Below are 72089 nucleotides of genomic sequence, written 5' to 3' on the forward strand. Positions count from 1 at the left end.
ATGCGTAAACTTTCCATTCAAATGACTTCTACTCAATAACCAAAACGTTCCATATTGCTGATAGAGGGCCTGTAGTATGATGGGGTGAAGGGCTACCAAGTTTGTTGTACTGAATGACCTTGACCCACTTTCAAGGTCACAGGGGTCAAATGTATTGAAATCTTTAAACGACTTATTTTTTAATAACCAAAAGGCGCATAGTACTGATATCAAGCCTGTAGGATACTTTGATAAAGGGTTACCAAGTGTGTTAATAAGCATGACCTTGTTCCACTTTCAAGGTCACAGGAATCAAATGTGTTGAAATATTTAAACAAAAAGTTTACAGAAAATGATTTTATGAAGCAACAATGTGTACTTTTTAAGCTGTAGAGTGATTGAGCAAATTAATACAGGCCTATTTGGCCTCTTTCATATAAAAGTCTTTATAGACATTTGACCGCCAAGGCCTTTGTTTGTTTGCTAGTTTGTTTTTGTTTTGTTTTTGTTTTTTGTTTTTGTCATTTTCTCCCCATTTGTGTAGAGTAAGTATATAGAAAATGCCGCTGTTGGATACAGGAACGACATGTATACATGTCTCACTTCCTTTGTCTTAACAAGGTGAAAAATTTACCATAAACAGCTCAATACGTATACAGCGAAACATTTCTTCATATATCATACGCCCCCGTTATTAAGGATACATTGTGTTTACTAAAACTCCAAAGAAAAATATATTGCTGTACTAGAATAAAAAGGGAAAATATTAATTTATTTACAGACTTATAAGTCCGTGGTTTAAGTCATTATGTTCTAAAATGGGCATGTTGTTCATCCCTTTGTTTTGCGTTGTTCAGTTCTTCCCTGACATTTGATTATCTCCCTTAGAACAACTGCGCATTCTTTGGAAGAAAACAAATTAAAAATGACTTTCGTTTTTGCTTACAAAAACAGAGTGTCCGACATGTTTGGTATGACATGCAAATATGGCCACAGAACGTTGCTTCGGGAGCTAAAGGTGAGTACAGAAACCTGGCTCTATATGGCCATAGAACGTCGCTTCGGGAGCTAAAGGTGAGTACAGAAACCTGGATCTATATGGCCACAGAACGTCGCTTCGGGAGCTAGAGGTGAGTACAGAAACCTGGATCTATATGGCCACAGAACGACGCTTCGGGAGCTAGAGATGAGTACAGAAACCCACATCTATATGGCCACAGAACGTCGCTTCGGGAGCTAGAGGTGAGTACAGAAACCTGGATCTATATGGCCATAGAACGTCGCTTCAGGAGCTAGAGGTGAGTACAGAAACCCAGATATATATGGCCACAGAACGTCGCTTCGGGAGCTAAAGGTGAGTACAGAAACCTGGATCTATATGGCCACAGAACGTCGCTTCGGGAGCTAGAGGTGAGCACAGAAACCTGGATCTATATGGCCACAGAACGACGCTTCGGGAGCTAAAGGTGAGTACAGAAACCTGGATATATCACGTATGTAGAATATAAGACCCTAATGAATATCACTTTCGGTGATAAAATGTTTAGTGTTTCCATTCATGGCAGACATAATTACTGATATGTTTTGGTTTAGAAGTTATTAAACAGATTACACAATATTCTGAGACAGAAAACAACACCCTGCATCCGTTCACATGACGTTTTAGACTGGACTTGCACTTAAGTCAATTGGAACAAAAGTATGACGAACACAACCACTTATTATCACTTTCAAACCAACATCTATCCTTGTTTCTTGTGCACATTTCCCCCTATATCTTCAGTTCATTTTAACAAACCCGCCCCTCTCCACGTATCAAGACAACATTTATCCTCTGCCGATGTAGAATAAACGGTGTTAAATCTCTGTACTGATAGACATATATTGTTAACAAGGTTACCTGTGGATATTTCAGCACTTCAGCAGAAACTTCTGTCCAATACCTTTGACAGTTATGACTGTGAGATGCCACTGTTTCCTTCTCACCTGTGGAAATGTTGTTAAGCAGTAAAGACTGTCTCTATTTTGCAGACTTCTTTGTGCATTATAACTTGGAGCAACATAAATAAAATACAATGGTTTCAGAATTCAGTATACATCTGTGATTCCCTAAAGTAAATCGTGGGTAATTCCATCAGGTAACTAGTGAAGTGATCCCCTAAGGTTATTATTGAGGTTACCAGTAATGTGTGTCTCTCTTGATGACCATGTGGTGTTTCCCTCAAGGTAAATGACAAGGTGACAGTTCTCTATCTGTGTGATGTCACAGTAGACATCAGTTCTCTATCTGTGTGATGTCACAGTAGACATCAGATCTCTATCTGTGTGATGTCACAGTATAGATCAGTTCTCTATCTGTGTGATGTCACAGTGGACATCAGTTCTCTATCTGTGTGATGTCACAGTGGACATCATTTCTCTATCTGTGTGATGTCACAGTAGACATCAGTTCTTTATCTGTGTGATACATCACAGTGGACATCAGTTCTCTATCTGTGTGATGTCACAGTGGACATCAGTTCTCTATCTGTGTGATGTCACAGTAGACATCAGTTCTCTATCTGTGTGATGTCACAGTATACATCAGTTCTCTATCTGTGTGATGTCACAGTGGACATCAGTTCTCTATCTGTGTGATGTCACAGTGGACATCATTTCTCTATCTGTGTGATGTCACAGTAGACATCAGTTCTCTATCTGTGTGATGTCAATGTGGACATCAGTTCTCTATCTGTGTGATGTCACAATAGACATCAGTTCTCTATCTGTGTGATGTCACAGTGGACATCAGTTCTCTATCTGTGTGATACATCACAGTGGATATCAGTTCTCCATCTGTGTGATGTCACAGTGGACATCAGTTCTCTATCTGTGTGATGTCACAGTAGACATCAGTTCTCTATCTGTGTGATGTCACAGTGGACATCAGTTCTCTATCTGTGTGATACATCACAGTGGACATCAGTTCTCTATCTGTGTGATGTCACAGTGGACATCAGTTCTCTATCTGTGTGATGTCACAATAGACATCAGTTCTCTATCTGTGTGATACATCACAGTGGACATCAGTTCTCTATCTGTGTGATGTCACAATAGACATCAGTTCTCTATCTGTGTGATGTCACAGTGGACATCAGTTCTCTATCTGTGTGATGTCACAGTGGACATCAGTTCTCTATCTGTGTGATGTCACAGTGGACATCAGTTCTCTATCTGTGTGATGTCACAGTGGACATCAGTTCTCTATCTGTGTGATGTCACAGTGGACATCAGTTCTCTATCTGTGTGATGTCACAGTGGACATCAGTTCTCTATCTGTGTGATACATCACAGTAGACATCAGTTCTCTATCTGTGTGATACATCACAGTAGACATCAGTTCTCTATCTGTGTGACGTCACAGTAGACATCAGTTCTCTATCTGTGTGATGTCAATGTGGACATCAGTTCTCTATCTGTGTGATACATCACAGTGGACATCAGTTCTCTATCTGTGTGATGTCACAATAGACATCAGTTCTCTATCTGTGTGATGTCACAGTGGACATCAGTTCTCTATCTGTGTGATACATCACAGTGGACATCAGTTCTCTATCTGTGTGATGTCACAGTGGACATCAGTTCTCTATCTGTGTGATGTCACAGTAGACATCAGTTCTCTATCTGTGTGATACATCACAGTAGACATCAGTTCTCTATCTGTGTGACGTCACAGTAGACATCAGTTCTCTATCTGTGTGATGTCAATGTGGACATCAGTTCTCTATCTGTGTGATACATCACAGTGGACATCAGTTCTCTATCTGTGTGATGTCACAATAGACATCAGTTCTCTATCTGTGTGATGTCACAGTGGACATCAGTTCTCTATCTGTGTGATACATCACAGTGGACATCAGTTCTCCATCTGTGTGATGTCACAGTGGACATCAGTTCTCTATCTGTGTGATGTCACAGTGGACATCAGTTCTCTATCTGTGTGATGTCACAGTAGACATCAGTTCTCTATCTGTGTGATACATCACAGTAGACATCAGTTCTCTATCTGTGTGATGTCAATGTGGACATCAGTTCTCTATATGTGTGATGTCACAGTAGACATCAGTTCTCTATCTGTGTGATACATCACAGTGGACATCAGTTCTCTACCTGTGTGATGTCACAGTTGACATCAGTTCTCTATCTGTGTGATGTCACAGTGGACATCAGTTCTCTATCTGTGTGATGTCACAGTTGACATCAGTTCTCTATCTGTGTGATACATCACAGAGGACATCAGTTCTCTATCTGTGTGATGTCACAGTAGACATCAGTTCTCTATCTGTGTGATAAATCACAGTAGACATCAGTTCTCTATCTGTGTGATGTCACAGTTGACATCAGTTCTCTATCTGTGTGATGTCACAGTTGACATCAGTTCTGTATGTGATTTCTGCCTCTGGTGTTTACAGTGATGTATGTTGACTAAGTTCATGTTTTTTACCACAGAAAAGATGCTATTCATTATCCTATAGAACTGTATCGGTATTAGAGGTCATCAATGCCTACAAAGTCACAATTTAATTTCTACTTCTGTGAGAAAAATTATCAAACATGGACCTGTTATATACACAGGGATATCTGATGGTATGTATAAGTGTTTGGCTGACCAACATATGTCATATTCTCTAATTCCTGAGAGAAAACATACTCCTACATGTTACAGAAATGAACTAAAGTAATAGCCCCATATACTGGCCTTCACTTCTGAACATACATCATTCCAAAGAATTGCTGTGTGTGATATCAAATTATCACTTAGAAGTTTCTAGATTTGTTGTTTTTCATAACTTTTTTATCAATTCTAAAAGTAAACACAGTAAGCGTGTTCCTTTGTTTAAGGATGACCTCATTCAGTACAGTACATAAAGGCTGTCTCCAAGATAAAGTTCATTGTGATGAAGCATATTTTGTGTTAATTTACTTGCTATAGTGACATCCTGTGTAAAAACATCTGAAGATTTAAAGTATTTGAAGTATTTAAAAACAAAACTATGTGTTCTTTAAAACAAAATAAATACAAAAGTATAAAACATTAAAAAAAAAACCCTAAAATTGATATTGAAAACATTTTTTCCTTATCTTTGCTCTCTCCCTCTCTTTCTGTCTGTCTGTCTGTTTGTCTATCCCTCCCTCCCTCCCTCTCTCGCTTTCTCTCAAAATAAAAAGTCCTCAAAAACACCATAAACTCAAACTGGAGAAAACATCACATCCTTAAATAATTTTTTTTTTTTTTTAAATTTTATTCCCTCAGCTCAGCAATCATTATTAGGGGCTGCCAGAGTTGAGGAGCTCTGGGTTCAACCTCCTTTACAAAATATTGCCATCACACAGGAAGGCTCTCATTCTACATTCATCACTTTCACTCCTTATAACATAATTATTTTTAGCAAGATTTCTTTATATAATTGTTAAAATTCAATTACTGACATACAAAAACTTAAATACCCATTCTCATGATGTATCTATATACACCCTCACACACACACCATCACACACCCATACATACATACAGTATATATATGTACATACTTGTGCATACACAGAACACAAAATAACATATTGATGTTACACTACAACCATTTTGTTACTTTATAATAATTGCCTGTGCATCTAACACTTAAACATCAGGAAAAAAAGAATAAATACTTGTTTTATGAATTCCTGTACATTGTTTATTGAAAGAATGCATCATTTTGAAGCAAAATTGAATAATTTTGAAAGAATTTTTGCCAAATCTTAAAAGATTGCAACAAATCATTTCAAATCTAAGTTCTTCACCCAATGATCAACACCTATATCCACTTTGTTAGCTATATCCCTTTCTCATACTTTATAAGAAATGGAGTTTAACAACATTATTACATGACTGAAATGGATGTCTGACAGAAATCTTGTATCATGTATCTATAGTCTTGATGCTGTTCTTATTTTGTCAAAGGACTAAAGACAACATTTCACGGGTAGGATATTTCTACTTCTGTCCAAGGGACTGACATACAGAAAACAGTTTAACGAGAGAGGAGCGTCAGAAAATTTTTATGTCTTTGAGCTTTTCTTCGGTTTTTTTTAATGAGTTCTGTTCTTTATTTTGCATTTTTTTTTTCTGATATTCTTTACTGAAGCAATGTATGACAGACACAGACAATGACAATACACTTGCTGACAATATGAGACAACTACATATACATAGGCAGTGAATATTATAGTGTACTGACAGATCGGAACACAAAATGTAAAATTATTATCCTGGAGTTATCTCCCTTAAAATTATCCTGGAGTTATCTCCCCTAAAAATATCCTGGAGTTACTTCCCCTAAAAATAAGATAAATAATAAAGCATGACTTGACCAATGTTTTGTTTAACCTTGTCCTTAATTAACAACAAAACATTGGGGATAAAAAGGATTTAAATATTTCAGTAAATGGAAGTCTTTTGGAATGGAGGTTAATTTCGGTGAGAAGTTTACTCTAGAGTAATCTCCCTTGATTTGTACCAAAATTAAAGAGACAATAAATATGAAAATGAAACAAGAACTAATGTGTTTAGGTAAAAAGACCTCTTCAACATCATTTTTCCATAATTATGACACAGATAAACTTGACAGTATTTATAATATTCTATCAGAAAAGCGACTCTAAAAATAGAATAAGAAGCAGTAGTCAATTTACTTCTAGGAGTAACTTCCCATATCGGTCCGATTGAAAACACATAGGGTTATATTGTATAAAATAAAATAACCAGAACACAAGACTGTCCACCTTCTTTATTTTGTTCAGCATTTTAGCATTTATATATGTTAATGTTGTCCTGCAATCTGTTCATTCAAAATAAGTTAATAATTAAAAAAAGGCAATTACTAATGTGTTCACAATAACAACAGCTACTTTTAGTCAAATTACCTTTTTTCAGCAAACTGCTTGATATCAGAAAACTTACTGAAATACCAGCGGTGAAAAAATGAATGTTCCTTCCTTCTTCAGGAAGACATGGCAAGGTATGCTACAGACATATCCCAATGTTGATAGGTTTAATATATCTCTTACAGATCATTTCTTGACTTCTTTATAAAGAATACAGAAAATTTGTGTTCCATAAAGATTGATCTTATTAAAGAGTTCTATTTTTCACTGGTTTTGAGGTAATAAAAAAAAATAACAACAAAACTTAAACAAAGGATTAATAAAGAAATTTGTCTCATGAAATTGAGAAAAAAAATGCCCTTTGATTTAACATAAAAAAATACTGACCTACAAAAACCAACCTTTAAATTTCAATGCAGTGACCACTTACACTTCAATCTTTCACTCTAACACAGATAAATATCTGGAATATAGACATTTTACAATAAACCATGAGTCTATCTTGACCCTCAGTTTTATCATCATTCTTTTAAAAATACAATATTAATTGATTTTTATACATGTATCTAAATAATATCGCATTTGATATGAAAACAAACATTTTCTGGATTAAAATCATCACAAATTCATACAAAAATCAGGAAAAGAAAGAACAATTATACAAATTCTGATACTTTACAAAGATATTTTATGGACTCTCGGACATTGAAAGTATCAGGACTTAATTTTCAAGAGTTTTCCCGGAAAAAAGATCAGTTTTCTCATTCAGCTTGTTTCTACTTTCAGGGGAGGTAACCAATGTAGACTTGTGGTTTTCAGATGCAAGAATAAAAGCCATCATGGAAATAAATCAAGCTCATAATTCTGACACAACACTCTGGAAGCATAGCCTTGCAATCATTTTTTATTTTATTTAAAAACCAATGACATAATGTCCCTGAATTCCAAGACTTTCCCAGGAATATGTCCCTGAATTCCAAGACTTTCCCAGGAATATGTCCCTGAATTCCAAGACTTTCACAGGCATGCCCCTGAATTCCAAGACTTTCCCAGGCATGTCCCTGAATTCCAAGACTTTCCCAGGCATGTCCCTGAATTCCAAGACATTCCCAGACATGTCCCTGAATTCCAAGACTTTCCCAGGCACATGTCCCTCAATTCCAAGACTTTCCCATGCATGTCTCTGAATTTAAAGACTTTCACAGGCATGTCCCTGAATTCCAAGACTTTCCAAGGCATGTCCCTGAATTCCAAGACTTTCACAGGCATGTCCCTGAATTCCAAGACTTTCCCAGGCATGCCCCTGAATTCCAAGACTTTCCCAGGCATGCCCCTGAATTCCAAGACTTTCACAGGCATGTCCCTCAATTCCAAGACTTTCCCATGCATGTCTCTGAATTCCAAGACTTTCCCATGCATGTCCCTGAATTTCAAGACTTTCACAGGCATGTCTCTGAATTCCTAGACTTTCACAGGCATGCCCCTGAATTCCAAGACTTTCCCAAGCATGCCCCTGAATTCCAAGACTTTCACAGGCATGCCCCTGAATTCCAAGACTTTCCCAGGCATGCCCCTGAATTCCAAGACTTTCACAGGCATGTCCCTCAATTCAAAGACTTTCCCATGCATGTCTCTGAATTCCAAGACTTTCCCATGCATGTCCCTGAATTTCAAGACTTTCACAGGCATGTCTCTGAATTCCTAGACTTTCACAGGCATGTCTCTGAATTCCTAGACTTTCACAGGCATGTCTCTGAATTCCTAGACTTTCACAGGCATGTCTCTGAATTCCTAGACTTTCACAGGCATGTCCCTGAATTCCTAGACTTTCACAGCCAAGGGTCAGAATTCAAAAAACTTTTCAAATCTGTATTATCATGTTTTATCTTTTCTTGACATCAGAGTAACCAAAATAAAATCTTACATCCTTGGCAATTTGAAAATGTTTGTGAAATAAAACCATCTCACTGCTACTAATTTTGACAGCCCCCTAAACAATCAAGATTGAAACATATCAGCAATTTGAAAGAACTGTGATAAAAAAAAATGTTGATAAAAAAAGTTCACAGCTGAATTATATCAAAATAAAAAAAAATGAAAATAGAAGATACTTCCAGCAACCTACCAGAAAGATTTATTTCGAAAAGACAAAGATTAACCAAAGCATGGTGGCTGAATGGACTGGGTAAAAATTAGATCTGATTTTGGTGGGAAAAAAATAGGACAGAATTCTTCTTTCTTCATACATATATACATACCAAAATGGACTAGTTCTCAAAACCACCACTAGATGGCAGCCCACTGAAAAATGAACTAACAGGCTAAGAAGATGACTACTGAAGTTGTGGAAATTATACTACAAAGTTGTAGAACAGAGAGTTGTAAATTATATTTTGTCAAATTTCTAACCTACAAATATAAGTTCTGCGATGGGATTAGCAGGCCAATACACAATGACTCTCCGTATGTATCAAGCTATTGTATCAGCATTTGATAGAACTAAATCAGACATGATGGGCTGCTATCTAACAACAGTAACGACAAGTGTGAAAACACAGGAATTATACAGTTATAATCTGTGGACATAGCAAACTAATATAATGCTTTCGTGTCTCTAGTTCACCAGTCTACAGAAATATCTAGTCAGTAGACTATTTAAAAACAAAGAGGGCCAATGGTCCTGCACTGCTCATTCGGTATTTAATTGCTTTCACAAATACATTAATATCGTAAATACAATCAGTTTAAATATTTGTTTTACTTGCATACATTCAGAAAATATAACAAAGTTTTAAACACAACTACAGCACCATATCAGCTATGTATACAACTTCAGAAAATTGTCTTTTTAAAATGATATCTCAGATTTCCAACGCTATTGACATTTTCTTCAGACACAATAGATTATCACAGAACTATGGACACTTGAAATGTGTAGAAGAAACTGACAAAATGAAAAGTGAACTAGCATTTTTTTCTTCTTTTTTTTTCTTGAGTTTTCAATTCAAGCAACGAAGCTCCAAACTAATCTGATTGTTTTCTAGGTGATACAGTCAGAATTCAAACAAAACACATTTTAACATGTCCTCGAACAACACCCTCACAAAACCAATGATCATGATAACATCATTCACATTTAATCACAACAGCAAATAAGCAAAGATTTGTAAAAAGACACCCTGAGTTCTCTTTATATCTCTTCATCAAGATTCACAATTGGACATTTGTATTACTTCACTTTGTTTATAAAATATTTCAGTAATCACACATTCCTCGCATACATTTGTCATTAAATTAAACTTTACTTTACAGCCAGGAAACAGCTATACTTCCTTTTGCACATATAATCAAAATAGAAATTTTCTCTTGCATGAACTACATTTAACACTATAAAATAACTGTCACATATAAACATTTGGCCTAAAACAAACTTCTTGGCCTCACATGTCTATAAATCACAGTACGGTATATAAACTTCACAGACCAGAGACCTTCAGACACCTTTATACCAGAGACCTGTGTCTACCAGAGACCTCTGTATCCCAGAGACCTGTGTCTACCAGAGACCTCTGTATCCCAGAGACCTGTGTCTACCAGAGACCTCTGTATCCCAGAGACCTGTGTCTACCAGAGACCTCTGTAAACCAGAGACCTGTGTCTACCAGAGACCTCTGTAAACCAGAGACCTGTGTCTACCAGAGACCTCTGTATCCCAGAGACCTCTGTAAACCAGAGACCTGTGTCTACTAGAGACCTCTGTAAACCAGAGACCTGTGTCTACTAGAGACCTCTGTAAACCAGAGACCTGTGTCTACCAGAACAGTAACTACCCTCAAATTACACGGACCAAATTCTCAGCAACTAGATTCATTCTGATTTAATTTCTAAAATTCAAAAAGAATTGAATTTTCTTAACAGTGAGTAACAATACCATAACAATCATCAAGCGTAAATCATTCTAATGTCCTTTTTCTATAGACAGTGAGTCTGATCTATCTTGTGTTAATCCCAGGGTGGGCAAAGCATTAAATTTGATCACAAGGAGAGGGCAAGCTTTTCTTTTTGCAGAGCAATGAAGCATTTTTTTTTAAAAACATTTTTATAAAATGCAACAAAGATAGTTTGATTTCTCATGCCCTGGCTTATCTTCAGATATACTATACTGTAACATACCTTTTTTAGTGCAATCAAATTTTACCCCATTTTTAGCAAATTAAAACAAGATGAAATCATACCCTTGTAAGTTTGAGAAGATATGACAGTGATTCAGAAGACAGGACATTGATTCAGATGATAGGACATTGATTAAGAAGAAGAAAGGACATTGATTAATAAGGAGATAGGACATTGATTAATAAGGAGATAGGACATTGATTAATAAGGAGATAGGACATTGATTGATAAGGAGATAGGACATTGATTAAGAAGAAGATAGGACATTGATTAATAAGGAGATAGGACATTGATTGATAAGGAGATAGGACATTGATTAATAAGGAGATAGGACATTGATTAAGAAGAAGATAGGACATTGATTAAGAAGGAGATATGACATTGATTAAGAAGGAGATAGGACATTGATTAAAAAGAAGAAAGGACATTGATTAAGAAGAAGATAGGACATTGATTAAGAAGGAGATAGGACATTGATTAAGAAGAAGATAGGACATTGATTAAGAAGGAGATAGGACATCGAAGATAGGACATTGATTAATTAGGAGATAGGACATCGAAGATAGGACATTGATTAAGAAGGAGATAGGACATTGATTCTATGAGACAGACAGACATGGTTAGTACTACATGCCCTCACCCTCTCCTATTAATGGTCGGTGTCTAAAAATCCAGTCTAGGGCTCCTTTTCCTGATTAAATGAACGGAGCAGCAGAAAAATAACCTTTTTTGATTAGAAATGAACGATCAGTAAACCTGATTACAAAGAATCTGGCCCATTTACGCAGATACAACCTTATCATTAACCAGTTTATCAATCAACATCTTGTTTGTTTCCAAAATGTTAAATCAACCTGTTATCTTAATGCAGCATACCCTGTGTCTGGTTTATAAGTAGATTTACATGACTTACAGTCATTTTGAAAGATAAAAGCATCTCAGACTCTATTAAAATCTATTGGATTAATATATTACTATATTCTGTAAGACCAACAGACATTCACAAGTGACAGATCAGGTAACCAAGGGTTGTCACCTGATAAAAACACAGAGGTGTTATTGGAGCCTGGAGAGGCCACCACATGAGCGTCAATGTCACTGACACCAAGAGAGAAAACCATCTCTGCAATCAGGGGAGATAACTGTATAATTATCATCACCACTGCACCTGTTCCTTGTACTCATCCTTGAGACTGAGGTGTTTAATGGTGGAATATGATGACATGATAAGAAAACTAAAGGGAGCCACATGGATCATACGTGCTGTGAGACCTTTAGTAAAGATTCCTAGTCCTTCTTCCTGCCATGTCCTTCTTAGTGTTTCCTTAAAACTGGAACGTCCAACCTACATCACAACAATGAAAAACACTGAGATGATTGAATTACAGGGGTATACATCAAACTGTTTCCTAAACAAGTTTTGCTTCATTTTTTGTTATTGTGTTACCAGAACAAGTGGGAAGTTATTTCTAATGACTTAAACACATAAGAGTTTTTGAAATGAGTGGCACGAACATTTAAATCACAAATAACATTTGAACTGAAAACTTCTAACAAGAAAAAATGCTTTGCTATGTCATGTCTAACATCCTAGTCTCATTCAACCAGACACTTGTTAAATTGCAATTTCATGTACAGGCAACAAGAGTCTGGTCGAATGAGACTGCTGATGCCCAGGAACTGATGGATAAATGGTGTTCCAAAATGAACTGTCTTGGAAGTAAAATGCATTTTTTTTAACTGGTAGGTCAAATGAGTTAGTTACTCTGAGTAGCCAGACTAATACTTGACCCTGGAAAGATAAGCGAGATGATCTACGCATGCTGCATCAAGACACCAGAGGAACGACACGGGGGATGTTGTAGTTTATCTCATATCATACACCTGTCGAGTCAATTGAATCCACAAGTGGAAATATGTGTACAATCTGATTACAGAGGGAGGGGAGATAACTACATATATTTACGATATCTAACTGCTTTGAAATAATTACCTGCATTCTGACACGCACTAATTCCATGGAGTTTGTTATTGTGACAGTGGTTAAACCAGACAGAAATGCAGAAAAGCCGTCGAGCAAGATCTGTGGTACCCAGCTTGGACTGACTGGGACAAGGATATCTATAAATAGTAACACAAAGTAAACTAGATTTAACTTAATACAGAAATCTATAAATAGTAACATAGATTACAGTTCACTGAACTAATAACAGACACCTATAAATAGCAACACATCTGAGTTCATCGTTCTATGAACAGACACTTTGATCTGAGGTCTCAATACCGAAGCTAGTGGCTACATATCTGAACAACATACAGAAGGTCTTTTGAATACTATATATAGTAATATGGGTTTAGTGTCATGCCAATGAGTAGGCCAACACCCTATCAACTGATCTATTGTAATAATTCTGTGTAGGAGAAATTCATTTTTGGTTGAGCTTAGAAATACACTTAGAAGTTCCTTTAATCTTGACTTACGAGCATAAATTTCATTAAAAGGCCACCAGAGGGAGCTGCCCAATCCATATACTCCGAGGGAAATGAAGTACCCGCGGTAGAAGCCACGGAGGCCCTCTTTCCGGTACACTTCCGAGATAATGGCTTTCACAACATCAATCTTCCTATACCTTCCCTAAAACACAAAATGATTCACATGTAGCTTTACATAAAACATGGAGTATCTTGAAAATCATACAGTATGTAATTTCTAATTTCAAACACAAAATGATTCCAACACATCATTATGTATCATTAATTTAAATATGTAAAACACAAAGTGACATTTCATCTCTACAGCATTTTTAACAATAACAGTTTTTGCCAGAACGATGATTATATCAATTGCTGTACGTGGAATATCTAAAACAAATATTTGTTTATCTTGGTCTTTTTAGAATATTCAATTACTACCAGAGCTTCTGTTTAAAGCTATAGGCTTGTCAAATTAAAGAATTCAGAGGTTACCCTTTTTTTCTCTCTTGTTCTATTTTAATATTTTTCAGTAAATACATTCAAAATAGGCAGAAGGACCCAATTTTATCTGTTTAAAAGATACTTCAGGACAAGAGTATCTGTCCTTAAGGACACAATTTTATCTGTTTAAGAGATACTTAAGGACTAGAGTATCTGTCCTTAAGGACCCAATTTTATCTGTTTAACAGATACTTAAGGACTAGAGTATCTGTCCTTAAGGACCCAATTTTATCTGTTTAACAGATACTTAAGGACTAGAGTATCTGTCCTTAAGGACCCAATTTTATCTGTTTAACAGATACTTAAGGACTAGAGTATCTGTCCTTAAGGACCCAATTTTATCTGTTTAACAGATACTTAAGGACTAGAGTATCTGTCCTTAAGGACCCAATTTTATCTGTTTCAGAGATACTTCAGGACTAGAGTATCTGTCCTTAAGGACACAATTTTATCTGTTTAACAGATACTTAAGGACTAGAGTATCTGTCAATAACTGACATGTGGTATATTACAGGTACATGCCAACTTACCTCATCTGGTATATGGATTCCTTGTAAACGCTCTAGTTTCACTTTCACTTTGACTGGCACTGGTTCAGTTTGGTGTTTACTCTGGCCAAGTAACATCATGTGTTGGGACACTATATCAATAGGCACAGCAACAGTCTGAGAAAATAAGCTAGCAGAAAATCCTCCTATAAAGCTACTCAGGTAACTTTTGTATCTAAATGTGTGTAATTCCTCGCGGTTCATCATAAACTGTCGGACGTTCTCATACACAGTGATGTAAATCAGGGAATTACAAGCTTGTATAGCATGAACACCAAATCCACGATACAGACCTCGGATTCCTTCTGTAGCACGGATTTTTACCAGCGCGTCGAACGTTCCTTTGTATACATCCTTCCCACGCTGCACCTGTAACCTCGTTCTGACTAAAGTCAGAGGGTACTGTATGAAACGCACAAGAAGCCCACTGCCAAGAGCTAATGGGTAGTATTTGGTCTTATTCATCATATCCAGTTGGATAATCTGCGACTTTCGTCTAACCTCAGACTCTGCCATCATTGTCGATGACAATTGCTTCCAGTCTAGTTTAAAGAGTCCCTGTTGAGGTCACCTGTTATACTGTCTATAAAGTTAAAATTTTGAAAACATTATTTTTAAAGAATTTACAATCACATCTAACATTAACTAAAATAACTCCTAGAGACAATTTGAGTTCATACTTCTATTTTTCATCAAATGGACTATTTTCAACTTTTTTGTTTCCATTTTTCAAGTCATCACAAATGCTCAGTAAACATAATTCATTATGACATATATGCATGTATTTTTCCTAACTGGCTGCTAGATTTACAGATTGTACATATTATAAAAAAATTGCATTTAGCTGCGTACTACAAGTTCTCAAAATCTCCAGTAGAAATCTCCATCTGTAAGGGGTCATCATTCATCTGTGATCCATAATGATTCTAAAAATAATGGAAAAAAAATTTCATTACTTGATTTTTCACATTACTTATACCAAATAACATTTAACTTGTTTCCTCACATCCTCTGCATCCTTGGAACATTTCATGGCAACACTGAAGGATCCATGTGTGACATCTTGTGGATAAGACGACAAGTTTGATCCTCAGATGTACATCACATGAATCTCAAACTTGCAAATTAGTGTCTCACCTTTGTAATCTTCAAAGAAGTGTATCAGTCTGTGATTGGTCAGTTTTTTTTTCTCCTGGAACCCACTCTAGACCAATCAATTTACTTCCAGTGTGTCTTCAATTTTGCCATGAAAGGTTCCAGAGTGCAGAGAGTGAAAGTGATCGTAACCTCTGGAGTATTGAGGATGGTTCCAGGGAAACAAAGAGCAAAAGTGATTGTAACCTCTGGAGTATTGAGGATGGTTCTAGGGGTACAGAGAGTGAAAGTGAATGTAACTCCTGGAGTATTGAGGATGGTTCCAGGGGTACAGAGAGTGAAAGTGATTGTAACCCCTGGAGTATTGAGGATGGTTCCAGGGGTACAGAGAGTGAAAGTGATTGTAACCCCTAGAGTATTGAGGATGGTTCCAGGGGTACAGAGAGTGAAAGTGATTGTAACTCCTGGAGTATTGAGGATGGTTCCAGGGGTATAGAGAGTGAAAGTGATTGTAACCCATGGAGTATTGAGGATGGTTCCAGGGGTACAGAGAGTGAACGTGATTGTAACCCCTGGAGTATTGAGGATGGTTCCAGGGGTACAGTGAGTGAAAGTGATTGTAACCCCTGGAGTATTGAGGATGGTTCTGGGGGTACAGAGAGTGAAAGTGATTGTAACTCCTGGAGTATTGAGGATGGTTCCAGGGGTACAGAGAGTGAAAGTGATTGTAACCTCTGGAGTATTGAGGATGGTTTCGGGGGTACAGAGAGTGAAAGTGATTGTAACTCCTGGAGTATTGAGGATGGTTCCAGGGGTACAGAGAGTGAAAGTGATTGTAACTCCTGGAGTATTGAGGATTGGCAGTTCAAGTCAGAATTACAAACAGAAAATTATAAACCAACCACATACTTATAAAGGTACATTAGCTTCAATAAATGACTTTTTCGTGGTACTCATACCCAAAGCAGACGTTTGACTTAACAACATCATCTTTGTATGTGCAAACTGAAATATGCATGACGCACATGACATGTTAAGATATCCTGATTATTGGGAAAGCAATTTAACACTCTAAATGGTGACGAGATGTGTAACTATTTCACAATAGCAGCAGTGAAACACTTTTGTCCTACAGCCTGGTACAGGGTTTTCCATAATTTTGTTAGTAGTAGGCTGTGTAGTGAAAGTAGGAGGCTGGCCTGCCGTGTAAGTGTAGTCGTGTACAGAACATTATTACGGAACTGGATTGGTGTAGGCGGCCAAATGATCATAATACCCATACACAGAGTTGCGCATAAACCATTTAGAGTGCATTACAGGGCTCTCACACCCCATTTTGGGACTGGGGCACGGGGCCCTTAGAATAGGGAAAAATTATGGTGTTTTCCTTAGAATTGGGAAAACTTGGGGTCTAACTTGGGAAAAAAAGATACTATTTGGCATTGGGAATGGGGCCGAATATCGGTCCCAAATCTGGCAGATCGAGAGCCCCGCATTATTTCAACTCGACATTTGAAATTCCCACGCTTGTAACTTTCCTTAAACCGGAAAACCCAAGGCCCTAGATTGTAACATCTAAGTATCCGGATATCGCCTCGGTCGTGTTACACAATAAAAGCCGATTCAAAAATATATTGACCTAGTCAAAGGACGGTTACTAAATAAATACCTGGATTTACCAGTATCAGCATCTAAAGCGTCCCACTTTCAGATAGCAGATTTTCCACTTTTATATTTGACCTTTAAGTCTTTTTGAGGATTATAAAAACTAGACCGACAGGTTACACGTATTTTCAATAACAAACAACCAGCTGATCGGAGAACTGCTCGCTTCACATGTAGACAACAATTATGTTTTATCTTTATGATTTATATACGTACTGAATAAAATCTTAAGTTATCGGCGATTCATCAAATGGACGTCAACGGTTAAAATACTGCATATCCTACAACACTCTCGAAGTGAAATTCAGCCGACCCCTTTCACCGGTGAACCGGAAGTTTACTACCATCGGATTTAAAAAGTTGCCTCGCAGTAAATAAAAATTAACACGACAGAGTTAAATATACAACAAAATGACTATAATACCTTTAAGTGTCTTACAACAAAATTATTTTCAAATATTTTTGAAAGCCCAAAAAACATTATTAAATCGCTACTTCTTGATCATCAGGCACACGTGACAGGTTCACAGATGAAAATGGCGGAACAAGGTAAGTTGTTGATATGTCTGAGGAAATGCTGTATTACAAATCGGTTTGCTTGTCTTCTTAAAACTACGTTTGTGTGTTTTTGGTGATCCTTGGTATTATTTTCTGTAAACAAGACAACTGTCTTGGTCATCCACATTGTTTTTTGACAAAATTATATGGTTGATCTTGTCAATGAAGCGAGATACATGTTGGGTCAAAGTGCAGTCGTGGGCCGAATCGGCCGCGATAGCAAATTCACATTCAAAGTCAGATGTATCGTGTGCTTTAGAATTGTTTATTGAAGGTGACATTTCCTTATTTTCCACAATTTCACTTCGTTATGTCATCATATGAATTCATAACAGCTAAAAGGTTCATTACTGGTTGGTGTAGGTCATTGATGTGAATTTGGACGATTCGTCTTTCAATACACTTACTCATGTACAGATGCGTGTATTGGCAGACAAGGACAGTACCTGCGGATTATGCAGTGTTGGGAGTTGTCCGTGACTAGCCCCAATGCATGTGCCCGATTTATGACATTTATTTTGAGAATTCTCGTTATTTCAATACATAATTGTTTCGGTACTTACAAAATGGTTTATGTAGCCAGAATGCCATTTTGAATGAACAGTTTTTTCAGTAACGGAATGAGCAATATATATTAATGACAAAACACCTTCAAAAGCCCTGATTAGATACATTAATCAAAACATTTTTAAAGTACAGAAACAACTTATTTTGGAGGTACCAAAACAACCTAGTACCCAAATAGCTTGCCCCCAGTGAGTACTAGAGCACAATCGACATAAAAATGTAGAATGCAAATTGAAATTAAGTGCTTTTCCAACCAGCACAGGTTTTTTAATGATTGTCATTCATTCTCATGGCATTTTGTGATGACTGTCATTTTCAAAAATATTCTTTGAAATGTGATTATCTTCTAAGGGAATACAGAGCTCCATCAATAGTGATGTTTACACTCTGTTGCAGGGAAAATGGTTAGATGTATTCAATTCAATGGTAGTCCTGTTCTAAGTGTTCAGTATGTAAAGTGTTTGGTTGTTATTTATCAATCTCTAACAAGAGTTGTCTTTCCTTACATTTATATCCCAGTCTGGTTATGGGTTGTTTTGTGTCTATCGACAAGACTGTCTAAAGTATACACTATTCCTATGAATGAAGTCTTAATCTCTCTCTTTTGTTATCAGGCTTCACAGAGCTGAAACAGAGCATCACTATAGAGGGCAAGAACTTCTCTTTCTTCAACCTTACTGCGCTGAACGACAGTCGCTATGGTAACCTCACGTCACCAGCTCCTGCTAAATGAAAAGTTTCATTGTTTGTTGACATTTATATAATGAAGAAATGAATTTTTTAAACATAAAAGTAACATTAATGAATACTTCCAGGAAAATAAATTTTATTTTAATAAAAAATCGAGTATTTTTATGTAATGTTGCGAAGGTTGTTTCAGGTGATATTAGTACTGTGTAGAAATCTTTGCTTTACGCATTGTTATGTTTCAGAAAAACTGCCATATTCTATAAGAGTGTTGCTGGAGTCTGCCATCCGAAACTGTGATGGTTTCCAGATCAAGCGTGTTGATGTGGACAATATCCTCAACTGGGAGGAAAATCAGGGGAAAAATGTTGAAATACCTTTCAAGCCCTCCCGGGTAATACTGCAAGACTTCACGTAAGTGTTTCAAGGTTAATGTCACACGGTCCATGGTCACGGTGAAGGATTTCAACTAAGTTATGCAGATTAAGGCCTCGTACTTTCCAAGGTGAAAGAAAAAGCTGACTTCTATGTGTGCTTTCCAGACTTGTTATATACTCAACACATTTGAAAAACACTCATGCAATGTAAAAAAAAAGACTTGCAAATATGAAAGATTTTTTTGTCTCCTTTGAAAAATAGAAATAAAAGATAGAGACAAAAACATTATTTTTTAAAATTATGACATTTTTTTATCAAAAACAGGAATAAGACTAAACATTGGACATTGATGTTATGGACACAACAATGGTAACAATAACTTCATCCTACTGAAACTGCACTTACAGACAAAAATAAATGTGTTCCCCAAAACCTGTAAAAATTCCCGATGGTAGGGAGGCAAAAAAAAATTCATTTAAAGAAATAATTTCATATGGAGAGGGATCTGGACTATAACAGTACTTCTTTGAAAATTGTCTCAAAAAGTTCAAGGTTGGCATGAAGTATTAGTGTTAGTAGGTTAACTGGAAACAGGCACATTTATTAATACTGTTCTTATTTTTTGTCTTACTTTTAGTGAGAAGTTTTTTGATTTAAAAAGAAAGATGAGAAGACGTGATAATGCCTATATATATCATCATATTAAGCCACTATAAGTCCTGTTTTATAGCAAAGTATACAGAGAAACAAAAATCGTATAAACTGGTCATAGACAAATTGATTGATAAAACTTCTTATAGGCTAGCTTACAAATATTGACTTAATTAATCAAAGTTCCTGTGAAAAGCAACCCTCCACTCACAGGATACAGACAGAAAAGTCATTTACCTCTACATAGACAGTAGTTATCCAGCTGTGTGATTGAAGTAGCTCCCCTCCAATAAACTTAAACAGATATTCAATGTAATAGAAAATGACTGGCATCATTTTTAAGGTATATTAACTAAATGTAGCCTTCTTGAAAGATTGGAATGATGTTGTTTGAATTCAGAGTAGAAAAAGATTCCAGGGTGATGTTTGACTGACATGTGACTATGTTACAGAGGTGTACCTGCTGTAGTGACATGTGACTTTGTTACAGAGGTGTACCTGCTGTAGTGATTGACATGTGACTTTGTTACAGAGGTGTACCTGCTGTAGTGATTGACATGTGACTTTGTTACAGAGGTGTACCTGCTGTAGTGATTGACATGTGACTTTGTTACAGAGGTGTACCTGCTGTAGTGACATGTGACTTTGTTACAGAGGTGTACCTGCTGTAGTGACATGTGACTTTGTTACAGAGGTGTACCTGCTGTAGTGATTGACATGTGACTTTGTTACAGAGGTGTACCTGCTGTAGTGACATGTGACTATGTTACAGAGGTGTACCTGCTGTAGTGACATGTGACTTTGTTACAGAGGTGTACCTGCTGTAGTGACATGTGACTTTGTTACAGAGGTGTACCTGCTGTAGTGATTGACATGTGACTTTGTTACAGAGGTGTACCTGCTGTAGTGACATGTGACTTTGTTACAGAGGTGTACCTGCTGTAGTGACATGTGACTTTGTTACAGAGGTGTACCTGCTGTGGTGGACTTTGCAGCGATGCGTGATGCTGTCAAGCGACTGGATGGTGATCCCAACAAGATCAACCCTGTGTGTCCAGTGGATCTAGTTATTGACCATTCAATACAGGTGGATGTGGCACGCAGGTGAGTCATTTAACATTCGATCAAACACTTCTTTTCCTGAAGAAAATCTTTAGATTTTGACCAAATTTGGTATGAGCTGTTGTCTGAGGCGTATGTGAACCTTTAGTGACGAGGAACAATAAGGGTTTATGAGTATATCTTTAAAATCCATTACTGATAAACATGGAATACTTGTATCAAACCAAGGTTGAGGATCGAGCTCTAGGTATTTTTACTTGTGATGGGAAAAGACTGAGGTGTTGTGTATAAACTCTGTATCAGCAGGATCATCTCAATGTTTCAGGTAGGATTCTTTAAGTTGCTAGGTAACAGGATCTAGCTGTTTATGGAATCATGTTTAAGTTTGACTTTTTGCTTTTAAAACAAAACTTGAAATATAAGCATGTTTAGCTATCCCAACAGACATCTCATATTCTGAACTTCGCATATAGTTTAACATTAACTGGTCCTGGTCATTTAAGTGCACAGTCTTTCATATTTGGCATTATTTCTTGATATATAGTCTTCTTGCAGATTCTGAATTCCACTAGTCATTGTACTGCTAACTGTTATTTTCTTAATAAATAAATGTAATACATACAACATATTTGTTTAATCCTGATGGAAACAGGGACACATGAGATAATATTTATTTTTTTATTTACCTCCACCATAACGTAAGGGGCATCAAGCAAACTTTTGATGTTTTTTTGAAAATATTTTTTGAAAATTAAAATGTAGGTTTTAGGTTGTTATGTACAGATCTTGGGTCTTTAAAATAACTTTTGGTCTGGTTTCTCTTGTAGTTTGTTGAATTCTCCCAACCCTGGTGGAGGTCAAAGTTCGTGTAAAAGGTCAGGGTCTGCCTCTTGTTCGCAGTGTTCCTTTCTAAAAAGCCAGCCATATACTTGTCCTGGACTGCAGAGAGCAGGGTCAGTACAATAGATGATCTCACTTTCCTACCTCTAAAAGATGAGCTGAAAAATATCTTGTATAGAACTTGCTGCAAATTATCATATTTTTGTTGAGCTTTTCATGGAAATTTAGCAAACCTACAATTTTTGAAACTTAAATAGAATGAATAGAAGTTTGATAATTTTTTTTATTTATGAAGATTTTGTTAAAAAAGCAAAACAGCAAAGACAAGAATTTCAAAATCTCTCTTGATTCAGCAACTATAGAGTTTAGTTTAATACTTGCTTGACATCAAATAAAAGTTAACATTTATTTATTATTTATAATTAATTTTTTTTCCTCATGGCTGGAAGCTATGACCCTTGACTTTTAAATGTGACCCTTTACCTCAAATTCACAAGCTGTGACCCTTGACCTATGTCTTTGACCTTCAACTTTTCTCAAATAGCAACTTCATTCACCAACAAAATTTTAACATTTACTTTACTGTAAAGCAACTTAATTTCACAATTTCTGAGCCACAGAAACTTCTCAGCAGTAAAGATCACATGGAGTGATGTTGTTAGGAACAATACAAATATGCCCAGAATTTTAGCCCTTCAGAAGTAAAATTTCACCAGCTTGTACTGAAGCAATCGTAGTGAAACTGGTTATCCCTTGCCTGTGGTGGTCAATTACTCTTCTTAACAATGAACTTATGTAACCCAGACTGAATTATTCTGTTGTAGCAGTGTATAGATTTATTCATAGTATCACCCTGCATCTTTGTCGTGTTAGGATGGTTTGCAGAAAATCATTCTTATCTTGCAATTTGTGACAGTAATTCACTTATGAAAGAAATTTTTCCTGCAGTATTGTATTACTGTTTATGAAGAAAAGTAACTGTTTGTTTACCAAAGGCATAAACAACTTCTGCATGGTTACTGCCTGGAACCATCACATGTTACAGCAGGGGTAGGGCTTTTTATAGTGTAGTGAATTAGTCTGTGGTAAAATCAGTATTTACAGAACAATTATAGACAGGCTTATTACCAGTCTATTGTCAGATAATGTTATGAATCCTGTATATATCATTAAGTGAAACTTTGTTTTGGGTTGTAGTGTGGAAGCTTTAGAAAAGAACCAGGAACTAGAGTTTGAGAGAAACAAGGAACGCTTTGTGTTTCTGAAGGTGAGAATGAAGAGACAAGAATCATTAAATGTAGACAATAGTTATAAAAGATATAGAGGCCTGTTTCCTTGAGGATCAGAATTATTTTTGTGTATGTAAATATTTGGCCCACCTAAAAATACTGAGGCATAGTTTTAATCATCAGTCATTTTTTTACCAAAACCTTTTGATAAAATATAGCCATATACTATAGATATTTGACCGGCTACTTTGATCATTTGGCCGCCTACACCAATCCAGTTCCGTAATAATGTTCCGTTCATGACTACACGTACACGGCAGGCCAGCCTCCTACTTTCACTACACAGCCTACTACTAAAAATATTATGGAAAACCCTACATAATATTGGGAAATTCACATAATATTTAGTTTACCAATTAAAATTTCCTCTCCAATTGATCTTCCTTTCCCCACATATGAAATGAAAAGTACCCAAATGAATGATAAAGGTCGTTATAGTTGAAAATGAATGGCTGTTAATCTGCTGTACGGTTTGATTTTTCAGTGGGGAGCTAAAGCATTACAGAACATGATGATTGTCCCCCCTGGTTCTGGAATCGTCCACCAGGTGAACTTGGAATATTTGGCAAAAGTGGTGTTTGACTCTAACGATATTCTATATCCTGACAGTCTGGTTGGTACCGATTCTCACACCACAATGATCAACGGGCTCGGTGTGGTCGGCTGGGGTACGTATCCAGTTGTATTTGTGTGTAAAAGTAACAAAAACATGTATGAATGTCATTGTAATACAAGTTGTATTGATGGCTTCTGTCAGCATCTAGGTTTCAACACTTTAGGCTCCAAGCATCACTGATGAGTCCTAGAAGGTTGAAACAGCTTAATGATTCAGCATCACTGATGAGTCCTAGAAGGTTGAAACAGCAGTATGATACAGCATCACTGACAAGTCCTAGACGGTTGAAACAGCTGTATGATACAGCATCACTGACGAGTCCTAGAAGGTTGAAACAGCTGTATGATATAGCATCACTGACGAGTCCTAGAAGATTGAAACAGCTGTATGATACAGCATCATTGACGAGTCCTAGAAGGTTGAAACAGCTGTATGATACAGCATCATTGACGAGTCCTAGAAGGTTGAAACAGCTGAATGATATAGCATCATTGACGAGTCCTAGAAGGTTGAAACAGCTGTATGATACAGCATCACTGACGAGTCCTAGAAGGTTGAAACAGCTGTATGATACAGTTCAATTCAGTATTTGACTCCACTTTATCTAACTCTAAATTTATATTTCCAGGTGCTAATCACTTGTATCTCTTTTGAAATCATTTCCTTTCAAACTGAGTGGTTCGTCTGTGTTTAATCAGAGACATCAAAGGGATGGCAGCTGAAAGGGTCAATTTGGTTGTTTGACCAGAAGGTGTGAGCTTACCACCCCCAAAGTGCTAAGTGGTATGGCATCCATTGTCCAGCAACTTTTCCATTTTAATGACTTCTCCATGACCAATAGACCAAATGTCATCATATTTGGCTCAGGTCTTTGGGATGATGCCCAACACATTTGCATAAAGAAATCACCATGACTCTCATTCAAGATTATAGAGGTTGAATTTGTTAAAACCTCTAAACAAGTTCTTCTGACAACCAAATGGTGCAGAAGTATGGAAATTGACTTACAGGTACAGGGCTCTCACACCCCATTTCGGGACTGGGGCCTTAGAATTGGGAAAAAGAGCTGTGTTTTCCTTAGAATTGGGAAAACTTGGGGTCTAAATTGGGAAAAAAAAAGATACTATTTGGCATTGGGAATATTCGGCCCCAAATCTGGCAGTTCGAGAGCCCTGAGGTATGAAGGATGACGCCTGACATTGTTTGTGAAAAGAAATGACCTTCACCCATGTTAAGGTTATAGGGATCAAACATGTTTGTCTGTAAAAGACTTCTTGTAAGTCAATGAAGCAGGATATTTTGTGGAAAGGTATTTCTAGGTCAAAGCCAAAAAAAAAATTTTGAGAGAAAAAAGAATAATCCAGGTAATAAGTGTTTAGAGTTGATTGGATGTCAAACATTGAATGCCACTTGTGTACATGTTAATGTATTTTTGATCAACACTAAGTCTTTCTTCGATGAACATGGAATATCAGGTGAGCGACTTTTTAACTGAGTAGTCAGTCTGTGTTTAATCTCAGGCATTGTAGAAATTATGGCTGAAGTGGTCAGTCTGGTTCTGTGATTGGTCAGTCTTTATATCATCACAGGTGTCGGAGGGATCAAGGCTGAAGTGGTCAGTCTGGTTCTGTGGTTGGTCAGTCTATATATCATTACAGGTGTCGGAGGGATCGAGGCTGAAGCAGTCATGTTAGGACAGGCCATTAGTATGGTGCTACCACAGGTTGTTGGGTACAAATTGACTGGAGTGGTCAACCCTCTGGTCACTTCCACAGACGTTGTGCTGACAATTACTAAGGTAGGATCATTTTCTTATATTTAAACCAAACAGAAAATCTGCATTCTCTAATGCATTCATACTTCTAATTTGATGAAGCATTGTTCTGATTACAATTGCAGATGTTAACTGACAACTGCTTTCCTTTTTTTTTATGTGTCTTGCGTACGTTAAGACAGACAAGTTGTTGACATCAATGACTTGCTTCAGATAATTCATGTATACAGATAATTTCTGCCTTTAGTATCAGTGCAGTTTCATCACCGAGGAGAAATAGCTTGTTGGGGGCTTAGATATGAAACAACTGTGTACTGTTTAACTGAATACATTAGAAATCTTTTCATTCTTCTAGAACTTGAGACAGATTGGTGTGGTTGGAAAATTTGTGGAGTTTTTTGGCCCTGGTGTTGAACATCTCTCGATTGCTGACCGTGCTACTATCTCCAATATGTGTCCAGAGTATGGAGCCACCATTGGATTTTTCCCTGTGGACGGGAAAAGTCTAGAGTATTTACGTCAAACAGGTACAAGCTTGATGATGATGAGGTCACAAAAAATAAGACAGAACAAGATGTATATTAAATCAAATACTGACAAATCAGTAATTTTTGTGGATGATTAATCTTCGATGATATCGTGGGTACTCTATGATTTCATATCTCCATGAAATTTTAGAATAAGTATGATTTGATATTTTGAGCTGTCTATTTCTCAAATCAAACTTGAAAAACTATGAGAATCGAACCATATGAAAATATATGATTTTACAGGGAATATAAGAAAAATCTAGGGCTATTTTTTTCATTATAGAAATTTTGTGTCACTAAAGTTAAATTACCAATCAATTTTTTTTTGTTCAAGGTCGTCACAATGACAAGATACAACAGATAGAGAAATACCTCCATGCTGTCAATATGTTTCGTAACTATGGTGATTCATCCCAGGATCCTGTATTCTCACAGGTTTGTTTCTTTCCTTGATGCTGATACACTGAGGTGAAGTGTGTTTGCTAGTTCACACATTTTACCTCTTTATTTGTTTAGAGTAATCTGCCCTCAGATATCTGTGGTTAAGTGTGTTTGTTAAGGTAATCTCCCTTTATGTGTTTATCTTGATATACTTGATGGTTATTTAACTGGAATTCAACAAGTCCAGCAAATGTTTTGTCTTCAAATCATGGAAGATATTTGCTTATAAAGACTTGACTTAAAGTATCAATTTATGTATAGAATAGGTAATATTGTTTACCTGTTTGTGAATTTATCTCTACTGAGGATGTTCGGCCTATTGACCTATACCACCCTATTGTTTTTTGTCGCCGCCCAATATCCAATATGGCAGTTACGGGCGCCATCTTGAATTTGCGTTCCGCTCATTATCTCAAAACTGACAGCGCCAGTGGTCACCATTTTCACTGAGGATGTTGGGTCTATGGACCTACACAACCCTATTGTTTTTCGTCGTGGCCCGATATCCAATATGGTGGTTATGGGCGCCATCTTGAATTTGCGTCCCGCTCATTATCTCAAGAACGACATCACCAGCAATCAACATTTTCGCTGGGCATGTTGGGCCTATGGACCTACACAGCCTATTGAGGTTCTTCACAATCTCAGCCCTGCACCCAACTTTATAATAAGGCTGTGGGGTGTTGCCTGCGTTTGCGGAGCTATTTTTAGATATTCAAATCGCCCTACATCAGTGTTCCATGGTCCATTGTCTGTCTATCCATAAACAATCCTTGTTATTGTAATTTTTTGAGAAGAAATCTTGGATTTCACTTAGTAAAGTTTGTTATCGCTATTTCTTAGAAGTACTTAATGGATCTCTCTCAAATTTTATACATAGGTTTCCCTTGGTTCCAAGTTGTCCCCATTTGATATTGGGACTGAACAAGAAAAACAAAATGACTTCCAGGAAAACATTTTTTATCTAATATAAATACTATCATTATTATTGAAAAGAATTATTCAAATTTCTTATAATTAAGGGCAAAAACTTTGAAATGAAAAGAGAAGAAGAGAAAAGATCCAACCTGCAAATAACAAATACAGATCAAACAATATTGGATACCAAGATCCCTCTGGGAGCTCTTATCTTTATCAAACTGGATGAAGTCACCAAAATATTCCATCTGTTCAAAATCATTACAAATATTGTAAAATTCTCATTGTGAAAGATGGTATCATACAAATACTTATATACCAGCTTTCCCATAGCTATTTCAATAGTTGTGATTTTATATCGTTTTACTATCACACTGTGAGAGTGAAGACCACGTTTCATCTAGAAGAACTCAATAATTTTAGTTTGACATTCAATCAATTAAGATGACCTCTGACCTTTAACTTTTTCAGATTGTGGAGCTTGATCTTTCTACCATTGTATCCTGCTGTTCTGGTCCCAAGCGTCCCCATGACAAAGTGGCTGTGACTGACATGAAGACGGACTTCCAAGCATGCCTCAACAACAAAGTCGGCTTCAAGGTCAGGTCAAATTTGTCTTAATAACAAAGTCGGCTTCAAGGTCAGATTAAACTTGTCTTAACAACAAAGTCGGCTTCAAGGTCAGGTTAAACTTGTCTTAACAACAAAGTCAGCTTCAAGGTCAGGTTAAACTTGTCTTAACAACAAAGTTGGCTTCAAGGTCAGGTTAAACTTGTCTTAACAACAAAGTCGGCTTCAAGGTCAGGTTAAACTTGTCTTAACAACAAAGTCGGCTTCAAGGTCAGGTTAAACTTGTCTTAACAACAAAGTTGGCTTCAAGGTTAGGTTAAACTTGTCTTAACAACAACGTCGGCTTCAAGATCAGGTTAAACTTGTCTCCGTAAGGTCATAACTTGTCACCATATTGATACAAAGGCCATGTTCTTCAGGAAGATTATTGACTTGTGATGTTTTTCACTTCAATATTTCTCCTGATAGTATGAGGAGCAGAGTTGCTGTATTAAGTTTAGGTTGGAGTTTTGGTCTTGTTACTCATCAACATTTTTTTTTTTAATGATTTTAGGATAAGTAAGACTGGCTACAGGTGATCAGTGTTATTAATAAGATTTCCACTAAACTCAGTGTTGGAAGTGTTATAATGAAAAACAAAATCATTTTTCTGTCTTGTTTACTTAACAGGGATTTGCCATTCCTGGGGACCGCCAATCTGTCACTGCCCCAATTGTCTTTGACAACCAGGAATATTTATTGTCCCATGGGTCTGTTGTCATAGCAGCCATCACAAGCTGTACCAACACCAGTAATCCGTCAGTAATGTTAGGGGCGGGGCTACTGGCAAAGAAGGCAGTGGAGGCGGGGCTAAGTGTGAGTCCCTACATCAAGACAAGTCTGTCACCAGGCAGCGGAGTTGTGACATACTACCTTAGGGAGAGTGGGGTCACGCCTTATCTACAAAAACTGGGGTAAGTCGGAGGAATGGAAGGGTGGAATGAGGAAAGTGTCTCAGTTTAAAAGGAAAGAATATAGATTTATTGAGATGAGATAAGAAATTGTCATGACAGGAAATTTACCCTGGATAGGACCTTTGTAGATGGTGACAGAATGTAACATCAGAGATTTTACCCTGGATGGGACCTTTGTAGATGGTGACAGAATGTAACATCAGAGATTTTACCCTGGATGGGACCTTTGTAGAAGGTGACAGAATGTAACATCAGAGAATTTACCCTGGATGAGACCTTTGTAGAAGGTGACAGAATGTAACATCAGAGAATTTACCCTGGATGGGTCCTTTGTAGAAGGTGACAGAATGTAATATCAGAGAATTTACCCTGGATGGGACCTTTGTAGAAGGTGACATAATGTAATATCAGAGAATTTACCCTGGATGGGTCCTTTGTAGGTGACAGAATGTAACATCAGAGATTTTACCCTGGATGGGACCTTTGTAAAAGGTGACAGAATGTAACATCAGAGATTTTACCCTGGATGGGTCCTTTGTAGGTGACAGAATGTAACATCAGAGATTTTACCCTGGATGGGACCTTTGTAAAAGGTGACAGAATGTAACATCAGAGATTTTACCCTGGATGGGTCCTTTGTAGGTGACAGAATGTAACATCAGAGATTTTACCCTGGATGGGACCTTTGTAGAAGGTGACAGAATGTAACATCAGAGAATTTACCCTGGATGGGACCTTTGTAGATGGTGACAGAATGTAACATCATAGAATTTACCCTAGATAGGACCTTTGTAAAAGGTGACAGAATGTAACATCAGAGAATTTACCCTGGATGGGACCTTTGTAGATGGTGACAGAATGTAACATCATAGAATTTACCCTAGATAGGACCTTTGTAAAAGGTGACAGAATGTAACATCAGAGAATTTACCCTGGATGGGTCCTTTGTAGGTGACAGAATGTAACATCAGAGATTTTACCCTGGATGGGACCTTTGTAGAAGGTGACAGAATGTAACATCAGAGATTTTACCCTGGATGGGACCTTTGTAGAAGGTGACAGAATGTAACATCAGAGAATTTACCCTGGATGGGACCTTTGTAGATGGTGACAGAATGTAACATCAGAGAATTTACCCTGGATGGGTCCTTTGTAGGTGACAATGTAACATCAGAGGCTACAGAAAAGCTCTTCAGAATAGGATATTTGTAAAACCATTAGGCTATAAAGAATGTAAAGGGATGGTTTGTTTGCAGATTTGACATTGTGGGTTATGGCTGCATGACCTGTATTGGAAACAGTGGACCTCTACCAGAGCCTGTATCAGAGGCCATAGAAAAGGTGAGTCAGTCCTGATGTACTGGGAAATTATTATCTTATTTGTTCAGTCATTAAAAGTGTGCTTTTTTTTATCGTCAATTAGTGTACAGTATAGTAGATGGGGTAGTGTTCATTTATTTTCTTACATTATTCTTTTCTATAGCTATAATTTGTCTCTATTTCTCTGTGGAAACCTGCTGGTTACAAACATTCTCAAATAATACTTACTGGGCCAGCATCGAGATGTGATGCCTTATAGTAATCAGCTTGTCTGTCTGTCTGTGTCTGTCTTTCTGTCCATTTTTTGGTTTCTGAACAGTGTCTAGAATTCTGTTTGACAAGTGACATTCATACGTTATGCCTAGCCTCCTTGAAGGAAGTGCTTGCTAGGGGTATGTAGATTTTCTTCTCCCAAGGTCAAGGTCACTTGCTATATATAAGAAATCAGTGTCCATATGAAAACTAGAGTTTGTCTTGGCTGATCTAACTCAAATTTCATACAATACTTCATCACCAAAAGTGTTTGCTTGGGACATAACTTTTTATATCTGAAGACCTAAGGTGAAGGTCACTGTTATTTCAAATTAAAAAAAAAAAGATTGTTGAATGTATTTGTTGGTGTGTTTTTTCATAACAGTCTTTCTTTACTTTTTTGGCAGAGCATACTTAAGGTCTTGTCAGTAATTTGTCTGTCTTGGGTGTGGGTATCTAAGGTTGGGTTGGAGGGAGGAATTGGGGGATTTCCAGCCGCGTACTGAGGTCCTTTGTGACCTGTCAGTGTTCTAGTTACTGATTATATTTATTGAAGTTTCTAAACATTTATTTTTTTGGTAAGTTTTTTTCATTATCTGGTATATTTTTTGTCTTGTGTTTTTATGATATTGCTGTTATTATTTGTTTTATTGTTTCGTCAGAATGATTTAGTAGCATGTGGCGTGCTCTCAGGGAATCGTAACTTTGAAGGACGAATCCATCCCCTGACACGGGCTAATTACTTAGCTTCTCCGCCCCTTGTCATAGCCTACGCACTCGCTGGAACTGTTCTCGTGGACTTTGAAACACAGCCCTTAGGTAAGAAAAAAATCCAAGGCCCATAGTAATAAAGGTATTTTGTGAATAGTTCATGTTTCCAAACATATACATGGGGAGAAACATAAGCTTGGGGAGAAATTGATTTTGTTTACCGTGAGGTCAGGTTTAGGCTATGAGGAAAATATAGATATTGTGTATCACAAAAAAATAAAAATTAAGAAAGATCTTTTATTTGTTTTTTTTCTAAACGAATGTAGCAAAGAAATAGATTTTGAATAGGGTTGACTTAGAAACAGCCTATAAGGTAAAAATAGACTTTGGAATATATGGTGAACACATTCATGTGTAACAGAAGTTCAGATATACAGACCTAATGTAAATATTTAAAGTAGGAACAAATCATCAATGTCATACTCATTGTTGTAATGTTATCTGTCTTTTCTAGGAACTAATGGTGAAGGAAAAGATGTGTTTCTCAGGGATATCTGGCCGACAAGGGAAGAAATCCAGGTATGTTCTCTCCAGGTGTAGGTGATAAAGACAGAAGATAATATGTAGAGTTAATGATGAACACAGGGCAGTAGGGCTGTCTACAAGAATCAAAGGTCTATTGGCCTACCTGGCATCAGATACTGGAGGCCTACCTGTCCTCAGATACTGGTGGCCTACCTGTCCTCAGATACTAGTGGCCTACCTGTCCTCAGATACTGGTGGCCTACCTGTCCTACCTGTCCTCAGATACTAGTGGCCTACCTGGCCTCAGATACTAGTGGCCTACCTGTCCTCAGATACTGGTGGCCTACCTGGCCTCAGATACTAGTGGCCTACCTGTCCTACCTGGCCTCTGATACTAGTGGCCTACCTGTCCTCAGATACTGGTGGCCTACCTGTCCTACCTGGCCTCAGATACTAGTGGCCTACCTGGCCTCTGATACTAGTGGCCTGCCTGGCCTCAGATACTGTTGGCCTACCTGTCCTACCTGGCCTCAGATACTAGTGGCCTACCTGTCCTACCTGGCCTCTGATACTAGTGGCCTACCTGTCCTACCTGTCCTCAGATACTAGTGGCCTACCTGGCCTCAGATACTAGTGGCCTACCTGTCCTACCTGGCCTCTGATGCTAGTGGCCTGCCTGTCCTCAGATACTGGTGGCCTACCTGTCCTACCTGGCCTCTGATACTAGTGGCCTACCTGTCCTCTGATACTGGTGGCCTACCTGTCCTACCTGGCCTCAGATACTAGTGGCCTACCTGGCCTCTGATACTAGTGGCCTGCCTGGCCTCAGATACTGTTGGCCTACCTGTCCTACCTGGCCTCAGATACTAGTGGCCTACCTGTCCTACCTGGCCTCTGATACTAGTGGCCTACCTGTCCTACCTGGCCTCTGATGCTAGTGGCCTGCCTGACCTCAGATACTGGTGGCCTACCTGTCCTACCTGGCCTCAGATACTAGTGATCTACCTGTCCTACCTGGCCTCTGATGCTAGTGGCCTGCCTGACCTCAGATACTGGTGGCCTACCTGTCCTACCTGGCCTCTGATACTAGCCGAAGGCTCATGGTGACCTATTACCATCATGATTTGTCTATCATCGTGCGTCGTGCAATGTGCGTTGTTAACTTTTCACATATTCGACTTCTTCTCAAGAACCACTGAATGGATTTTGACCAAACTTGGCACAAAGCATCCCCATGGGAAGCCGCTTCAAGTTTGTGAAGAAAAAGGGTGTGGCCCCAATAGGGGCCGCAGGAGGGGGAATAAGGGGTAAAATTAGGTAAATCTTTAAAAATCCTCTTCTCATGAACCAACAGTCAGATTAAGTTCATATTTTATATTTAGGGTCCTTATGGCAAGGTCTACAAAGTTTGCGAATGAAAAAAAATTTGGGTCAAAAACGACTAGGGGGCACTCAAAAGGGTCGAAAATTTTGACTTTGATTTCAACCAAATTTGGTAGACAGCATCCCTTAGTGAAGGACATATGAAATTGTGTTGAAAAAAGTGATAATGTTCCCTTTGGGGTCCATAAGGGGTGTAAAAGGGGCCATATGTAAAAACCTTCATTAAAAGACTACTTCTCAAGAACCAGTGGATGGATTTTAACCAAACTTGGCACAAAGCATCCCCATGGGAAAGCTGCTTCAAGTTTGCAAACAAAAAGGGCGTGGCCCCAATAGGGGAAACTTGATACAAATGTTCTACACAAGGTCCTGGCAAGTGTTTTAACTTTTTGGGGCGATTCAAAATCCAAGATGGCCACCATGGCCTCTGTTTGGCTAAGACATTATGGACTTCCTCTCAAGAACCATTGGGTGGGTCATGTTCAAACTTGGTACAGATGTTTTACACATGGTCCTGCACAAGTGTTGTTACCTTTTTGCAACATTTTAAAATGCCCAGATTATTGACATATATTCCTCAGGTGACCGTTAAGGTCCCCTTAGGGCCTCATATTTGAATTTTATAATTGACAAATGTTTGTCATTATGCTTGGAAAAATGTATATGTGACAGGCAAATATTATAATTGAGGTAGAGAAGCAGTTTGAATATTTTTGACCAATGTTTGTTTGACAGGCGAATATATGATTACAAAAGGCGAATATTATAATTGACAAATGTTTGTTTGATAGGTGAATATTATGATTGACATTAAATGTTTGTTTGACAGGTGAATATTATAATTGACGTTAAATGTTTGTTTGACAGGCAAATATTATAATTGACAAATGTTTGTTTGACAGGCAAATATTATAATTGACAAATGCTTGTTTGACAGGCAAATATTATAATTGACAAATGCTTGTTTGACAGGCAAATATTATAATTGACAAATGCTTGTTTGACAGGCAAATATTATAATTGACAAATGTTTGTTTGACAGGCGAATATTATAATTGACGTTCAATGTTTGTTTGACAGGCGAATATTATGATTGATGTTAAATGTCTGTTTGACAGGCGAATATCATAATTGACGTTAAATGTTTGTTTGACAGGCGAACACTATGATTGACGTTAAATGTTTGTTTGACAGGCCAACATTATGATTGACATTAAATGTTTGACTGGCAAATATTATAATTGACAAATGCTTGTTTGACAGGCAAATATTATAATTGACAAATGTTTGTTTGACAGGCAAATATTATAATTGACAAATGCTTGTTTGACAGGCAAATATTATTATTGACAAATGTTTGTTTGACAGGCAAACACTATGATTGACGTTAAATGTTTGTTTGACTGGTGAATATTATAATTGACGTTAAATGTTTGTTTGACAGGCGAACATTATAATTGACGTTAAATGTTTGTTTGACTGGTGAATATTATAATTGACGTTAAATGTTTGTTTGACTGGTGAATATTATAATTGACGTTAAATGTCTGTTTGACAGGCGAACACTATGATTGATGTTAAATGTTTGTTTGACAGGCGAACACTATGATTGACGTTAAATGTTTGTTTGACTGGTGAATATTATAATTGACGTTAAATGTCTGTTTGACAGGCGAACACTATGATTGACGTTAAATGTTTGTTTGACTGGTGAATATTATAATTGACAAATGTTTGTTTGACAGGCGAATATTATAATTGACGTTAAATGTCTGTTTGACAGGCGAACACTATGATTGACGTTAAATGTTTGTTTGACAGGCGAACATTATAATTGACGTTAAATGTTTGTTTGACAGGCGAACATTATAATTGACGTTAAATGTTTGTTTGACAGGAGGTAGAGAAGCAGTTTGTTGTTCCTGCCATGTTTACAGATGTCTACTCAAGAATCACAGTGAGTATTTTCTTTGTTTATTGGGTTATTGCTCTGTGAACAACATCAGGAAGGCCCATCACGTCCTGGCCAGAGTAATAACAAGCCTAAGGACACCACCACAACAGAACAGAGATTAGACGGGCGATTTAGGATGGGGAAGGGCTTTCTGCAAAATGTTCAGGATTTCGTTTTTTTTTTAATGAAGTAAAAAGAATATGTGAGAAAAGCAATATCTGTAGAATAAGAATGAAGATAGAAGTGTTATTTCAATATGTTGATTTGAGTTATGATATATAGGAGGAACCTTAGTAGATATTTTATTTCCTTTTTAAAAAATCTATGAAGGCTTCAATGTATCATTTTTGACAGGCTGGTAACAAAAGATGGAATAGTCTTGAAGCCCCATCAGATATCTTGTATCCATGGGACCCGAAATCCACCTACATCAAATCTCCGCCGTTCTTTGAGACTATGGTAAGTGGGTTGGTGTGATTATGGTAAGTGGGTTGGTGTGATTATGGTATGTGGATTCCATAGAGTGAACCATGCCTATATAACATAGTGTGATATTTTACTGTGAATTCAGGGAAACATTCAGATTATTCTTGTATTGAGTGGAGACTTGCTAAAATCTTTTCCTAAAACTGAGATCTTCATGTATTGTGTGGAGACTTGCTAAAATCTGCTACAAAAACTGAGATCTTCATGTATTGAGTGGAGACTTGCTAAAATCTGCTACGAAAACTGAGATCTTCATGTATTGAGTGGAGACTTGCTAAAATCTGCTACGAAAACTGAGATCTTCATGTATTGAGTGGAGTATTGCTAAAATCTTTTACTAAAATTTCAGATGCCTATATTTACACCACACATTTTCTCCTACATTTTTCTATGGTTTAAAAATACATTAAGTTGTAATAGTGAATTTATTACACTAGAATGATACTCACTGTGTCAGATATATGGAAACAGAATGATAAAGTTTTGTGGAATGGTAACACTGTTGACCACATTGTAATGGCCTATGAGTTTCTTTTCTCTGAATAAGTCAGATAGATTTTCTCTTCAGAAAACCAAATGGAAAAAAAACTAGAATTGGGGGCGAAATACAAACTTTTTTTTGCCTCCAAAACAGCATGGTCTTAACAGTGAAAAAATTCATACATGCTTATGATACATTTCTCCCTCCTCAGACAAAAGAGTTACCCTCCCAGACAGGATTGAAAGATGCATTTGTGCTTCTAAACCTTGGAGACTCTGTTACCACAGATCATATTTCACCTGCAGGGAGTATCGCCCGAAACAGTTCTGCTGCTCGCTACCTTGGGTCTCGAGGGTAAGTTTTTTTAGATGTTGCAAGTAATAAATACGCTATAGCCTCAAGGCAGCCTTGAGAAGGTAGCCAACATCAAGGTCTTTTATACAATGATTTTAAATGGCAACATAATACTCTGATATTATCTGTAATGCAAGATTTTTGTGACTGTGAACAGATTATCAGTTTTTTTATCTCTGTCAGTTAGAGAAAACCTAGAAGAAACTTGGTATGTATACATATTAATTTCTATCAAATGGACTTCAGTGATTTAAGGTTTTACACTAGATATTCCCACAGCGGGTCTAATATCTCTGATAAATGTGTCACTCTCATTGGTTTTTGTGTGGAAAGGTTTCTCCTCATTATCAAACATTTAAGTTATATATCTTCCTGGTGACAGATTGACCCCAAGACAGTTCAACTCCTACGGGTCTAGACGTGGAAATGATGCTGTGATGACACGTGGAACTTTTGCTAACATCAGATTGGTTAATAAATTTGTGTCTAAACCGGGACCAAGGACTGTTTATCTACCCAATGGAGAGGAGGTAAATTTTTCATTTTCTAACTTTAACATTCGGTCATTTTTCGTGAAATATTATTTTCTGATAAGATGGATGATCAAATGTCTGATAAATCAGTCTGTTAAGTTTGCTATATCTCTCAGTCGAAGTATGTGTTTGCTGATACAAGTATTAACTTCCATCGATATATGTGTTGGACATGTGAAATTAAGAAGCGGATGTAACAGTGTTGTGTTAGATGTCCACAAAGTGTAAATGAATTGATTTTTAGAAATGAAAATTTTATTTGAAACATTTGATTTGAATCCTCCATAATTGCTTTATTTTAGATGGACATCTTTGAAGCAGCAGAGCGGTATCGCAATGAAGAACAGCAAGTGATTGTGTTGGCTGGGAAGGATTACGGATCAGGATCATCGCGAGATTGGGCTGCTAAAGGTCCCTGGATGTTGGTATGTATAGAGTTATCTCCCCTTAGTTTATAACTCTGACAGCTGTGATATATCATTGTCCCATCATTTGACACGGATATTATATAATCATTGCAGAACTTGGGTTTAAACCATCCCTGTAACCCTGTGAAGAAGAGAAATAAAAAAGGACACATTTTTTTCAGGAGTTTCAATCAAACTACACAGAAGATTTTAATCTTCTGGGCTTCAGGATGACATCTAGTGGAAAACGGGTCTTAAAAACTAAAAATTATTTTTTAAAATTTAAAAAAAAAATGGATGAGTTAATAAAAAATTAAAAATTGTCAGTTCTAGTAACATTAACACTATGTAAACTGTGTCCTGCCTCTAAAGCCAAAACATGTGCACAACCAGCTGTAAATAATGTATAAACAAATTGGATAAAATTTTCTGTGTTTTCAGGGCATCAAGGCTGTGATAGCAGAGAGCTATGAAAGGATTCACCGTAGTAATCTTGTTGGTATGGGAATCATTCCATTCCAGTACCTGCCCGGCCAGAATGCCGAGAGTCTCGGTCTGACTGGGAAGGAACGCTTCACTGTCGATCTCCCTACAGACATTACGGCTGGCCAGGTCATGTCAGTAAAGGTGAGTCTACAGTTAACAGCTGGTACAGGTAATGTGAGTCAGTTATAACTCTTTCAATCTGTATCTGTCACATTTGGTACAAAATCTGTCTCTGTTTTTTACTAGAGACTGTTAACAGAATATGAATGTCATTTTAGAATTTGAATATAGAATTGTAAAGGGTTTTTTTTATTTTGAACAGAGTTTGTTTCCAATCCTACTAAATAATTTGCTGCATTCCACTATCAAACATACAGTCCAGGGTCAAGTAGATGTTTGCTGTCTACCTTGATTGAACATGTATTTTGACTGTTGTGCTTTAAAGCTTTTAAGTGATCAATTATGCTAAAGTTGTTCTTGTTTTTGGATTGTAGTTGAATGATGGACGTACTTTTGAAGTTTGTTGTCGATTCGACACAGATGTGGAATTGGCCTACTTTAGACACGGAGGTATCCTTAACTACATGATACGACAGATGTTGTAACTACGCCGATTATTACCTAGGTTTCCATGGTGATGTGCTATAGAATGACTGGATGTCAAAAGCAATAACTGAGAAACACAGTAACCACTGTTGTCATGGGTACCATAGTTGTCTTAATGAAATTTAGACTTGTGACCATGGCAACAATAGGGATTGTGTTTATAAAGACAATGTGATAAAGATAGAATTTTTTTTTTGTAGAGAAATTTATTTGTGTATAATTTTTGTAAGAGAGTGAGAGAAATTTAAACAAGTTTTCAGGTATAAAACAACCTTGTTTTTCATGTGAAGGTGTTGAATGATTGCGAGTTCATGTGATTCTTCCACCACTACAGCTGGTGATGTTTATAAAAAACTGTTAAAAAGGAAATTAGTGGATCGTGTTGAAAGGTTTATTGATATTTTTCTGACAGATTTAATTGTCTATATAATATAGCATTACCCTTCCTTAACAAATTTGGACTGGTCCAGTACTACCCCTATGATAATTTTGGACTCATCCAGTCCTTAACAAAATTGGACTGATGCTATACTACCTCTTTAGTGATTTAGGACTGGTCCAGTGACAATGATTTTAACATATTTGGACTGGTCCAGTGACAATGTTTTTAACATATTTGGACTGGTCCAGTGACAATGTTTTTAACAGTGACAATGTTTTTAACACATTTGGACTGGTCCAGTGAAAATGTTTTTAACACATTTGGACTGGCACAGTGCCATTTTTTTTGGTTTAAATAGTGTTCCAGTATAACTCCCTATAACAGATTTTGGACCCAGTTCAACACCCCTATAATATGATTGGATTTTGGATTAGTTCATTACCACACTGGTCCAGTACCATCCCTTTAACAGATTTGGACTGGTTCATTAGGTGTGTTATCTTTCCTTTAGTAGACTTGGACTGATCCACTACATATGCTATCTTCCCTTTGATATATTTGAACTGGTCCACTATGTATGTTATCTTTGATAGATGTGGACTGGTCCAATATCACTGCTTATTCTACAGATCACATCTTTTTTTGTGGTAAATATTTTCAGAGTATGAATTCTTGTTATTATTGCTCATTTTGATGTCATTAATCATGGAAGCAAAGTGATGGCAGTACACCAATACATGTGAAGAATTTATCATGTATTGTGAAAAAATCTTACAGAAATAGTGATAATTTTATGTTTAACATATCAATGCATGCAGTTACACCAGTGATGTCATAGCAACAATTAAGTGCTCAATTAAATATGTTTGAAAAAAAAAAATCATAGATCAAAAATATTTTTTTTAAATTTCAGGGTAAATACAATTTTTTTACAAGACTTTCAATTTCTAAATGGCAGTTTGCCAATTTTTTTGTCAGTTCCTATACTGTTAGATATGTTGATAGTATTCTGGGAGGATTGTCCATGTATAAGTTAAGATCAGTTTGTTTTTGTTCAGTCAGTTAGATTTCCGACTACAATACATTACATTGCTGGATATTCCACAGGTCCTGGTCACTCCAAAGCTGTTTTCTGTTCGTGAATCATGTGCGATCTTTACCTTAATAGATAGAAGATTTCCTTGTTTTTTTTTTCTAATTTGAGATTTTCATAATTCACTGATGAATTAACTAAAGTTGCAGTATCTGGTGTCTGGACACCTTTATGGCAGTCAATGACCTTTGCTCAAGTTTTAATCAATCAATATTATACTCCAGAATAATAATCAGAGAGAGTTTTAGTACAGCCTGTTTGGCTTCAGACATCTTCATACAAAACTTCCATCTAGTATATTCACTTCAATGTGATGTATATGCATTTCCTTTTTAAATATATACTCTGAAATTGCATTTTTCATTTTTTTTTTTTTTCTTGTATGTATCTTCAAAGGTTTGGACGTATGTTCCAAGATTAACCGCATTTCTAACACCTTCTATGAAATAGATATTACAAAATTAGAAATCAAGCAAAAATGATAGATTTCTTTCATTATGCCCACTTATGTCTAAACTTATGACTTTTGATCAATGTTTACTTCTATGAGACATCATAAGATTTAAGCAATTATTTAGCTCTCTATTGCCCCCAATTTGATGAAGTTTCTAGCATCAGATAAGAACTTCTTTGACAATTTTTTTCCCTGTGTGAAAGTTAAAGGAAAAAATATGATTAGTAAAGGATTAAAGAGGAAATTTAAGTGTGGTGTTTCAATAATTTTGGTGTTCAAATTTTTGAAAATAAGTTTTAGTTTTTGAAAGAATTTCAGTGAATGGTGAAGTTTTCTGATGTAAGCTGAGTATTAAGATAACGGGACGTTTGTATTAATGTAGTAAAGTTTGGAAATAAATTTTTAATGATTGTCTCATTTAATTGATGAGACTGCAAAGAAAATACTTTTTAAATTTATGAATTCAGAAAAAAACTGATTTTAAGGTATGGACTGAAGTATAGCATTTACTTTGATTAAATCTGGATAACACTGATTGTTTTCTATATCCACAAGGTTTATATACTAGCAAACTGAAAGTAAAATTGCAGTTACCTCCCTTTGATGACAAACGATGTAGTGATTGTCAAATTGTTGTGTAAATCTGTCGTGATAGATATCCAATCATTGTCGCATGAAAAGAATCAACATTCTTACCGTCGGATCTTTTCAACTAAATACCTCATGGTTTAGACTTGTACATTGTACTTAACACAGGGTTGTGGTTTCTCATAGTAAGCTTTAAGTATTTTGTTGGGCATTGCTGTACTGTATAACAAAACAGAACATATCCACCATCAGCTTGAATGTTTTTTTTTTTTAAATTTAACCTTTGTTTGTGTACTTCAATATCAGAATGTTCTCTTTATTGTTGTTTTGATTCCGCATGCAAACATGCTTTTGATATTAGAACCATTTCTGTCATGAAAATAGAAAAAGGACTTGACTACATCTTCATTATCACAGATTTGAATGAAAAAAAGGGGATGCTATTCAAAATGTGTCAAAATGTGTCCAACTTCTTTTTACCATTCCTGAGGATAAAATGTAAGCAGGAAAATTTGATTAATAGAAAAAAAAAATGGGATCATGACTTTGAAGGAAATATCCATTTCTATGTGAAGTTTTATAAAAACCATTAAACTTTAACAGTATAAAACATGTAAATGACATATTCAGTCTTGGCAGGATGATGTTATAATGAATATCAAATTTAAACTTTATTTTAGACAATTTTGAAATAGGTTGAAAGTCAATATCAGTTACTTAATGTTGGCTTATATTGAAGCATTTGAGTGATTGTATACAGAACTGTAAAAGAAACTGATGTAGCTAGGGAAAACGCACCACATGGTCGTGCAGGTAACCCAATACCTTTTGATGTCCCATTTGGGAATCAAACCTCGGTTGCTTGGTACCTTACCACTAGATCATGTGACCACTAAATTGTCTGTATACAGTCTGATATTCTGTACTACATCAGGTAGACTTTCCACCTCATCACCATCAGATTTTATCACAATGCTCAGACGTCAGGTTAAACAGGATGTCACTATACTCAGGTTCCATATTATTTGCTAAGATATACAGGTTTTGTTCATGACTTTCTGTGAGGGTTGATTGGCAGCGAGTACAAGTATCATTTCATCAAAAAATTTAATCTGCTTTGTGAAATTAATTTTGCCATACGGTGAAAAAGAAGAATAAACACAAAATGTGTCTGTTTTTGTATTTGAAAATCTGAGTAATGTTTTCTTGTTACATAAGGTTATAGTCCCTATTGCTGCTTATAGTAAGTGTGAGAGAATAAGTGTTGGGATGTATGGAGAGTATTATGTGGCACTGTTTTGTGTGCCACTGTACACATTGTGATACTAGCTACATTTATTTAATAAAGGCTATCTAATAACAATGATGTTTCTTTTTTAATAACAGTATTTCAAAGTTGGGTTTGTTTGTCGGGTTTATCATTCCATGAACAGCCAGGGCCATTTTGAGGCAGGGTCGCCCCGTAGCTGATGGCTACCTCACTGAACAACATACAGGAGACCCGTCGCACACTATCCATGGCAATTTGGTTAAAATTTCTAGCCCAACATCCACAATACAATGGTAATTTTTGGGTGAGTCTACATGTGGTAGATTGTTGCTACCTCACTGAACAACATACAGGAGGTCCTTCACATGCCTTCAACACAATTAGGGTAAAGTGTCTTGTCCAAGGACACAACCACAACAGCACTGACAGGTCTGTTTCCTAGCTTCCCGAGAATCATGGACAGCCACGGTTTGGGAGTGTCAAACACAGCTCCTGCAATCGTCATCCTAGGCCTGTATTTATAGTATTTATACATGTCACCACTGGATGATAAATCTGGGTGAGACATCAAGTCTTTGATAAATCAGGTGAGACATCCAGTCTGTGATAAATCAGGTGAGACATCCAGTCTGTGATAAATCAGATGAGACATCCAGTCTGTGATAAATCAGGTGAGACATCCAGTCTTTGATAAATCAGGTTGATGAGTCAGGTTAGACTCCCAGTTTTTGATAAATCGGGTGAGACATCCAATCTATGATTAATCAGGTGAGACATCCAGTCTTCGATAAATCAGGTGAAACATCCAGTCTTTGATAAATCAGGTGAGACTCCCAGTCTTTGATAAATCAGGTGAGACATCCAGTCTATGATAAATCAGGTGAGACATTCAGTCTTTGATAAATCAGGTGAGACATCCAGTCTATGATTAATCAGGTGAGACATCTAGTCTTTGATAAATCAGGTGAGACATCTAGTCTTTGATAAATCAGGTGAGACATCCAGTCTTTGATAAATCAGGTGAGACATCCAGTCTGTGATAAATCAGGTGAGACATCCAGTCTTTGATAAATCAGGTGAGACATCCAGTCTGTGATAAATCAGGTGAGACATCTAGTCTTTGATAAATCAGGTTGATGAGTCAGGTTAGACTCCCAGTTTTTGATAAATCGGGTGAGACATCCAGTCTATGATTAATCAGGTGAGACATCCAGTCTTCGATAAATCAGGTGAAACATCCAGTCTTTGATAAATCAGGTGAGACTCCCAGTCTTTGATAAATCAGGTTAGACTCCCAGTCTTTGATAAGTCAGGTGAGACATCCAGTCTTTGATAAATCAGGTGAGACATTCAGTCTTTGATAAATCAAGTGAGACATCTAGTCTTTGATAAATCAAGTGAGACATCTAGTCTTTCATGAATCTGGCAATTTTGGCTTAAATTTGTTAAGGATATACACTTTATGAATGCCTTTAGGAACCGGAAGTGCTGTATTATATTAAAAACACGAGCTGAAAAGGTATTCTAAAGTCTAGAATCTATTTTAACTGTCTCTTACTCAGAGATATGTCATCAAATCACCAACATTTGTTACTTGATTAAAATGATTTACTAGTTAACGAGTTCTGTTAGGTATGACGTCAATATTGTGTACAGACATCGAACTACAGGTAAGTTAATGGGTCCGTCCGCAGCTTGTCCTGAGAAAACCTCTGCCTTTCCTGATTGTTAGGAATTTTGGATACCGTACACTGACATTTTAGACCGGAAGTTTCCGTCTCCAAAATGATAATTTAGGGATAAACATATGCAATACAAATCTAAATATCAATAGCAACATCATAAATGTGAATATTGACATTAAATTATAATTTTAGAGACAGAAATGTTCGGTCTAATTGACGTGTTGCCCGAGATAGTCTCACACAAAGTCAATTGAGTTCGCGTTCGCTGACATTCCAGTCCATTGAAGATAGTCTTGCCATTGGTTGATTCTATTAGTTTGGCATTGTCTTCTATTAAAATAGGCGGATTTGCCAAACAAGGAGCAAGTAAAAACAGACATTGGACAAGTCAAAGAATATGGTTCTAGTCGGCAATGCGAAGTCAACTTTGGTTCTAACGACTGTTGACGGTACGCCGGCAAACATGAACATTGACATTCTGTAGCGCTCTGAGTCTGTTGTTAGTGGTGAATGGAGCTCGCCTTGTCTGTCTACTCACAAGTCTATTTTCTCTGTGTAAGACTTTCGAGGTCTGCCAGACCTGGGAAGATCGAAAACATGTCCAACTTTATTCAAACGCTGCATTAAACAAAATGGCTGGCATTAAAACATTCAGCTACTTGTCGGTGTTGTTATACCTTGAACCACTTCAGACATTTGCCATCATTCAGCATTTGTCAATTTTCGACTCCGAAAGAAGGAGTTTAACGGTACATTTCGGTTCTATTTTAAATAAGGAATTACTGATTAAAAATGAAAAGTTTTTCTTGTAAAATTTTTTCGTAATATATGTTTGGTTATATTAAAAAGTATATTTGATAAAAATCACCAGTTAAATGCACACAAAAACATATATATAAAGTATTTTAATGTGGTCGAATAGGTCCGAGATCAGTCAACTCGCCGATAGAAAACTCGTTCCAAAATGAGATATATATTATATATATATTCACTTGTGACATATTTTTTCGATGTTCATGGGGAGTAATACTTTATTGATATACAAATGTGCATACGAATCTTTCCCTATATGGTGAATAAATATGTGATGTTTAAAAATCTGTTCACAAACTTTGGGGAATGTATTTGTATTTTCTGTGGAAAACTTCATGTGTTGTAATAGTCGATAAAATAATGTCTATCTTCTTCCAGTTAGTTACGATCGCTTTCTCGTGATTCCATCAATCATATCCACTAATGTAATAGACTGACTGACAGGAATTGGACGCACGTGCTGCCCACACTATCGGACACATGTATTCACACCATAATATTTTAGCAGAGAGTCTCTGATTTTAGGCCATCAAATGATATATGTAAAACTGACTATAGGAACAACTATTATCAGGAGTTATAACTGATAAAACCTATGTTACCAGGATGAATTTTTTGACTTGTTAATAATGAACAGCAATGGTTTTGAAAATTGACCTTGATATAGAAATACTGAAGTACTTCGCATCATTTTTTTTTAAAACTGACCTTGATATACAAATATTGAACTACTTCGCATCAATGGTTTTGAAAACTGACCTTGATATACAAATATTGAAGTACTTCGCTTCAATGGTGGCATTCTTTCGTAATTATGTTACTTTGATTAAATGGTGTTATACATCTGTCGATAAAAATATCCAGTGACAAATATGAGTATATCTTCCGTCTTTGAGCTACAAACATAAAAGTTGTATTCCATTTCAAATTTATCAGAGACCTGCACGTGTTTACTGATTTATATTACTAGGACGTGTTGATTAAAAAGGAAAAGGGATATATTGAATTGATGTATAACAGAGTTTAAGTTATACAATTTTACAGCTTAAAGGATTTTTTGTGAGGTGGAAAGGGGTAGCTACATGAATCGAGAACTAATCCTAAGTGTGGACTATTTTCAAATGAATTGTGCCATTTCAGACAAAACATAAAGTTGTGATCGTTTTCCCATACAGAACCGTACATTACATAATAAATGAAGGCGGTCCGACCGGAAATAATAAGAGATAACCGGATGCATGGGTAGACAACTCTGTTTTATAGACACACGAGGATGGAAAATGTGCCCAATACTATTTAGGTTTGTTTTTTTACTTTTATAGAAAGTGATCGATCGAATACAACCACTTATCAACAACATTCATAACATCCACTGCTTAAGAGAAAATTGATTGGGTGACATTGTCTGTTTGATTTATTATCAAAGGAAATCGTTCCCATTACCCTTCGACTTACAGATCTTGTTGGAGAAAAGCGCGACACTTCACGTGGATTGCTCGAATCGCAAAATATGTATACATCTATTTATCTTCACCTATTATCAAATATGGTATAGAAACACCTTATGCATGTATTTGAAATGAATACATGACGGAGAAAAAAATTATAACCAGCAATAAGTTATGTGTATGAGATGCTAAATAGGAAATGCTGAATGCTAAAATCATTAAGCTTGTCGTACCTGCTTTCCATGTTTATGGATGCAGACAAAAATGCCATAAGTTCACTATCGATGTTGAACATCTTTTTTCCTTAGGACCAATTGTAAAGCTATGTTGTACAAGGTGGCTCAGACTTTAGCGTATATCAGTGAAACCAAGCCTCCCAATATTATATTGTGATATAGACTGTAGCCAAGAAAGTCGATATAAACCTGGGTGACTCCTAACTAAGGGAGAATCGGGGAGATTTAACACTGGTGTGATGGACACAAAGGGCTGCATGTACTTGTGTAATATGGAGGAGTAATGAAAAACTTGCTTGCTGAAAATAATATTTTGTAGCAAATGTTTAGTGATTTACCAGAGTCATGGCCCTTGGACATGGAAAATATATTATCTGTCTGTGCTCTCATTTTTTAAGTGTTAGATACATGGTGATATTGAATTGAAGTTTGACATGTACTTGTATTATGAAAAGGTGTAGGTCGAGTTAATGTTATATTGTTGTCGTCTTATATTTTCCAAAGTGATGGCCCTTGGACTTAAAAACTCTTGATTTGTGGTAATTTACTCTATGTTGAATGGTAGTTTTGAACTGATTTTTACTATGTATTTGTATTGATTATCAGCCATCTGTCTTAGTTACCCAATACATGACAGTCTGAAAAGACAGGAATACATAACTGCCAACTTTCCCAATTCAGTCGGGAGTTTCCCGATTTTCACTCCCCAGCCCCACCTCTCGATTGTATGGATCAAAATTAGGGGAATCTCCCAAATTTAGAGAGACTTTAGATAGATCATAAATAACCTTGCTATATTTGTCAAATTGGTAAGGCTGAACACCTGGCCACATAAGGCATAGCTAGGTGAGTACAAAGTCCAGTTTTCTAATTAGTGTCACCCAATTCCAGTTAACCCTTGCTGACCGCTACGCTTGGGAGAACACTGGTACATGGCTGATTGTTCCCTATCTTATTAATGGTAGACTATTGGTCAGGATTCAGGGCTGGGCCCAGGTAAATGGTCTGTTCAGATGAGGTCATTATACAGATAATTAAGTAGTTACTATCATGTCTATACAACCTGTTCGGTTGAATAACAAATTCAACAAGAAAGTGGTTTGAAAAATGATCTTTATGATGTAACAATGTGCAAACATTCCTCAATCAATACCTATATTTTAACTTTGTCAGTCCTTTAAAGTACTACTAAGTTGGTATCATGAGTAAAAAATTAGATCAAAAATTATTTCACACACTGAAGAATTTCAAGCACATTTGTTTCTCCCCAAAAAACGTGATAATAGCTAAATAAGAATACGCAATAGGAATGGCTCTGGACCCGATTTCCAGATTTGTAGTCACATGTCATTACAGCTGGTACACCTCTGTAACAATACAAAACATCAAATCTCGTTGACAGTTAGATCTAGATAAAAACACTTGGAATTTTATGGAAAAATTTATTTCATTTATTTTTGTTTTGCATCTTTCTCTAACATTTAATAAAATGAAAGCTTAAAATTTCATGAGATGATTATATACATTACTTTTCCATATTTCTATCAAAAAAATTCTTTCAGGAGAATCATATTTAGAAATACATGTCCTTTCTAACAAACAGATTATCATAAATCTTCATATCTGTTACATTCTATGTTCAATGAATACAGAGAATTTAAATGAATGAATTCCAACTTGAACCTTACTTTTGAAAAAAGTAGTATAACAAAGCATGCACTTTATCAATTCAGAGATATGTAGGTGTATTTATTAAAATATCCATTAATCAATTTGTCCTTTGTAGCCTGAAGATAATGTAGGAACTTCACAATGACCTTTATTGACCTTTGATCATGAACATTGATCTTTCCCTTCGGAGTAAGGTCATCCTGTCTCTTGGTGTTCCAGCCACATGCCTCTTACTGTATTGGTTGCTGAGGAACCGAGACGAAGGTGAGATTGGAGTTTTTTTTTATATTTGTTAAAACAAACAGACACTAATTGCTTTCAAACGGTGTCTGCTTTATGAATGACACACATAAATGTAAACACAAATATATTCTGGTTTGGTTGATTCTCAGATAAATTTTCTAATGCCATTCCCTGTGTCAGTACTGCAGACTTAATTACTGTTATATAGGCCACATTTAACAGATATTACACTTATCAGGTATCAGTATATTAACTTTCGTTACGTTCACGTTCGTTACGCTCTTACGTTCACTTTCGTTACGTTCACTTTCATTACATTCACTTCCATTACATTTACTTTCGTCACGTTCATGTTCACTTTCCTTACGTTCACTTCCTGTACATTCACTTCCGTTACGTTCACTTTCGTTACGTTCACTTCTGTTACGTTCACTTACGTTCACTTTCGTTACATTCACTTTCGGTCCGTTCACTTACGGTCTTTCACTTTCGTTACTTTCACTACCAGTACATTCACTTCCTGTACGTTCACTTTCGTTACGTTCACTTTCGTTACGTTCATTTCCATTACGTTCACTTCTGTTACGTTCACTTCTGTTACGTTCACTTCCGGTACATCATTTCTTTCTGTACAATGTACATACACCAATCATTGTTTGTTTGAAGTTAGAACTTTGTTTTTCCCTCCTCATACTGATATGAGTCCACATCTGGTATCATAATTCATTTCAAATACAAAAAAATCTTTGTATGATTAAACTTGTTACATAACATAAGTAAATCACAGTTATAGCCACATCATACAAATGTATTAGTTTGATAGCACAACCTTGTTCTGTCATACATCAGCTTGGACTGGGTCTTTTGGTGACATCAAAACCTTGTTCTGTCATACATCAGATTGAACTGGGCCTTTTGGGGATGTCACAACCTTGTTCTGTCATACATCAGCTTGGACTGGGTCTTTTGGTGACATCAAAACCTTGTTCTGTCATACATCATATTGGACTTGGTCTTTTGGTGACATCACAACCTTGTTCTGTCATACATCATATTGGACTGGGTCTTTTGGTGATGTCACAACCTTGTTCTGTCATACATCATATTGGACTGGGTCTTTTGGTGATGTCACAACCTTGTTCTGTCATACATCATATTGGACTGGGTCTTTTGGTGACATCACAACCTTGTTCTCATACATCAAATTGGACTGGGTCTTTTGGTGATGTCACAACCTTGTTCTGTCATACATCAGGTTGGACTGGGTCTTTTGGTGACATCACAACCTTGTTCTGTCATACATCAGCTTGGACTGGGCCTTTTGGGGATGTCACAACCTTGTTCTGTCATACATCAGAATGGACTTGGTCTTTTGGTGACATCACAACCTTGTTCTGTCATACATCATATTGGACTTGGTCTTTTGGTGACATCACATTCTTGTTCTGTCATACATCATATTGGACTGGGTCTTTTGGTGATGTCACAACCTTGTTCTGTCATACATCAGATTGGACTGGGCCTTTTGGTGACATCAAAACCTTGTTCTGTCATACATCATATTGGACTTGGTCTTTTGGTGACATCACAACCTTGTTCTGTCATACATCAGCTTGGACTGGTTCTTTTGGTGACATCACAACCTTGTTCTGTCATACATCAGATTGGACTGGGCCTTTTGGTGACATCAAAACCTTGTTCTGTCATACATCAGATTGGACTGGGCCTTTTGGTGACATCAAAACCTTGTTCTGTCATACATCAGATTAAACTGGGTCTTTTGGTGATGTCACAACCTTGTTCTGTCATACATCAGATTAACTGGGTCTTTTGGTGACATCACAACCTTGTTCTGTCATACATCAGATTGGACTGGGTCTTTTGGTGACATCACAACCTTGTTCTGTCATACATCAAATTGGACTGGGTCTTTTGGTGACATCACAACCTTGTTCTCGTACGTCAGATTGGACTGGGTCTGGTGATCATGTTTATAATGTCATGTACTTTTCAACTCACTTTTCATTGAACTTGGACATACAGATGTAAAAAAGGAATACTAATGAGACAGGAATATATTTCATGAATATTAATGGTTACATTGTTATGAATATTTATACAGTGAATGTTAACAATTGTATTGAGATGAATATTAATGATGGCAATTTTTATAAATATTTATAACATGAATATTATGACCTCATGAATATTGATATGAATATTAATGATGTCCTCATTGATATTCGTATCAGAAATATTACTGATGACAATGTTATGAATGTTTATGCATTTAATGTTAATTATGGTAAGGTTATGAATATTTATATCATGAATATTTATGACATTCTTATGAATATTTATATGAATGTTAATGATAACTTCATGAATATTTATATCATGAATATTAATTATAGCATAGTAAGAAATAAGTATATCAGTGAGATATTCTTTTATTAACAGAAGATGAGCAAGATGAGGATCAACAAAGAGTTACTACCTCAAGGCAGACAGTTATTGAGATCAAAGTCCCATCCAAGGCTGTTGGACCAATGATCGGCAGACAGGGAGCTAATATCAAAAAGGTATTACAGGCACCTTTTTTTATGTTGGAACTATTTTGGTATTGATATGTAAGGTCTAAAAAGAATCAGTAATGTAGGTATCAGATAAAGGAAGGCCAAAACTTTGGTGTAAAGAATTGAAATATGAAGTTCTTGTGTCCTATATCCACAACCTTACACAGAGGTATTGTGTCTTGTTCAGTGTGAACCAGTCTTACTGTCATACTCAAAGTTCGACCTCACTTAGATATTTTCAATAATGCCTGATTTATTTCTAAACAATTACAACAGCTACAGGAACAGACAGGGACGAGGATCTGTTTCAAAGATGACTCTAAGCATGATCCAGGGGCAGATCGCACACTAGTGATCCGAGGGTCAACAGCCCAGGCACAGGAGGCAGAGCTACTTGTCAGGAGGACTATCAGTGAAATACCAAAAGTACTGACAGAGGAGATTCAAGTACCAATCAAAGCTCTCGGCAGAATTATAGGTATCGATAGTAGGGGAAGTAACTCAGATCCGGAAAGTTTACACATGAGCTGTTTTTGTTCATTGGTTAGACCAGGGTCGTTCGTTTATGCATACTTTGTAGTAACTAATGGAGTGGAAAATTCAAGAGGTCAAGGTTCATTCTGCTTCGGAATCAGTAGGTCACAGTTCCCAGTTACGCTTTGTTAAATCTGAATTCATAAACGTCTTGCCAGACAGTTAAGGATCCCTTTTTTCTCATTTTTGTCAGAGTTTCAGATAAAAGAACTTCGATTCCATAAATGTTTTAAATCAAAAGCAATCCAAACTTCACCAAAATAATAGCTTTAAGGCAAGTGACAAATTTTTTGTGAGATCAGACAGATGATATTTCAGTATTACTAGATGTCATCGGACTGTTTACACTCAAGTTTGTAACTGAAGTGTTTCTCTTTCTAAAATACTCTGAAACAGTATTGTGTCTAATTTCCATTAGGTTTGATTAAATTGAAAAACTGGGATTTCAATTTACATATGCTGTAATGGGTTACAACTGAGTGAAGATAGTATTGTTGATCATTGATCATCAGATACTGAAAGTGGAAACATTTTAGTGGTGGTCTTATTTTATCACTTTTAGTGCACAAAGTAGTGCAATAAAATATTATGATAATGTTTATTACAGTTACAGTATCACTTAGTGTGCTAAATTATAATTATGTTTATTACAGCTACAGTATCACTTAGTGTGCTAAATCATAATTATGTTTATTACAGCTACAGTATCACTTAGTGTGCTAAATGATGATTATGTTTATTACAGCTACTGTATTGTGTTCATGTAACAATTGTTGCAAATGCTAAAATTTATCATTTCTCTTACATCTTATAAATTGATGATGCACTAAACTTTGATTGCACTAAACTTTGATTGCAATAGACTTTGGCTGTGCTAAACTTTGACGGTGCTAAACTTTGTCTGTGCTAAACTTTGACTGTGCTAAACTTTGGCTGTGCTAAACTTTGACTGCACTAAACTTTGACTGCACTAAACTTTGACTGCACTAGACTTTGGCTGTGCTAAACTTTGACGGTGCTAAACTTTGACTGTGCTAAACTTTAGCTGTGCTAAACTTTGACTGCACTAAACTTTGACTGCACTAGACTTTGACTACGCTAAACTTTGACTTGCTAAATTTTGACTGCACTAAACTTTGACTGTGCTAAACTTTGACTGCACTAAACTTTGGCTGCACTAAACTTTGACTGCACTAGACTTTGGCTGTGCTAGACTTTGACGGTGCTAAACTTTGTCTGTTCTAAACTTTGACTGTGCTAAACTTTGGCTGTGCTAAACTTTGACTGCTCTAAACTTTGACTGTGCTAAACTTTGACTGCGCTAAACTTTGACTGCACTAAACTTTGACTGCGCTAAACTTTGACTACGCTAAACTTTGACTGTGCTAAATTTTGACTGCACTAAACTTTGACTGTGCTAAACTTTGACTGCACTAAACTTTGACTGCACTAAACTTTGACTGTGCTAAACTTTGAATGTGCTAAACTTTGACTACGCTAAACTTTGACTGTGCTAAATTTTGACTGCACTAAACTTTGAATGTGCTAAACTTTGACTACGCTAAACTTTGACTGCGCTAAACTTTGACTGCACTAAACTTTGACTGCGCTAAACTTTGACTGCACTAAACTTTGACTGTGCTAAATTTTGACTGCACTAAACTTTGACTGTGCTAAACTTTGACTGCACTAAACTTTGACTGCACTAAACTTTGACTGTGCTAAACTTTGAATGTGCTAAACTCAGTAAACTAAGTACATTTATATGTTTATCTCTATCACATCATTATGTATTGTCTGATTATTTTGGATTCTCCATGAATTTCATCGTTTTCCTAGGCAGAAATGGAGACAGCATTCGGCAGATAACTCGTTCATCCAACACACGCATTTATATAGACCGGGCTAGAGACGAACCACGTGACATCACAAAACAAGTCTCCATCACAGGAAGTCAGGAGCAGATAGATATTGCCAAGGTATAGTTCTATTTTCTGATATCATTACCACACTATTTATTGGAATACTATATATAAAGTATTTCCATGGAGATGAAATTTGGGCTTTTTTGTGGGGCTTTAACCTGACTGGGAGAATTCTATCAGTTAAGAAATTGCTACTTCAGTAGCTAACACAGCCATCTCCAGTTCTCAAGTACTTTGTCAAGTATAAGGTATAAGAGAATATTTGCGTTTGAGGGCAAATATCATTATCAAATCTCATGGAATCACACTACTTTTTAATCAGCAATTAGGAAATGGATATCTGAGCAGTGTTCATGAAAACTAAATTAGATCTTTTTTTTAGATTAGATTATTAAATGTTTTGTTTGTTTATATGTTTGCTTTATATTTGGGGAGTATATAGTCGCTAACTTGTCCGTCCATCTTTCCATCCTTTCGCATCCAGGGCATAACTTTGCCCACAGTTAGGCAAGGATCAGGAAATTGGTGTAGACACTGGTCATACTGAGGGATACTGAATGTACTAAATTCAGGGCCCTGGACTCCTCAAGTTACAGTCCTTTGTTATGATTTCTTGTCAGGATAGCTTTGCATGCATATTAACTAGGATGATGAAACTTGTTGTATACATTAATCATGCTAAGACGATGTGTAGTATACCAAATTTTGGGTCTGCAACCCCTTAACTACAGAGTTATTGCCTTTTGTGAAAATATCATGTCCAGAGCATAACTTTGCTTATTTAGGATAATGAAACTTGTTGTATACATTGATCATGTTAAGACTATTTGTAGTATACCAAATTTAGGATCTGCAGCCCATTAATTACAGAGTTATTGCCCTTTATGAAAAATATCATGTTCAGAGTATAACTTTGCTTGCATTTAAACTAGGATAATGACACTTGTTGTTAAAATTTATTTTGTGAAGAATGGGCTGTATACAAATGTTAGGGCCAGCAACTGCTTAATTACTGAGTTATTGCCCTTTGTTAAAATTTCGTGTCATGAATATAGCTTTGCTTAAATCAAAACTAAGATCATGAAATAAAATAAATTGGTCATATTAAAAGAATGTTCAGTATACCAATTGCAGGGCCTTCAACCCCTTAATTACAGAAGATTGCTCTTTGTTAAAATTTTGTTTCCAATGAAGTTGTTTTCAGGGAGAATTTATCAGTTTCGCTGATACTGTTGTTACCTTAGCTGCTAATATAAGAATGGATTTAATGGATTAATGATTGGTGAATGTTTGTTAAGGCCCATCTTGATTTAGTGTTGTTTCCTGTAATAGAGTCTCATTCAAGAAAAAGTGAACGAGGAAGAAATATTTCGTGCTAAAGCAGCAGTGATGGCAGCCAATCGGGAGCAGCGTAACAAACAGGTTTCAAGACCGGTGCGGCACACTGACCATGTACAGGCAGGTGATTATCCCAAATACAATAACAATTACTGTATTCCTCCCACCTTAAGTCCATATTTGGTGAAAACCCCATCAATATCTATTGCTGTCAGTAAAATCATAAAGCAATGATATTGTGGAACATCCTGTAATAAGCCCACCCCTAGTCTTTAAGTAAGAAGTCACTTGCTGGTTCTTTCGGCTTATTGTCATGTAATAAGCCCATCTCTAGTGTTCGAGTTAGAAGTCATGTACGTGTAACTTTGGCTTATTGTCATGTAATAACCCTAACAAAATTTGAAAGGAAACCTTGGATGTTCGTAGTTCTCAGTGATCAACATGAATATTCTGAGGATTTTTACCAAAAACTAATCATCTTCTATCATATTTGTAGTCTGAAAGGAAGACTGTTATAGTTATAGTGGTAGAGGATTTTTAAATCGTAGATTTACAGACATTTTTTTAACGAAGTAAGAAGTAAAGTTCTGTTGTTTTTTCTATTTTTTAAACAAAGGATTATGACTTTTTTTCATGTGAATCCTGAACTTCAACATCTGTTTGATTTTCAGAGAAGCATTCCATTGATCCAGATGACATATCTAAAAGTCCATCACCACAACAACATGTTATTTCCCTGGCAACACATGTTAAGGAATGGCCGAAGCAGGAGTATGTAGAGGTGTATGTATCGTCCGTGGCCGACCCCAATCACTTCTGGGTACAGCTCATCTCAAGCAATGCAATTCATCTTGATGAACTTGTCCAGCGGATGTCCAGTCTATACAATACTGACCACTATAAGGTAAGGCTTGACCACTATAAGGTAAGGCTTGACCATTATAAGGTAAGGCTTGACCCTTATAATATATGTCTTGACCAATATGAGGTAAATTTAGACCAATACCACGTAACACAAGGTGGAATACTGATTGGAAATGAGTCTTAAGGGTATACTTTAAAACCTACCGCACCATTTTTAGTCCACCATATTCAGATGATGGGCTATTCAAATCACCCTACGTCCATGGTCCATTGACCACCTGTAAACAATTTTTGTTATCACTATTTCTTGAGAAGTACTGGATAAACCTTTTTTAATTTCATGTGTAGGTTTCCCTTGATCCCTAGTTGTGGTCGTTTAATTTTGAGACTGATCAGAAAAAGAAAATGGCCAACATGCAGCTGCCTTGGTTTTTGACTATGAAAGTGTGTTATCACTATTTCGTGAGAAATACCGCAAAGATCTTTCTCAAATTTCATGTATAGGTTCCTTTTGGTCCCAAGTTGTGCCTGTTTGATTGTAAAGATTCTTATCCCATTTCCTTAAGAAGTTCTGAATAGATCCCTCTCAAATTTCATACACATGTTCCTTTGTACCCATTTTATTTTGGGAATGATCAGAAAAAACAAAATGGCTTCCAGGCGACCATCTTGGGTTTGGCAGGTAAAATTATCATTGCTATTTCTGCTAAGGAATGTTCACATTTCTTATCATTAAGAGCAAAAACAGAGAAGAAAAAGGGGAAAGGATCCAACTTTCAAAGAACAAATAAAGATAAAAAAATGGTGGGCTCCACGATGCCTTTGGGATCTCTTGTCATTTATAAGATTATAAGATGAACCAGGGTTGTTCAAATTAAGATAGCCCTATTCATCTTGATTTTGATTTCTTACAAACTTTGATTAAGACTTGCCTGACCCATTCTAACATATGTAAGTTTGTCAAGATTTGTATCTCAGATGATCCAGCCAAACCAGATAGTCTGCATTAATTCATGAACTTCACAACAAGTTTAAGTTTTATTCAAGCAGCGTCGTTTTATTCTCTGACTGTTGAAAACAAAATCTGTACGTTCCAGAACATGTCCGATAATCAGTATAATGTCGGGGACTTCGTCGCAGCATTGTATGAACAAGACAACTCTTGGTACCGTGCACAAGTAATGGGAATAGAAGGGAGACAACTTGACCTGTATTTCGTGGACTTCGGTGACAGTGGCTATACTGATGTCAATAATGTTCGTTTACTCAGGTAACCATAGAGATATGATTACTTTTTTTATTTTCTACTCTTTGTAACGGAAATGTCTGGTATCTCTAGATATCAGTTCAGAAATATCATAAGAAAGGCTTACAGGAACATGTTGCAGTCACCCAACTCGTAACATGTCCATTTTCCTAGCATATTTTTGGAAACTGACCTTAAATGGCCTTAGCGGTTCAGCAAAACAATAACCCAAAATTTTACCTAATGTCATATTCTGAGATCAGGAAAAACGAGAACTAAAACTTTTAATCTTAAAAAGAAATGTCTGTTCTGTATCTTTTTATTTTGTGGACACAGCAAAAATATTTTTCAAATCAATGTTTTTTGGAAATATTTATCAGGTACACAAATTTCCTTGCTGTGTGTTATATATAAAGAAACTAAATACACTAATCTAAACTAAATAAGGGAGACAACTCTTTATGTATTTCCTGGACTGCAATGGCAGGGACTATGATCTAGAGATCTATTCCCAAAGTTTTAAGTTTTTTTGCCAGACTGGTGTATGTAGTTTTTTACAGATCCTGTATAGCTAGTAATACGTTTTCAAAAATTGTGCAATTTTATTTCAAAACGACAAATAATATTTAAATTGAAATTACATGATCTGGACGTTAAAGGACGTCAAATACACTGGTGTCTCATTTTTCCTCAGATTAAATTTACATGATCACATTAATGTACTTTGAAATAGTGTTAATATCATCCCCGGGAAATGTATCATAACCGACTGTATGGCAGACAAGGTGTAAACATGTACAAAAGTCTAAATTCTCCCAGGAATCATAACAAAAATGTTTGTGTGATAATCAGTATTATGTAAAATCATTCATGGGGGACTTTTGTATGTATGATTCTACAGTATGTCTGTAACAGAGGTCATTATTGATTTCAATGCCTCCACAAGGATTCGAACCCGGTACCTCTGGCTTACTAGTCTGACGCTCAACTGATCGATCTGAAGAGAAGTTCTCTCTAGCCAAGAGGTATTTTGCGGCTAGTAATTTACCAGGGTTACATACTCCCTCCCAAGGAAGTATCTAGTCCTTGAGTGTCCAGGGTTCACAGCAGTACTTATGAAAGTAATGCTAAGTATTATTTACGGGTCCCTACATGGGCAACAATGTAAGAGAGGTCATTATTTATTTCAATGCCTTCACTAGGATTTGAACCTGGGACCCCTGGCTTACTAGTCTGACAACAAGCTAAACAGAAGTTCTCTCTAGCCAAGCAATATACTGCAGCTAATATCCTACGAGGGTTACATATCAGGCCACTGCTAGGATTTTGAACCTATAACCTCTGGCTTACTAGTCTGACGCTCAGCCGATCAGGCTAAAGAGAAATTCTCTCTAGCGGAGCAGTGATAGTCTAGCTCACTAGTACATTAGAGCAGATTGTCATTCAGGTTTTAGGAACTCTCCCTACAGCTCATCTCTTTTTTTATAAACATCTAATATCGAGATCTGAGCCATTTTTTATTGTCAGCAACATATACCTTTGCTCTCGTCTGTCGGTTCATCACAATTTTGTGTCTACTGGCTCTGTAACAGATACCAATACAAAATTATAATTTGTTATATAGCCAGGATCTGATTTTGTCAATTCATTAATTCCCCATTTCACATTGCTATTTTACTATAACGATTTGATCTAAATTTTCACAAAGGCAGTTTTGACAAAAACTGGAGAGCCCTGCCTACCTCTAGTAAGAATTTTAAATCACCTGTTAAAGCCAGTAATAAGTTGCAAAGTTCGCTGTGGTTGTCGTCATGGACATTATGTTGCTCTAACACATTGGTTTGTTGACTTGACCATTTGTATCAGGGTTGTTTATTTTATGAAATAAGACAAGTAAAGGTTGTTGTTGCTATTTTTAAATAGTACTCAGTGCATCCTTTGTAAATTTTCTTTTGTAGGTTCCCATTGTTTCCTAATTGTACAGATTGTGGGACTGAGAAAAATTAAATGACCAACACCTTGCTATTTTCCATTTGATAATTGAATATTATTGTCCCTTTATCTGAAAAGATATTTTAAAATTTCATTGAATTATTTAAAAAAAGCAAAGGAAAGAAGAGAAAAGAATGACTAGAGATTCAACAGTAGTGGTTATCAAGATCCCTATAACAGGCTATTAGAGACCTGTGTTAATGTATACATGTACCTCACCATTGTCTCAAATGTTACCATTCTAAACCACTTGGTCAGCATTAACTAACAGGCCCTTGGATTTATTGTTTCTGATATGAGTTATTGCCCCTGAATTACAAGCCAAAACTTTTGTCAGACATTTATTATTATTTTGCTATTTGCAGGGACGATTTTCTTGTGTTACCTTTCCAAGCTGTCCAGTGCTGTCTAGGAGAGGTCAAGGCTAAAGGTAGAATTACTCAAAGGGATTTCCCCAAGTAAAAATTTCTTAAAGCTGGTGAAATAACCAATAGTAACAGGATAGATGTAATTTGACAAAATAGTCCCTATCTTATTAAGTTTTTTCAGGTGAAGGTTTTTAACAAAGTGGTCTACATGTCATGTAATGTGTGATGGTCCAAAGTTTTGGCGTGAATGTTCATCTGGGGTCTAGCTAAGATAACATGGATACAATTAAGGGAAATTATCTGTATAATTGGACAGGGCCAGCTGGTTGTGTTATACATCCGAATGTGGTGATTTTTTTTTAGTGAAGTGATTGATGTCTTTCCAGACCTAGATGAAAAACAAACAAATGAACTATTTTCAATTAGCATATTTCAACATTACTGATAACATATGATCGTCAGTGTTCGTAAATACCCATTCTTTGTACTTGTGTGTGATAATAAGTCCAAGTCTGGTAATAAGCCCATGTCTGGTTATAAGCCCATGTCTGGTAATAAGCCCATGTCTGGTTATAAGCCCGTGTCTGGTGATAAGTCCAAGTCTTGTGATAAGTCCAAGTCTTGTAATAAGTCCATGTCTGGTTATAAACCTATGCACGCACATCTATTTTAGACAGATATGATAATCCTTTTGTGCTGTAATAAGCCCCCCTCTGTACTTGGTGTCATATGTTGTGTGTTACTAATTACATGTAGTGTATAATTTCAGCCACATAAAAACTACAAAGTAAAGAAACATGACATGTGTCCCATTTTTTAGGCGAGGACTGGACAGAGGAAGCTGTGAATTTCTTTGAGGATATCACCTATACTGCTAAATGGAAGGTCCTCATGGCAAAGAGGATAGGAACAAAAAGTACACAGGAGAATGAAGTGATACAAATAGTTCAGCTCATAGATACAAACTCTGACGTGGTACGTACATTTCATATAACCTTTTGTGGTACGTACATTTCACGTCACCTTCCATGGTACGTACATTTCATGTCACCTTTTGTGGTACGTACATTACACGTCACCTTTCATGGTACGTACATTTCACTTCACCTTCTGTGGTACATACATTTCTGTGGTACGTACATTTCACGTCACCTTCCGAGGTACGTACATTTCACATCACCTTCTGTGGTACGTACATTTCACGTCACCTTTCGTGGTACATACATTTTAGGTCACCTTCCGTGGTAAGACATTTCAGGTCACCTTCCGTGGTGCATACATTTCAGATCATCTTCCGTGTTGCGTACATTTCAGTTCACTTTTCGTGGTGCGTACATTTCAGTTCACTTTCCGTGGTACGTACATTTTAGGTCACCTTCCATGGTAAGACATTTCAGGTCACCTTCCGGGGTGCGTACATTTCAAGTCACCTTTGCGCAATATGTCAGATTAACTAAGAAGCAATATTTCAGCTGATTATACACACTAAGGGGCCTGCAGCCAGAACTTTCACAAATTTGACTTTGTGTAAATAAAACATGGTTGTTTGTGATGGTTTATGACGACAGAATTCCAAAAAATAAACCAAAAGAAGATCAAATAAATGCTCTTCAAAAAGGAAAAAAACAAAAAGAAGCAAACAATTTCTTTGAGAAACAAGATTTGCACATCAGAAAGTTTACTTTTGTGTTAAAACTTTCATAAAAATTGTCAACTGTTAATGTCATGTTCTGCTTACTATCACATTTTCTTCTTTGTATGACACATGATATTAATTAGTTTTCACAATAACCATATTATCTGTTTGTCTTGATTGAATTCATTGATTGAATAAATCAAACTGTAGATCCTAGCACCCAAAAATATACAAGTGTCCCAGGCTTACTCAGATTCATTACAAAAAACTGGTGATTAAGTCTTGTGAAGGAGCCCTGATTTAGTATAATTACAATAAACTGGTGATTTTAACCCTTGTGAAGGAGCTCTGATTTAGTATAATTACAATAAACTGGCCCTAATTTAGTATAATTACAATAAACTGGTGATTTTAACCCTTGTGAAGGAGCTCTGATTTAGTATAATTACAATAAACTGGTGATTTTAACCCTTGTGAAGGAGCTCTGATTTAGTATAATTACAATAAACTGGTGATTAAGTCTTGTGAAGGAGCTCTGATTTAGGAGCTCTGATTTAGTATTATTACAATAAACTGGTGATTAAGTCTTGTGAAGGAGCTCTGATTTAGTATAATTACAATAAACTGGTGATTTTAACCCTTGTGAAGGAGCTCTGATTTAGTATAATTACAATAAACTGGTGATTAAGTCTTGTGAAGGAGCTCTGATTTAGTATAATTACAATAAACTGGTGATTAAGTCTTGTGAAGGAGCTCTGATTTAGTATAATTACAATAAACTGGTGATTTTAACCCTTGTGAAGGAGCTCTGATTTAGTATAATTACAATAAACTGGTGATTTTAACCCTTGTGAAGGAGCTCTGATTTAGTATAATTACAATAAACTGGTGGTGAGCTCTGATTTAGTATAATTACAATAAACCTTGTGAAGGAGCTCTGATTTAGTATAATTACAATAAACTGGTGATTAAGTCTTGTGAAGGAGCTCTGATTTAGTATAATTACAATAAACTGGTGATTTTAACCCTTGTGAAGGAGCTCTGATTTAGTATAATTACAATAAACTGGTGATTAAGTCTTGTGAAGGAGCTCTGATTTAGTATAATTACAATAAACTGGTGATTTTAACCCTTGTGAAGGAGCTCTGATTTAGTATAATTACAATAAACTGGTGATTAAGTCTTGTGAAGGAGCTCTGATTTAGTATAATTACAATAAACTGGTGATTTTAACCCTTGTGAAGGAGCTCTGATTTAGTATAATTACAATAAACTGGTGATTTTAACCCTTTAAGCTCCTTGTGAAGGAGCTCTGATTTAGTATAATTACAATAAACTGGTGATTTTAACCCTTGTGAAGGAGCTCTGATTTAGTATAATTACAATAAACTGGTGATTAAGTCTTGTGAAGGAGCTCTGATTTAGTATAATTACAATAAACTGGTGATTTTAACCCTTGTGAAGGAGTATAATTACAATAAACTGATTTAGTATAATTACAATAAACTGGTGATTAAGTCTTGTGAAGGAGCTCTGATTTAGTATAATTACAATAAACTGGTGATAAACTTGATTTTAACCCTTGTGAAGGAGCTCTGATTTAGGTATAATTACAATAAACTGGTGATTAAGTCTTGTGAAGGAGCTCTGATTTAGTATAATTACAATAAACTGGTGATTAAGTCTTGTGAAGGAGCTCTGATTTAGTATAATTACAATAAACTGGTGATTAAATCTTGTGAAGGAGCTCTGATTTAGTATAATTACAATAAACTGGTGATTAAATCTTGTGAAGGAGCTCTGATTTAGTATAATTACAATAAACTGGTGATTAAGTCTTGTGAAGGAGCTCTGATTTAGTATAATTACAATAAACTGGTGATTTTAACCCTTGTGAAGGAGCTCTGATTTAGTATAATTACAATAAACTGGTGATTTTAACCCTTGTGAAGGAGCTCTGATTTAGTATAATTACAATAAACTGGTGATTAAGTCTTGTGAAGGAGCTCTGATTTAGTATAATTACAATAAACTGGTGATTAAGTCTTGTGAAGGAGCTCTGATTTAGTATAATTACAATAAACTGGTGATTAAGTCTTGTGAAGGAGCTCTGATTTAGTATAATTACAATAAACTGGTGATTTTAAGTCTTGTGAAGGAGCTCTGATTTAGTATAATTACAATAAACTGGTGATTAAGTCTTGTGAAGGAGCTCTGATTTAGTATAATTACAATAAACTGGTGATTAACCCTTGTGAAGGAGTATAATTACAATAAACTCTGATTTAGTATAATTACAATAAACTGGTGATTTTAACCCTTGTGAAGGAGCTCTGATTTAGTATAATTACAATAAACTGGTGATTTTAACCCTTGTGAAGGAGCTCTGATTTAGTATAATTACAATAAACTGGTGATTTTAACCCTTGTGAAGGAGCTCTGATTTAGTATAATTACAATAAACTGGTGATTTTAACCCTTGTGAAGGAGCTCTGATTTAGTATAATTACAATAAACTGGTGATTAAGTCTTGTGAAGGAGCTCTGATTTAGTATAATTACAATAAACTGGTGATTTTAACCCTTGTGAGAGCTCTGAGCTCAATAAACTGGTGATTGAGCTCTGATTTAGTATAATTACAATAAACTGGTGATTAAGTCTTGTGAAGGAGCTCTGATTTAGTATAATTACAATAAACTGGTGATTAAGTCTTGTGAAGGAGCTCTGATTTAGTATAATTACAATAAACTGGTGATTAAGTCTTGTGAAGGAGCTCTGATTTAGTATAATTACAATAAACTGGTGATTTTAACCCTTGTGAAGGAGCTCTGATTTAATAAAATCAACGACTAAAGTATGAAATCACTAAATTGTACTAAATTTATTCTGAAGATTAAAAAAAAGGTCGAGGCAATGTTTGAATAAGAAATGACTTTATTTTCTTTACTTTTTATTTGTTGTGTTTCAGGATATCCATATTGCACTTGAGCTTATCAAACATGGATTTGCGGAATTGGCTTGAAACAGAAGCTTGAAATAGGTCACAGAAGCCAAGGCCACCTGAATTTGAAGATGTGTTTTAATACAAAATATTCCTATTTCTTTTGTGCTGTAGTTTAACTATATCTTAACTCACAACTGAGAAGTTTTAGATTAATTTTATTCCTGTTTACAATTGGATTTTGATTTGTTAATCATTTTTGTATAGATCTGGAGTCTCCCTAATTTCAAATTGTCCTTATAATTCCTAAACCATGGAAATTAATTAGAATTCTTGTCTTACAGAATCTGCAAAATCATCACATATGACACCATGCTGATGAAGGTGTAAAGAAAGTTTGTTTTCACTGATTATTTTCTATCCATATTTTAAATTTGATAATTTGATAGATATTCATATTGGTTTTGTATCTATTATAGAGACTGGTATATCTCCCTACTGATTGTGGTGACAAGATGATTTTGTTAGGGATATGTTCGTTTTATTAATGACAATGGATTTGGTACAAATCTTGTGTAGATAAATTATACCTGACTTTTAAGTTGGAGGTCAGGAACAGTTTGAGTTCATAGTGGGATCATCAAGGTCATCAAGGTCGAGGTTGATGCCTAGTGTCAAGGTTCAATCATATTGTTGCTAAGTAACTAGAATCGACCAACATTGAAGCATTTCATGAAAGTTTTTGATTCAATTTATAAGGTGTGGTCTTAATTTGTATAATCAAATAATGACAGCTTTAAGAGGTACATGTGAAATGATGACATGTTTCACAGGTACTCATAAAAAGATGACAGGTTTCACAGGTACACTTGAAATGATGACAGGTTTCTTAGGTACACATGAAATGATGACAGCTTTCACAGGTACACATGAAGTGATGACAGCTTTCACAGGTACTCATGAAATGTTGACAGGTTTCTCAGGTACACATGAAATGATGACAGCTTTCACAGGTACACATGAAATAATGACAGGTTTCACTAATAATCATGACTTCTTGAAACATCTTTTTTGCACACAGAAGTTGATGTAATTTTTGAGACATTTAAAAAGTAAACAAGAATTGAAAATGTTTTCAAAAAGTGCCTAAGAATATATTGAAGACTATTGTAATTAGGGCATTCAGTTGACCCTTGAAATCTGGCAATTTCATCAGTCAAATCACAAATCAGAAAGGTAGTTAACCTCAGAATAAAGAGTTAAACATCATTTTTTGGCATGAAAAACTTTCGAGTGTCTACTGAATGTTCTAAACTATATTATACATACATCATATTCAAGAAAACGTTTCTTTCAGTGATGTGTAATGTTCTTTCTTTTTTTCGTTATTAGTGAAAATGATCCTTTTCTTTATTAAGTGATAAACACATTGATAGCATTTACTGAAGGACATTATGGATATTATATATAGTATTGGTGTAGCGCAATGTTGTGTTGTGTCTGTGTGTCAGGTCTGATGATAAGGGGAGGTAATAAAGTGGTTTAGTAGATGTGAGAATGTCAAGATTGTCAAAAAATTACAATACAAGACTGATTTATACTTGTTTTTGGATGTCGTTATACTGTCTGCAAAGCTGTGTGTCAGGTATCAGGGCAAGGGTCATGGTTTGGTGGGGGAAGGGGGGATCAAAAGGTAGAGAGAAAGGTAGGGGAGTTGGAGTGTATGGAGAAATGACAACTTGGAAATTTTATGTGCCTTTACGTTCACTAAATATTGTATTTGAAAATATTTCATAATGAAAAATATTCAAGAAATAAACATGAATGTCATATCTAACACATTAAAATTGACGTTTTTTGTATTTTCCATACTCATAGAATATGAGACATCTCTACTGTATCCCTCAATAATCCCAGGGGACTGACACTGTACCTCTGATGTTAGGTGAGGGATTCTACATCCCAGGGGACTGACACAGTACCTCTGATGTTAGGTGAGGGATTCTACATCCCAGGGGACTGACACCGTACCTCTGATGTTAGGTGAGGGATTCTACATCCCAGGGGACTGACACAGGGATTCTACATCCTAGGGACTGACACAGTACCTCTGATGTTAGGTGAGGGACTCTACATCCCAGGGGACTGATACCGTACCTCTGATGTCAGGTGAGGGATTCTACATCCCAGGGGACTGACACAGTACCTCTGATGTTAGGTGAGGGATTCTACATCCCAGGGGACTGACACCGGGATTCTACATCCCAGGGGACTGACACAGTACCTCTGATGTTAGGTGAGGGATTCTACATCCCAGGGGACTGACACAGTACCTCTGATGTTAGGTGAGGGATTCTACATCCCAGGGGACTGACACAGTACCTCTGATGTTAGGTGAGGGATTCTACATCCCAGGGGACTGACACAGTACCTCTGATGTTAGGTGAGGGATTCTACATCCCAGGGGACTGACACAGTACCTCTGATGTCAGGTGAGGGATTCTACATCCCAGGGGACTGACACAGTACCTCTGATGTTAGGTGAGGGATTCTACATCCCAGGGGACTGACACAGGGATTCTACATCCCAGGGGACTGACACAGTACCTCTGATGTTAGGTGAGGGATTCTACATCCCAGGGGACTGACACCGTACCTCTGATGTTAGGTGAGGGATTCTACATCCCAGGGGACTGACACAGTACCTCTGATGTTAGGTGAGGGATTCTACATCCCAGGGGACTGACACAGTACCTCCGATGTCAGGTGAGGGATTCTACATCCCAGGGGACTGACACAGTACCTCTGATGTTAGGTGAGGGATTCTACATCCCAGGGGACTGACACAGTACCTCTGATGTTAGGTGAGGGATTCTACATCCCAGGGGACTGACACAGTACCTCTGATGTTAGGTGAGGGATTCTACATCCCAGGGGACTGACACAGTACCTCTGATGTTAGGTGAGGGATTCTACATCCCAGGGGACTGACACAGTACCTCTGATGTTAGGTGAGGGATTCTACATCCCAGGGGACTGACACAGTACCTCTGATGTTAGGTGAGGGATTCTACATCCCAGGGGACTGACACAGTACCTCTGATGTTAGGTGAGGGATTCTACATCCCAGGGGACTGACACAGTACCTCTGATGTTAGGTGAGGGATTCTACATCCCAGGGGACTGACACAGTACCTCTGATGTTAGGTGAGGGATTCTACATCCCAGGGGACTGACACCGTACCTCTGATGTTAGGTGAGGGATTCTACATCCCAGGGGACTGACACAGTACCTCTGATGTTAGGTGAGGGATTCTACATCCCAGGGGACTGACACAGTACCTCTGATGTTAGGTGAGGGATTCTACATCCCAGGGGACTGACACAGTACCTCTGATGTTAGGTGAGGGATTCTACATCCCAGGGGACTGACACAGTACCTCTGATGTTAGGTGAGGGATTCTACATCCCAGGGGACTGACACCGGGATTCTACATACCAGGGGACTGACACAGTACCTCTGATGTTAGGTGAGGGATTCTACATCCCAGGGGACTGACACAGGGATTCTACATCCCAGGGGACTGATACCGTACCTCTGATGTTAGGTGAGGGATTCTACATCCCAGGGGACTGACACAGTACCTCTGATGTTAGGTGAGGGATTCTACATCCCAGGGGACTGACACAGTACCTCTGATGTTAGGTGAGGGATTCTACATCCCAGGGGACTGATACAGTACCTCTGATGTTAGGTGAGGGATTCTGATGTTAGGTGAGGGATTCTACATCCCAGGGGACTGACACAGTACCTCTGATGTTAGGTGAGGGATTCTACATCCCAGGGGACTGACACAGTACCTCTGATGTTAGGTGAGGGATTCTACATCCCAGGGGACTGACACAGTACCTCTGATGTTAGGTGAGGGATTCTACATCCCAGGGGACTGACACAGTACCTCTGATGTTAGGTGAGGGATTCTACATCCCAGGGGACTGACACAGGGATTCTACATCCCAGGGGACTGACACAGTACCTCTGATGTTAGGTGAGGGATACATCCCAGGGGACTACATCCCAGGGGACTGACACAGTAGGGATGTTAGGTGACATCCCAGGGGACTGACACCGTACCTCTGACGTTAGGTGAGGGATTCTACATCCCAGGGGACTGACACAGTACCTTTGATGTTAGGTGAGGGTTTCTACATCCCAGGGGACTGGTACCTCTGACAGGTGAGGGATTCTACATCCCAGGGGACTGACACAGTACCTCTGATGTTAGGTGAGGGATTCTACATCCCAGGGGACTGACACAGTACCTCTGATGTTAGGTGAGGGATTCTACATCCCAGGGGACTGACACAGTACCTCTGATGTTAGGTGAGGGATTCTACATCCCAGGGGACTGACACAGTACCTCTGATGTTAGGTGAGGGATTCTACATCCCAGGGGACTGACACAGTACCTCTGATGTAAGGTGAGGGATTCTACATCCCAGGGGACTGACACAGTACCTCTGATGTTAGGTGAGGGATTCTACATCCAAGGGGACTGACACAGTACCTCTGATGCTAGGTGAAGGATTCTACATCCCAGGGGACTGACACAGTACCTCTGATGTTAGGTGAGGGATTCTACATCCCAGGGGACTGACACAGTACCTCTGACGTTAGGTGAGGGATTCTACATCCCAGGGGACTGACACACCTCTGATGTTAGGTGAGGGATTCTACAACCCAGGCGACTGACAGAGGGATTCTACATCCCAGGGGACTGACACAGTACCTCTGATGTTAGGTGAGGGATTCTACATCCAAGGGGACTGACACAGTACCTCTGATGATGTCCCAGGGGACTGAGGGATTCTACATCTGACCAGGGGACATGACACAGTACCTCTGATGTCAGGTGAGGGATTCTACATCCCAGGGGATTGACACAGTACCTCTGATGTTAGGTGAGGGATTCTACATCCCAGGGGACTGACACAGTACCTCTGATGTTAGGTGAGGGATTCTATACATACCACTGTATCCCTCAATAATCCAAGGGTACTGATACTTTATGTCCAGAATATTGAAGTCTTGCGAAATATCCACGAGATCTTTACAGAATAACGAAGTCTCTCTATTTCTTACTGACACACGTGACTTTTGTCCGGAATAACGAACTGCATCCACACACTAGTCTATATTCAGGTGACTTTTCTCTAGATTAACGAACTACGCTACACATTACAGACATGTAACTTTTGTCCAGGATAACGAACTGCATCCACACAATACTCTACAATCACGTGACTTGTCTCCGGATTAACGAATTACATCTACACATTACAGACATTTAACTTTTGTCCAGAATTGCAAACTGCATCCACACACTAGTCTACAATCACGTGACTTGTCTCCGGATTAACGACTCGTACATTTACACATTTCAGACATGTAAACTACACAGTATGTCTGGGAAAATAAATTATCTTAAGGTCCGTAATATTTCACGGGGAGCGGAATTGTGATCTATAAAATATCTTGAAAGGAAGTATTGTTTAAACAAACGATCTCCACAAATAACAGACATGCTGGTTAACGCCGTAAAGTACATCCGGAATCATGATATTCAAATTTATACGTCGCGTTCATTATTACAGGTAATTTTTATCAGATTGACGAGACTCCATTTATTGCAGATCCGGTTGGTGTTCCACTGTTCGGGGATTTTCTTGGTAGTAATTTATGTGCTGTTTGACAAAGTATTTAACCTTGGACGTGTACCAATACTTGACCCCGCGCGCCAGATCGACAAACAATAATGGTCAAACATTTATTTACACGTGTGTAGTTTATTGTCTTTATTGTCAACAATGATCTGTTAGTTATTACAGGGCCCAGTCTGTAGAATATGTTCGTTGTGGGTTTTTTTCTTACAAATATCGGTCACATGGACTCTGTATAGAGTCTACAGTCAGTTTTAACGTCTAATTTTACACAGCGCCCACCGATAATCAGGATTCACGGCGTCAAACACACAGTTTATACATGACAAGTGAACAAGTGTAGGGGTCGGGTTTGTAAAACCTTCATTCTGAAATACTATACTCCATTTAACGTTGATCTCGATGTGTTGTCATACATCAAACTCGACAACCAGGTATTCGTACCTGTGCGTACTCCGAGAACCACCCAGTAGAGTGAAGCACTCTCATACACGTATTGTTCCGCTGTGAAAATGTGACCCTTACCCGGAAACTGGATTCTTTTTCACCAATGGCGTAAAATAGTTACACTTTTCTATAATGAACTTCGTGTATATAATCTGTAAGCGTGTAACCGTTTGGTTGTAATGATTAATTGTTATGATCATGAAAGAGACTTTTTAATCCAATTAGGGTGTAATAATTAATTGATTGGATTATGAAGGGGACTTTTTAATCCAATTAGGGTGTAATAATTAATTGATTGGATTATGAAGGGGACTTTTTAATCCAATTAGGGTGTAATAATTAATTGATTGGATTATGAAGGGGACTTTTTAATCCAATTAGGGTGTAATAATTAATTGATTGGGGACTTTTTAATCCAATTAGGGTGTAATAATTAATTGATTGGATTATGAAGGGGACTTTTTAATCCAATTAGGGTGTAATAATTAATTGATTGGATTATGAAGGGGACTTTTTAATCCAATTTGGGTGTAATAATTAATTGATTGGATCATGATTGAGACTTTTTAATCACCTAACTCACTGTTAACTTATCTTACTCTCAGTATCGGATATTCGTCCATTAATGGCAATGTTTGATATTTGTTTAAGTCTCCTAATGTTACATGTTTACTTTCAGACGGACATTTAAACATCTTACCGATCAGTGTGCTTTAACACTGAGACGGTTATAAAAAGAGAACTGCTACAAGCCCGCCGTTACTCCCTCTTATTGTAGGTTACAACAAGAACGTTTATATGAAAAAGAAAGAAAGTCATTGGTTTTTTTTTTAACACGAGTACTGTGCTTTTTTGTTCACTTAATCACTGACAAGACGACCATGAATGTTTTGGGAAATATTCGCAACTGCAACAAGCTGTTAAAATATATTCTTTGACATCTCTGATAATTAAAGGTTGTGTGATGCGTCACGGACTTCAATGTATCTTTAAACTGCCGCAACATCATCGATCACGAAGTTAGATTGGTCCAACTTATTCCGTGCAAAGCTACACCTCTATATTAGCTAGCAAGGCGGGGAAATCCGCCAAAATATGAGCTCGCCAAATAACTCAAAATTAAAGAAAGTGTGTATTACAGGTAACAACATTTTCAATGTTGCTAGGAGCGACTTTGTCGTACCTGGGACGGTGTGATAAATGTGTTAAGTCTGATTTAAGGTATATTTCTTACAGGTAGATAATTTATCACCTGTTTATCTTGACCACGTAAAAAAGATATTTTTTGTCATTCCCAAGTGGAAAATAACTTGTGTTATAGTTCATGATGTCTTTTGTTCACACGATAACTTGCACGTGTGTTTCACTGTAGAACGTGAGTTGACAAGGTCTTTTTCATTTGTATGTGTCCTGACATAACCTTGCAGTACAACTTCCGGGTCAACAAAAGCACGTTCCACATGTGTGCCAGCCCAGGCGAGACGGAGTAAACGAACACAGATCACGATCACATTCTACCGTTAGCAGACGATATTCACAGGTCGGGACAAACATACAGGATATCGAGACTGCATGAAAATGGCGTGCAAGCTTCTACAAAATTCTCGAGTTGTCATTCTAGAGGGATTTAAATCCAGATCAAGAAAATTCTCGACATCCCTAAATGCACAGAAAAATTATAAACTTGTCGTCGTTGGTGGAGGGTCTGGAGGTTGTGCTGTCGCTTCCAAATTCGTGAAAAAACTTGGAGCAGGGAACGTGGCAGTGATTGAGCCAAACCAGGTAGGTTTGACCGTGATATATAGGGGTGAAAAATAATGACGGAAAAATAATTTCTACAACGTTATATATCCAGACCCAGAATTATCAAGTCAGTGACCTCGACCTTTGATCTTTAGCCCCCGACAAGATTACGTATTGTTATCTTAAGCAGGTTTATCTCTAGAA

General features: G+C 36.9%; 4 protein-coding genes across 4 annotated transcripts in view; 3 read left to right on the forward strand and 1 right to left on the reverse strand.

Annotated features, from left to right (window-relative positions):
- Positions 1-12197: 12197 nt before the first annotated feature.
- On the reverse strand, positions 12198-15095 carry LOC132550878 (solute carrier family 25 member 44-like). Its single transcript, XM_060214974.1, has 4 exons — positions 14562-15095; positions 13537-13690; positions 13049-13176; positions 12198-12400 (listed from the first exon to the last, which is right to left on the reverse strand). The coding sequence occupies exons 1-4, from the start codon at positions 15093-15095 to the stop codon at positions 12212-12214; spliced, it is 1005 nt and encodes a 334-aa protein (XP_060070957.1). The 3' UTR covers positions 12198-12211.
- A 4024-nt stretch (positions 15096-19119) lies between these two features.
- On the forward strand, positions 19120-39312 carry LOC132550864 (cytoplasmic aconitate hydratase-like). The gene is made up of 20 exons (XM_060214955.1): positions 19120-19165; positions 21147-21284; positions 22070-22195; positions 23280-23349; positions 23856-24039; positions 25646-25785; positions 26117-26288; positions 26626-26726; positions 28122-28250; positions 28890-29173; positions 30430-30514; positions 31408-31564; positions 31971-32035; positions 35262-35321; positions 35673-35777; positions 36497-36639; positions 37022-37169; positions 37475-37597; positions 38021-38206; positions 38560-39312. Exons 2-20 carry the CDS (start codon positions 21178-21180, stop codon positions 38668-38670), a joined length of 2496 nt encoding a protein of 831 aa, XP_060070938.1. The 5' UTR covers positions 19120-19165; positions 21147-21177; the 3' UTR covers positions 38671-39312.
- Positions 39313-46226: 6914 nt separating this feature from the next.
- On the forward strand, positions 46227-65725 carry LOC132550867 (tudor and KH domain-containing protein-like). The gene is made up of 11 exons (XM_060214958.1): positions 46227-46256; positions 48427-48575; positions 51015-51136; positions 51407-51608; positions 53504-53643; positions 54922-55051; positions 55599-55831; positions 56889-57061; positions 59395-59459; positions 60218-60372; positions 64002-65725. The coding sequence occupies exons 2-11, from the start codon at positions 48476-48478 to the stop codon at positions 64053-64055; spliced, it is 1374 nt and encodes a 457-aa protein (XP_060070941.1). The 5' UTR covers positions 46227-46256; positions 48427-48475; the 3' UTR covers positions 64056-65725.
- Positions 65726-71607: 5882 nt separating this feature from the next.
- Positions 71608-72089, forward strand: part of LOC132550865 (sulfide:quinone oxidoreductase, mitochondrial-like) — a 19504-nt gene continuing 19022 nt past the window's right edge. Inside the window, exon 1 of the mRNA XM_060214956.1 lies at positions 71608-71924. Coding sequence (XP_060070939.1) covers positions 71715-71924 — 210 coding nt within the window. The 5' untranslated portion in view covers positions 71608-71714. The remainder of the gene's footprint in view (positions 71925-72089) is intronic.

This window comes from Ylistrum balloti, unplaced genomic scaffold (assembly GCF_031769215.1).
Source record: "Ylistrum balloti isolate Yb309-2 unplaced genomic scaffold, AGI_CSIRO_Ybal_v1 Utg370154, whole genome shotgun sequence".
In the NCBI taxonomy this organism is placed as follows: Eukaryota; Metazoa; Mollusca; class Bivalvia; order Pectinida; family Pectinidae; genus Ylistrum; species Ylistrum balloti.

Excerpts from the sequence above, each read along its gene's own strand:
- LOC132550864 (XM_060214955.1), top strand. The coding sequence starts at position 21,178 with ATGCGTGATGCTGTCAAGCGACTGGATGGTGATCCCAACAAGATCAAC. Across the intron at positions 35,322-35,672 it reads ATGTCTACTCAAGAATCACA|GCTGGTAACAAAAGATGGAA; the intron begins GTGAGTATTTTC and ends CATTTTTGACAG. Across the intron at positions 36,640-37,021 it reads CGCTACCTTGGGTCTCGAGG|ATTGACCCCAAGACAGTTCA; the intron begins GTAAGTTTTTTT and ends TCCTGGTGACAG.
- LOC132550878 (XM_060214974.1), bottom strand. The coding sequence starts at position 15,095 with ATGGCAGAGTCTGAGGTTAGACGAAAGTCGCAGATTATCCAACTGGAT. Across the intron at positions 13,691-14,561 it reads GAATCCATATACCAGATGAG|GGAAGGTATAGGAAGATTGA; the intron begins GTAAGTTGGCAT and ends TTTGTGTTTTAG. Across the intron at positions 13,177-13,536 it reads TTTTAATGAAATTTATGCTC|ATATCCTTGTCCCAGTCAGT; the intron begins GTAAGTCAAGAT and ends TACTATTTATAG.
- LOC132550867 (XM_060214958.1), top strand. The coding sequence starts at position 48,476 with ATGAACATTGATCTTTCCCTTCGGAGTAAGGTCATCCTGTCTCTTGGT. Across the intron at positions 55,832-56,888 it reads ACAATACTGACCACTATAAG|AACATGTCCGATAATCAGTA; the intron begins GTAAGGCTTGAC and ends TGTACGTTCCAG. Across the intron at positions 57,062-59,394 it reads AATAATGTTCGTTTACTCAG|GGACGATTTTCTTGTGTTAC; the intron begins GTAACCATAGAG and ends TGCTATTTGCAG.